Here is a 72,089-nt window from a genome sequence, read left to right as displayed (position 1 = left end):
CTATAACTAGTGTCACAGGAATGTTTCAAAACATAGACAGTAAGAAGAGTCAGTTTTCTTGTACTTAAGTTGGCATTGTGCCTTTTGTATTTAATTCCGATGCAATTTCTGTGTTTCATCGTCAATAAGAAGGTCAGAGGGATACAGTAAACCTGAAGTGAAGTATCGGAATCTATAACTAGTGTCACAGGAATGGTTCAAAACATAGACAGTAAGAAGAGTCAGTTTTCTTTTACTTAAGTCGGCATTGTGCCTTTCGTATTTAATTCCGATGCAATTTCTGTGTTTCATCGTCAATAAGAAGGTCAGAGGGATACAGTAAACCTAAAGTGAAGCATCGGAATCTATAACTAGTGTCAAAGGAGATGTTCAAAACATGGACAGGTAGAAGAGTCAGATTTGTTGTACTTAAGTCGGCATTGTGCCTTTTGTATTTAATGCCGATTAAATTTCTGTGTTTCATCGTCAATAAGAGGGTCAGAGGGATACAGTAAACCTGAAGTGAAGCATCGAAATCTATAACTAGTGTCACAGGAATGGTCCAAAACATAGACAGTAAGAAGAGTCAGTTTTCATTTACTTAAGTCGGCATTGTGCCTTTCGTATTTAATTCCGATGCAATTTCTGTGTTTCATCGTCAATAAGTAGGTCAGAGGGATACAGTATTCCTGAAGTGAGGCATCGGAATCTATAACTAGTGTCACAGGAATTGTTCAAAACATAGGCAATAAGAAGAATCAATTTTCTTGTACTTGAGTCGGCATTGTGCCTTTTGTATAAAATGCCGATGGAATTTCTATGTTTCATCGACAATAAGAAGTTCAGAGGGATACAGTGAACCTGAAGTGAAGCATCGGAATCTATAACTAGTGTCACAGGAATGGTTCAAAACATAGACACTAAGAAGAGTCAGTATTCTTGTACTTAAGTCGGCATTGTGCCTTTTGTATTCAATTCCGATGCAATTTCTCTGTTTCATCGTCAATACGAAGGTCAGAGGGTTACAGTAAACCTGAAGTGAAGCATCGGAATCTATAACTAGTGTCACACAAATGGTTCAAATCATAGACAGTAAGAAAAGTCAGTTTACTTGTACTTAAGTCGGCATTGTGCCTTTTGTATTTAATTCCGATGCAATTTCGGTGTTTCATCGTCAATAAGAAGGTCAGAAGGATACAGTAAACCTGAAGTGAAGCATCGGAGACTATAACAAGTGCCACAGGAATGGTTCAAAACATAGACAGTAAGAAGAGTCAGTTTTATTAAAATGAAGTGGCATTGTGCCTTTTGTATTTAATTCCGATGCAATGTCTGTGTTTCATCGTCAATAAGACGGTCAGAGTGATACAGCAAACCTGAAGTGAAGCATCGGAATCTATAACTAGTGTCACAGCAATGGTTCAAAACATAGACAGTAAGAGGAGTCAGTTTTTTTGTATTTAAGTCGGCATTGTGCCTTTTCTATATAATTCCGATGCAATATCTGTGTTACGTCGTCAATAAGAAGGGCCAAGGGATACAGTAAACCTGATGTGAAGCATCTGAATCTAAAACCGGACTCACAGGAAAGGTTCAAAATATAGACAGTAAGAAGAGCCAGTCTTCTTGTACTTGAGTCGTCATTGTGCCTTTTGTATTTAATTCCGATGGAATTTCTGTGATTCGTCGTCAATATGAAGGTCCAAGGGATACAGTAAACCTGAAGTCAAGCATCGGAATCTAAAACTGGTCTCACAAGAAAGGTTCAAAACATAGACAGTAAGAAGAGTCAGTTTCCTTATACTTAAGTCGGCATTGTGCCTTTTGTATTTAATTCCGATGCAATTTCTGTGTTTCATCGTCAATAAGGTCAGAGGGATGCAGTAAACCTGAAGTGAAGCATCGGAATCTATAACTAGTGTTACAGGCAAGGTTCAAAACATAGACAGTAAGAAGAGCAAGTCTTCTTGTACTTAAGTCGGCATTGTGCTTTTCTATTGAATTCGGATGCAATTTCTGTGTTTAATCGTCAATAAGAAGGTCAGAGGGATACAGTAAACCTGAAGTGTAGCATCGGAACCTATAACTAGTGTCACAGGTGTGGTTCAAAACACAAACAGTAAGAAGCGTCAGTTTTTTTGTACTTAAGTCGGCATTGTGCCTTTTGTACTTAATTCCGAGGCAATTTCTGTGTTTCATCATCAATTAGAGGGTCGGAGGGATACAGTAAACCTGAAGTGAAGCATCGGAATCTATAACTAGTGTCACAGGAATGGATCAAAGCATAGACAGTAAGAAGAGCCAGTCTTCTTGTACTTGAGTCGACATTGTGCCTTTTGTATTTAATTCCGATGCAGTTTCTGTGTTTCATCGTCAATAAGAAGGTCAGAGGGATACAGTAAATCTGAAGTGAAGCTTCGGAATCTATAACTAGTGTCACAGGAATAGTTCAAAACATAGACAGTAAGAAGAGGCAGTCTTCTTGTACTTAAGTCGGCATTGTGCCTATTGTTTGTATTGCGATGCAATTTCTGTGTTTCATCGTCAATAAGAAGGTCAGATGGATACAGTAAACCTGAAGTGAAGCATCGAAATCTACAACTAGTGTCACAGGAGTGGTTCAAAACACAAATAGTAAGAAGCGTCAGTTTTCTTGTACTTAAGACGGTATTGTGCCTTTTGTATTTAATTCAGAGGCAATTTCTGTGTTTCATCGTCAATAAGAAGGTCAGAGGGATACAGTAAACGTGAAGTGAAGCATCGGAACCTACAACTAGTGTCACAGGAATGGTTCAAAACACAGACAGTAAGAAGAGTCAGTTTCCTTGTACTTAAGTCGGCATTGTGCCTTTTGTATCTAATTCCGATGCAATTTCTGTGTTTCATCGTCAATAAGGTCAGAGGGATACAGTAAACCTGAGATGAAGCATCGGAATCTATAACAAGTATCACAGGAATGGCTCAAAGTATAGACAGTAAGAAGAGTCAGTTCTCTTGTACTTAGGTCGGAATTGTGCCATTTATATTTTATTTCCATGCAATTTCTGTGTTTCATCGTGAATAAGAAGGTCAGAGGGATACAGTATACCTGAAGTGAAGTATCGGCATCTATAACTAGTGTCACAGGAATGGTTAAAACCATAGACAGTAAGAAAAGTCAGTTTACTTGTACTTAAGTCGGCATAGTGCCTTTTGTATTTAATTCCCATGCAATTTCTGTGTTTCATCGTCAATAAGAAGGTCAGAGGGATACAGTAAACCTGAAGTGAAGCATCGGAATCTATAACTAGTGTCACAGGAATGGTTCAAAACATAGACAGTAAGAAGAGTCAGTTTTCTTTTACTTTAGTCGGCATTGTGCCTTTCGTATTTAATTCCGATGCAATTTCTGTGTTTCATCGTCAATGAGAAGGTCAGAGGGATACAGTAAACCTGAAGTGAAGCATCGGAATCTATAACTAGTGTCAAAGGAGATGTTCAAAACATGGACAGTAAGAAGAGTCAGATTTCTTGTACTTAAGTTGGCATTGTGCCTTTTGTATTTAATGCCGATTGAATTTCTGTGTTTCATCGTCAATAAGAAGGTCAAAGGAATACGATATTCCTGAAGTGAGGCATCGGAATCTATAACTAGTGTCACAGGAATGGTTCAAAACATAGACAATAAGAAGAATCAATTTTCTTGTACTTAAGTCGGCATTGTGCCTTTTGTATACAATTCCGATGCAATCTCTATGTTTCATCGACAATAAGAAGGTCAGAGGGATACGGTGAACCTGAAGAGAAGCATCGGAATCTATAACTAGTGTCACAGGAATGGTTCAAAACATAGACAGTAAGAAGAGTCAGTCTTCTTGTACTTAAGTCGGCATTGTGCCTTTTCTATTCAAATTCCGATGCAATTTCTCTGTTTCATCGTCAATACGAAGGTCAGAGGGTTACTGTAAACCTGAAGTGAAGCATCGGAATCTATAACTAGTGTCACACAAATGGTTCAAATCATAGACAGTAAGAAGAGTCAGTTTTATTATAACTAAGTCGGCATTGTGAATTTTGTATTTAATTCCGATGCAATTTCTGTGTTTCATCGTCAATAAGACGGTCAGAGTGATACAGAAAACCTGAAGTGAAGCATCGGAATCTATAACTAGTGTCACAGCAATGGTTCAAAACATAGACAGTAAGAGGAGTCAGTTTTCTTGTATGTAAGTCGGCATTGTGCCTTTTCTATATGATTCCGATGCAATATCTGTGTTACGTCGTCAATAAGAAGAACCAAGGGATACAGTAAACCTGAAGTGAAGCATCGGAATCTAAAACTGGTCTCACAGGAAAGGTTCAAATCATAGACAGTAGGAAGAGCCAGTCTTCTAGTACTTGAGTGTGCATTGTGCCTTTTGAATTTAATTCCGATGCAATTTCTGTGTTTCATCGTCAATGAGAAGGTCAGAGGGATACAGTAAACCTGAAGTGAAGCATCGGAACCTTTAACTAGTGTCACAGGAATGGGTCAAAGCATAGACAGTAAGAAGAGTCAGTTTTCTTATGCTTAAGTCGGCATTTTGCCTTTTGCTTGTATTCCGATGTAATTTCTGTGTTTCATCGTCAATAAGAAGGTCAGAGGGATACAGTAAACCTGAAGTGAAGCATTGGAATCTATAACTAGTGTCACAGGAATGGTTCAAAACACAGACAGTAAGAAGAGTCAGTTTCCTTGTACTTAAGTCGGCATTGTGCCTTTTGTATTCAATTCCGATGCAATTTCTGTGTTTCATCGTCAATAAGGTCAGAGGGATACAGTAAACCTGAGATGAAGCAACGGAAACTATGACAAGTGTCACAGGAATGGTTCAAAGTATAGACAGTAAGAAGAGTCAGTTTTCTTGTACTTAAGTCGGCATTGTGCCTTTTATATTTAATTTCGATGCAATTTCTGTGTTTCATCGTCAATAAGAAGGTCAGAGGGATACAGTAAACCTGAAGTGAAGTATCGGCATCTATAACTAGAGTCACAGGAATGTTTCAAAACATAGACAGTAAGAAGAGTCAGTTTTCTTCAACTTAAGTTGGCATTGTGCCTTTTGTATTTAATTCCGATGCAATTTCTGTGTGTCATCGTAAATAAGAAGGTCAGAGGGATACAGTATACCTGAAGTGAAGTATCGGCATCAATAACTAGTGTCACAGGAATGGTTAAAACCATAGGCAGTAAGAAAAGTCAGTTTACTTGTACTTAAGTCGGCATAGTGCCTTTTGTATTTAATTCCCATGCAATTTCTGTGTTTCATCGTCAATAAGAAGGTCAGAGGGATACAGTAAACCTGAAGTGAAGCATCGGAATCTATAACTAGTGTTACAGGCAAGGTTCAAAACATAGACAGTAAGAAGAGCAAGTCTTCTTGTACTTAAGTCGGCATTGTGCTTTTCTATTTAATTCGGATGCAATTTCTGTGTTTAATCGTCAATAAGAAGGTCAGAGGGATACAGTAAACCTGAAGTGTAGCATCGGAACCTATAACTAGTGTCACAGGTGTGGTTCAAAACACAAACAGTAAGAAGCGTCAGTTCTTTTGTACTTAAGTCGGCATTGTGCCTTTTGTACTTAATTCCGAGGCAATTTCTGTGTTTCATCATCAATTAGAGGGTCGGAGGGATACAGTAAACCTGAAGTGAAGCATCGGAATCTATAACTAGTGTCACAGGAATGGATCAAAGCATAGACAGTAAGAAGAGTCAGTTTTCTTGTATTTAAGTCGGCATTGTGCCTTTTCTATATAAATCCGATGCAATTTCTGTGTTTCGTCGTCAATAAGAAGGGCCAAGGGATACAGTAAACCTGAAGTGAAGCATCGGAATCTAAAACCGGACTCACAGGAAAGGTTCAAAACATAGACAGTAAGAAGAGCCAGTCTTCTTGTACTTGAGTCGACATTGTGCCTTTTGTATTTAATTCCGATGCAGTTTCTGTGTTTCATCGTCAATAAGAAGGTCAGAGGGATACAGTAAATCTGAAGTGAAGCTTCGGAATCTATAACTAGTGTCACAGGAATAGTTCAAAACATAGACAGTAAGAAGAGGCAGTCTTCTTGTACTTAAGTCGGCATTGTGCCTATTGTTTGTATTGCGATGCAATTTCTGTGTTTCATCGTCAATAAGAAGGTCAGATGGATGCAGTAAACCTGAAGTGAAGCATCGAAATCTACAACTAGTGTCACAGGAGTGGTTCAAAACACAAACAGTAAGAAGCGTCAGTTTTCTTGTACTTAAGACGGTATTGTGCCTTTTGTATTTAATTCAGAGGCAATTTCTGTGTTTCATCGTCAATAAGAAGGTCAGAGGGATACAGTAAACGTGAAGTGAAGCATCGGAACCTACAACTAGTGTCACAGGAATGGTTCAAAACACAGACAGTAAGAAGAGTCAGTTTCCTTGTACTTAAGTCGGCATTGTGCCTTTTGTATCTAATTCCGATGCAATTTCTGTGTTTCATCGTCAATAAGGTCAGAGGGATACAGTAAACCTGAGATGAAGCATCGGAATCTATAACAAGTATCACAGGAATGGCTCAAAGTATAGACAGTAAGAAGAGTAAGTTCTCTTGTACTTAGGTCGGAATTGTGCCACTTATATTTTATTTCCATGCAATTTCTGTGTTTCATCGTGAATAAGAAGGTCAGAGGGATACAGTATACCTGAAGTGAAGTATCGGCATCTATAACTAGTGTCACAGGAATGGTTAAAACCATAGACAGTAAGAAAAGTCAGTTTACTTGTACTTAAGTCGGCATAGTGCCTTTTGTATTTAATTCCCATGCAATTTCTGTGTTTCATCGTCAATAAGAAGGTCAGAGGGATACAGTAAACCTGAAGTGAAGCATCGGAATCTATAACTAGTGTCACAGGAATGGTTCAAAACATAGACAGTAAGAAGAGTCAGTTTTCTTTTACTTTAGTCGGCATTGTGCCTTTCGTATTTAATTCCGATGCAATTTCTGTGTTTCATCGTCAATGAGAAGGTCAGAGGGATACAGTAAACCTGAAGTGAAGCATCGGAATCTATAACTAGTGTCAAAGGAGATGTTCAAAACATGGACAGTAAGAAGAGTCAGATTTCTTGTACTTAAGTTGGCATTGTGCCTTTTGTATTTAATGCCGATTGAATTTCTGTGTTTCATCGTCAATAAGAAGGTCAGAGGGATACAGTAAACCTGAAGTGAAGCATCGGAATCTATAACTAGTGTCACAGGAATGGTTTCTAAACATAGACAGTAAGAAGAGTCAGTTTTCTTTTACTGAAGTCGGCATTGTGCCTTTCGTATTTAATTCCGATGCATTTTCTGTGTTTCATCGTCAATAAGAAGGTCAAAGGAATACGATATTCCTGAAGTGAAGCATCGGAATCTATAACTAGTGTCACAGGAATGGTTCAAAACATAGACAATAAGAAGAATCAATTTTCTTGTACTTAAGTCGGCATTGTGCCTTTTGTATACAATTCCGATGCAATCTCTATGTTTCATCGACAATAAGAAGGTCAGAGGGATACGGTGAACCTGAAGTGGATCATCGGAATCTATAACTAGTGTCACAGGAATGGTTAAAACCATAGACAGTAAGAAAAGTCAGTTTACTTGAACTTAACTCGGCATAGTGCCTTTTGTATTTAATTTCCATGTAATTTCTGTGTTTCATCGTCAATAAGAAGGTCAGAGGGATACAGTAAACCTGAAGTGAAGCATCGGAATCTATAACTAGTGTCAAAGGAGATGTTCAAAACATAGACAGTAAGAAGAGTCAGATTTCTTGTACTTAAGACGGCATTGTGCCTTTTGTATTTAATGCCGATTAAATTTCTGTGTTTCATCGTCAATAAGAAGGTCAGAGGGATACAGTAAACCTGAAGTGAAGCATCGGAATCTATAACTAGTGTCACAGGAATGGTTCAAAACATAGACAGTAAGAAGAGTCAGTTTTCTTTTACTTAAGTCGGCATTGTGCCTTTCGTGTTTAATTCCGATGCAGTTTCTGTGTTTCATCGTCAATAAGAAGGTCAGAGGGATACAGTAAACCTAAAGTGAGGCATCGGAATCTATAACTAGTGTCAAAGGAGATGTTCAAAACATGGACAGTAAGATGAGTCAGTTTTTTTGTATTTAAGTCGGCATTGTGCCTTTTCTATATAATTCCGATGCAATATCTGTGTTACGTCGTCAATAAGAAGGGCCAAGGGATACAGTAAACCTGAAGTGAAGCATCTGAATCTAAAACCGGACTCACAGGAAAGGTTCAAAATATAGACAGTAAGAAGGGCCAGTCTTCTTGTACTTGAGTCGTCATTGTGCCTTTTGTATTTAATTCCGATGCAATTTCTGTGTTTCATCGTCAATAAGAAGGTCAGAGGGATACAGTAAACCTGAAGTGAAGCATCGGAATCTATAACTAGTGTCACAGGAATGGTTCAAAACATTTACATTAAGAAGAATCAGTTTTCTTGAACTTTAGTCGGCATTGTGCCTTTTCCATTTAATTCCGATGCAATTTCTGTGATTCGTCGTCAATATGAAGGTCCAAAGGATACAGTAAACCTGAAGTCAAGCATCGGAATCTAAAACTGGTCTCACAAGAAAGGTTCAAAACATAGACAGTAAGAAGAGTCAGTTTCCTTGTACTTAAGTCGGCATTGTGCCTTTTGTATTTAATTAGGATGCAATTTCTGTGTTTCATCGTCAATAAGGTCAGAGGGATACAGTAAACCTGAGATGAAGCATCGGAATCTATAACAAGTGTCACAGGAATGGTTCAAAGTATAGACAGTAAGAAGAGTCAGTTTTCTTGTACTTAAGTCGGCATTGTGCCTTTTATATTTAATATCGATGCAATTTCTGTGTGTCATCGTCAATAAGAAGGTCAGAGGGATACAGTATACCTGAAGGGAAGTATCGGCATCTATAACTAGTGTCACAGGAATGTTTCAAAACATAGACTGTAAGAAGAGTCAGTTTTCTTGTACTTAAGTTGGCATTGTGCCTTTTGTATTCAATTCCGATGCAATTTCTGTGTTTCATCGTCAATAAGAAGGTCAGAGGGATACAGTAAAAATGAAGTGAACCATCGGAACCTATAACTAGTGTCACAGGAATGGTTAAAAGCATAGAGAGTAGGAAGAGCCAGTTTTCTTGTACTTAAGTCGGTATTATGCCTTTTGTATTTAATTGCGATACAATTTCTGTGTGTCATCGTCAATAACAAGGTCATAGGGATACAGTATACTTGAAGTGGAGCACCGGAATCTGTAACTAGTGTCACAGGAATGGTTAAAACCATAGACAGTAAGAAAAGTCAGTTTACTTGTACTTAAGTCGGCATAGTGCCTTTTGTATTTAATTCCCATGCAATTTCTGTGTTTCATCGTCAATAAGAAGGTCAGAGGGATACATTAAATCTGTAGTGAAGCATCGGAATCTATAACTAGTGTCAAAGGAGATGTTCAAAACAGAGACAGTAAGAAGTGTCAGATTTCTTGTACTTAAGTCGGCATTGTGCCTTTTGTATTTAATGCCGAATAAATTTCTGTGTTTCATCGTCAATAAGAAGGTCAGAGGGATACAGTAAACGTGAAGTGAAGCATCGGAATCTATAACTAGTGTCACAGGAATGGTTCAAAACATAGACAGTAAGAAGAGTCAGTTTTCTTTTACTTAAGTCGGCATTGTGCCTTTTGTATTCAATGCCGATTAAATTTCTGTGTTTCGTCGTCAATAAGAAGGTCCAAGGGATATAGTAAACCTGAAGTGAAGCATTGGTATCTAGAACCGGTCTCACAGGAAAGGTTCAAGACATAGACAGTAAGAAGAGTCAGTCTTCTTGTACTTAAGTCGGCATTGTGCCTTTTGTATTCAATTCCGATGCAATTTCTCTGTTTCATCGTCAATACGAAGGTCAGAGGGTTACAGTAAACCTGAAGTGAAGCATCGGAATCTATAACTAGTGTCACACAAATGGTTCAAATCATAGACAGTAAGAAGAGTCAGTTTACTTGTACTTAAGTCGGCATTGTGCCTTTTGTATTTAATTCCGAAGCAATTTCGGTGTTTCATCGTCAATAAGAAGGTCAGAAGGATACAGTAAACCTGAAGTGAAGCATCGGAGTCGATAACTAGTGCCACAGGAATGGTTCAAAGCATAGACAATAAGATAAGTCAGTTTTATTATAATGAAGTCGGCATAGTGCCATTTGTATTTAATTCCCATGTAATTTCTGTGTTTCATCGTCAATAAGAAGGTCAGAGGGATACAGTAAACCTGAAGTGAAGCATCGGAATCTATAACTAGTCTCAAAGGAGATGTGCAAAACATAGACAGTAAGAAGAGTCAGATTTCTTGTACTTAAGTCGGCATTGTGCCTTTTGTATTTAATGCCGATTAAATTTCTGTGTTTCATCGTCAATGAGAAGGTCAGAGGGATACAGTAAACCTGAAGTGAAGCATCGGAATCTATAACTAGTGTCACAGGAATGGTTCAAATCATAGACAGTAAGAAGAGTCAGTTTTCTTTTACTTAAGTCGGCATTGTGCCTTTCGTTTTTAATTCCGATGCAATTTCTGTGTTTCATCGTCCATAAGAAGGTCAGAGGGATACAGTAAACCTAAAGTGAAGCTTCGGAATCTATAACTAGTGTCACAGGAATAGTTCAAATCATAGACAGTAAGAAGAGTCAGTCTTTTTGTACTTAAGTCTGCATTTCGCCTTTTGCTTGTATTCCGATGCAATTTCTGTGTTTCATCGTCAATAAGAAGGTCAGAGGGATACAGTAAACCTGAAGTGAAGCATCGGAATCTACAACTAGTGTCACAGGAGTGGTTCAAAACACAAACAGTAAGAAGCGTCGGTTTTCTCGTACTTAAGTCTTCATTGTGCCTTTTGTATTTAATTCCGAGGCAATTTCTGTGTTTCATCGTCAATAAGAAGGTCAGAGGGATACAGTAAACCTGAAGTGAAGCATCGGAATCTATAACTAGTGTGACAGGAATGGTTCAAAACACAGACAGTAAGAAGAGTCAGTTTCCTTGTACTTAAGTCGGCATTGTGCCTTTTGTATTTAATTCCGATGCAATTTCTGTGTTTCATCGTCAATAAGGTCAGAGGGATACAGTATACCTGAGATGAAGCATCGGAAACTATGACAAGTGTCACAGGAATGGTTCAAAGTATAGACAGTAAGAAGAGTCAGTTTTATTGTACTTAGGTCGGCATTGTGCCTTTTATATTTAATTTCGATGCAATTTCTGTGTTTCATCGTCAATGAGAAGGTCAGAGGGATACAGTAAACCTGAAGTGAAGTATCGGCATCTATAACTAGTGTCACAGGAATGTTTCAAAGCATAGACAGTAAGAAGAGTCAGTTTTCTTGTACTTAAGTTGGCATTGTGCCTTTTGTATCTAATTCCGATGCAATTTCTGTGTGTCATCGTCAATAAGAAGGTCAGAGGGATACAGTATACCTGAAGTGGAGCATCGGAATCTATAACTAGTGTCACAGGAATGGTTAAAACCATAGACAGTAAGAAAAGTCAGTGTACTTGAACTTAAACGGGCATAATGCCTTTTGTATTTAATTCCCATGTAAATTCTGTGTTTCATCGTCAATAAGAAGGTCAGAGGGATACAGTAAACCTGAAGTGAAGCATCGGAATCTATAACTAGCGTCAAAGGAGATATTCAAAACATAGACAGTAAGAAGAGTCAGATTTCTTGTACTTAAGACGGCATTGTGCCTTTTGTATTTAATGCCGATTAAATTTCTGTGTTTCATCGTCAATAAGAAGGTCAGAGGGATACAGTAAACATGAAGTGAAGCATCGGAACCTATAACTAGTGTCACAGGAATGGTTCAAAACATAGACAGTAAGAAGAGTCAGTTTTCTTTTTTCTTAAGTCGGCATTGTGCCTTTCGTATTTAATTCCGATGCAATTTCTGTGTTTCATCGTCAATAAGAAGGTCAGAGGGATACAGTAAACCTAAAGTGAAGCTTCGGAATCTATAACTAGTGTCAAAGGAGATGTTCAAAGCATGGACAGTAAGAAGAGTCAGATTTGTTGTACTTAAGTCGGCATTGTGCCTTTTGTATTTAATGCCGATTAAATTTCTGTGTTTCATCGTCAATAAGAGGGTCAGAGGGATACAGTAAACCTGAAGTGAAGCATCGGAATCTATAACTAGTGTCACAGGAATGGTCCAAAACATAGACAGTAAGAAGAGTCAGTTTTCATTTACTTAAGTCGGCATTGTGCCTTTCGTATTTAATTCCGATGCAATATCTGTGTTTCATCGTCAATAAGAAGGTCAGAGGGATACAGTATTCCTGAAGTGAGGCATCGGAATCTATAACTAGTGTCACAGGTATTGTTCAAAACATAGGCAATAAGAAGAATCAATTTTCTTGTACTTGAGTCGCCATTGTGCATTTTGTATAAAATGCCGATGGAATTTCTATGTTTCATCGACAATAAGAAGTTCAGAGGGATACAGTGATCCTGAAGTGAAGCATCGGAATCTATAGCTAGTGTCACAGGAATGGTTCAAAACATAGACACTAAGAAGACTCAGTATTCTTGTACCTAAGTCGGCATTGTGCCTTTTGTATTCAATTCCGATGCAATTTCTGTGTTTCATCGTCAATGAGAAGGTCAGAGGGATACAGTAAACCTGAAGTGAAGTATCGGCATCTATAACTAGTGTCACAGGAATGTTTCAAAGCATAGACAGTAAGAAGAGTCAGTTTTCTTGTACTTAAGTTGGCATTGTGCCTTTTGTATCTAATTCCGATGCAATTTCTGTGTGTCATCGTCAATAAGAAGGTCAGAGGGATACAGTATACCTGAAGTGGAGCATCGGAATCTATAACTAGTGTCACAGGAATGGTTAAAACCATAGACAGTAAGAAAAGTCAGTTTACATGAACTTTACGGGCATAATGCCTTTTGTATTTAATTCCCATGTAATTTCTGTGTTTCATCGTCAATAAGAAGGTCAGAGGGATACAGTAAACCTGAAGTGAAGCATCGGAATCTATAACTAGCGTCAAAGGAGATGTTCAAAACATAGACAGTAAGAAGAGTCAGATTTCTTGTACTTAAGACGGCATTGTGCCTTTTGTATTTAATGCCGATTAAATTTCTGTGTTTCATCGTCAATAAGAAGGTCAGAGGGATACAGTAAACATGAAGTGAAGCATCGGAATCTATAACTAGTGTCACAGGAATGGTTCAAAACATAGACAGTAAGAAGAGTCAGTTTTCTTTTTTCTTAAGTCGGCATTGTGCCTTTCGTATTTAATTCCGATGCAATTTCTGTGTTTCATCGTCAATAAGAAGGTCAGAGGGATACAGTAAACCTAAAGTGAAGCTTCGGAATCTATAACTAGTGTCAAAGGAGATGTTCAAAGCATGGACAGTAAGAAGAGTCAGATTTGTTGTACTTAAGTCGGCATTGTGCCTTTTGTATTTAATGCCGATTAAATTTCTGTGTTTCATCGTCAATAAGAGGGTCAGAGGGATACAGTAAACCTGAAGTGAAGCATCGGAATCTACAACTAGTGTCACAGGAATGGTCCAAAACATAGACAGTAAGAAGAGTCAGTTTTCATTTACTTAAGTCGGCATTGTGCCTTTCGTATTTAATTCCGATGCAATATCTGTGTTTCATCGTCAATAAGAAGGTCAGAGGGATACAGTATTCCTGAAGTGAGGCATCGGAATCTATAACTAGTGTCACAGGTATTGTTCAAAACATAGGCAATAAGAAGAATCAATTTTCTTGTACTTGAGTCGCCATTGTGCATTTTGTACAAAATGCCGATGGAATTTCTATGTTTCATCGACAATAAGAAGTTCAGAGGGATACAGTGATCCTGAAGTGAAGCATCGGAATCTATAGCTAGTGTCACAGGAATGGTTCAAAACATAGACACTAAGAAGAGTCAGTATTCTTGTACTTAAGTCGGCATTGTGCCTTTTGTATTCAATTCCGATGCAATTTCTCTGTTTCATCGTCAATACGAAGGTCAGAGGGTTACAGTAAACCTGAAGTGAAGCATCGGAATCTATAACTAGTGTCACACAAATGGTTCAAATCATAGACAGTAAGAAAAGTCAGTTTACTTGTACTTAAGTCGGCATTGTGCCTTTTGTATTTAATTCCGATGCAATTTCGGTGTTTCATCGTCAATAAGAGGGTCAGAAGGATACAGTAAACCTGAAGTGAAGCATTGGAGTCTATAACTAGTGCCACAGGAATGGTTCAAAGCATAGACAGTAAGAAGAGTCAGTTTTATTATAATGAAGTCGGCATTGTGCCTTTTGTATTTAATTCCGATGCAATGTCTGTGTTTCATCGTCAATAAGACGGTCAGAGTGATGCAGCAAACCTGAAGTGAAGCATCGGAAACTATAACTAGTGTCACAGCAATGGTTCAAAACATAGACAGTAAGAGGAGTCAGTTTTTTTGTATTTAAGTCGGCATTGTGCCTTTTCTATATAATTCCGATGCAATATCTGTGTTACGTCGTCAATAAGAAGGGCCAAGGGATACAGTAAACCTGATGTGAAGCATCTCAATCTAAAACCCGACTCACAGGAAAGGTTCAAAATATAGACAGTAAGAAGAGCCAGTCTTCTTGTACTTGAGTCGTCATTGTGCCTTTTGTATTTAATTCCGATGCAATTTCTGTGTTTCATCGTCAATAGGAAGGTCAGAGGGATACAGTAAACCTGAAGTCAAGCATCGGAATCTAAAACTGGTCTCACAAGAAAGGTTCAAAACATAGACAGTAAGAAGAGTCAGTTTTCTTGTACTTAAGTCGGCATTGTGCCTTTTGTATTTAATTCCGATGCAATTTCTGTGTTTCATCGTCAATAAGGTCAGAGGGATACAGTAAACCTGAGATGAAGCATCGGAATATATAACAAGTGTCACAGGAATGGTTCAAAGTATAGACAGTAAGAAGAGTCAGTTTTCTTGTACTTAAGTCGGAATTGTGCCTTTTATATTTAATTTCGATGCAATTTCTGTGTTTCATCGTCTATAAGAAGATCAGAGGGATACAGTATACCTGAAGTGAAGTATCGGCATCTATAACTAGTGTCACAGGAATGGTTAAAACCATAGGCAGTAAGAAAAGTCAGTTTACTTGTACTTAAGTCGGCATGGTGCCTTTTGTATTTAATTCCCGTGCAATTTCTGTGTTTCATCGTCAATAAGAAGGTCAGAGGGATACAGTAAACCTGAAGTGAAGCATCGGAATCCATAGATAGTGTTACAGGCAAGGTTCAAAACATAGACAGTAAGAAGAGCAAGTCTTCTTGTACTTAAGTCGGCATTGTGTTTTTCTATTTAATTCGGATGCAATTTCTGTGTTTAATCGTCAATAAGAAGGTCAGAGGGATACAGTAAACCTGAAGTGAAGCATCGGAACCTATAACTAGTGTCACAGGAGTGGTTCAAAACACAAACAGTAAGAAGCGTCAGTTTTCTTGTACTTAAGTCGGCATTGTGCCTTTTGTACTTAATTCCGTGGCAATTTCTGTGTTTCATCATCAATTAGAGGGTCGGAGGGATACAGTAAACCTGAAGTGAAGCATCGGAATCTATAACTAGTGTCACAGGAATGGATCAAAGCATAGACAGTAAGAAGAGTTAGTTTTCTTGTATTTAAGTCGGCATTGTGCCTTTTCTATATAAATCCGATGCAATTTCTGTGTTTCGTCGTCAATAAGAAGGGCCAAGGGATACAGTAAACCTGAAGTGAAGCATCGGAATCTAAAACCGGACTCACAGGAAAGGTTCAAAACATAGACAGTAAGAAGAGCCAGTCCTCTTGTACTTGAGTCGACATTGTGCCTTTTGTATTTAATTCCGATGCAATTTCTGTGTTTCATCGGCAATAAGAAGGTCAGAGGGATACAGTAAATCTGAAGTGAAGAATCGGAATCTATAACTAGTGTCACAGGAGTGGTTCAAAACACAAACAGTAAGAAGCGTCAGTTTTCTTGTACTTAAGTCGGCATTGTGCCTTTTGTATTTAATTCCGAGGCAATTTCTGTGTTTCATCGTCAATAAGAAGGTCAGAGGGATACAGTAAACGTGAAGTGAAGCATCGGAACCTATAACTAGTGTCACAGGAATGGTTCAAAACACAGACAGTAAGAAGAGTCAGTTTCCTTGTACTTAAGTCGGCATTGTGCCTTTTGTATACAATTCCGATGCAATCTCTATGTTTCATCGACAATAAGAAGGTCAGAGGGATACGGTGAACCTGAAGAGAAGCATCGGAATCTATAACTAGTGTCACAGGAATGGTTCAAAACATAGACAGTAAGAAGAGTCAGTCTTCTTGTACTTAAGTCGGCATTTTGCCTTTTGTATTCAAATTCCGATGCAATTTCTCTGTTTCATCGTCAATACGAAGGTCAGAGGGTTACTGTAAACCTGAAGTGAAGCATCGGCATCTATAACTAGTGTCACACAAATGGTTCAAATCATAGACAGTAAGAAGAGTCAGTTTTATTACAATTAAGTCGGCATTGTGCCTTTTGTATTTAATTCCCATGCAACTTCTGTGTTTCATCGTCAATAAGACGGTCAGAGTGATACAAAAACCTGAAGTGAAGCATCGGAATCTATAACTAGTGTCACAGCAATGGTTCAAAACATAGACAGTAAGAGGAGTCAGTTATCTTGTATTTAAGTCGGCATTGTGCCTTTTCTATATGATTCCGATGCAATATCTGTGTTACGTCGTCAATAAGAAGAACCAAGGGATACAGTAAACCTGAAGTGAAGCATCGGAATCTAAAAGCGGACTCACAGGAAAGGTTCAAAATATAGACAGTAAGAAGAGCCAGTCTTCTTGTACTTGAGTCGTCATTGTGCCTTTTGTATTTAATTCCGATGCAATTTCTGTGATTCATCGTCAATAAGAAGGTCAGAGAGTTACTGTAAACCTGAAGTGAAGCATCGGCATCTACAACTAGTGTCACACAAATGGTTCAAATCATAGACAGTAAGAAGAGTCAGTTTTATTACAATTAAGTCGTCATTGTGCCTTTTGTATTTAATTCCGATGCATTATCTGTGTTTCATCGTCAGTAAGAGGGTCAGAGGGATACAGTAAACCTGAAGTCAAGCATCGGAATCCAAAACTGGTCTCACATGAATGGTTCAAAACATAGACAGTAAGAAGAGCCAGTCTTCTTGTACTTGAGTGGTTATTGTGCCTTTTGTATTTAATTCCGATTCAATTTCTGTGTTCCATCGTCAATAAGAAGGGATACAGTAAACCTGAAGTGAAGCATCGGAGTCTATAACTAGTGCCACAGGAGTGGTTCAAACCATAGGCACTAAGAACAGTCAGTTTTCTTATAATTAAGTCGGCATTGTTCCATTTGTATTTAATTCCGATGCAATTTCTGTGTTTCATCGTCAATAAGACGGTCAGAGTGATACAGCAAACCTGAAGTGAAGCATCGGAATCTATAACTAGTGTCACAGCAATGGTTCAAAACATAGACAGTAAGAGGGGTCAATTTTCTTGTATTTAAGTCAGCATTGTGCCTTATCTAAATAATTCCGATGCAATTTCTGTGTTTCGTCGTCAATAAGAAGGTCCAAGGGATACAGTGAACCTGAAGAGAAGCATCGGAATCTAAAACCGGACTCACAGGAAAGGTTCAAAACATAGACAGTTAGAAGAGCCAGTCTTCTTGTACTTGAGTCGTCATTGTGCCTTTTGAATTTAATTCCGATGCAATTTCTGTGTTTCATCGTCAATAAGAAGGTCAGAGGGATACAGTAAACCTGAAGTGAAGCATCGGAATCTTTAACTAGTGTCACAGGAATGGTTCAAAACATGGACATTAAGAAAAATCAGTTTTCTTGACCTTGAGTCGGCATTGTGCCTTTTCAATTTATGTCCTATGCAATTTCTGTGTTTCGTCGTCAATATGAAGGTCCAAGGGATACAGTAAACCTGAAGTCAAGCATCGGAATCTAAAACTGGTCTCACAGGAAAGGTTCAAATCATAGACAGTAAGGAGAGCCAGTCTTCTAGTACTTGAGTGTGCATTGTGCCTTTTGTATTTAATTCCGATGCAATTTCTGTGTTTGATCGCCAATAAGAAGCTCAGAGGGATACAGTAAAACTGAAGTGAAGCATCGGAATGTATAACTAGTGTCACAGGAATGGATCAAAGCATAGACAGTAAGAAGAGTCAGTTTTCTTGTACTTAAGTCGGCATTGTGCCTTTTGTATTTAATTCCGATGCAATATCTGTGTTTCATCGTCAATAAGAAGGTCAGAGGGATACAGTAAACCTGAAGTGATGCATCGGAATCTATAACTAGTCTCACAGGAATGGTTCAAAACATAGACAGTAAGAAGAGTCAGTTTTCATGTACTTAAGTCGGCATTGTGCCTTTTCCATTTAATTCCGATGCAGTTTCTGTGTTTCGTCGTCAATAAGAAGGTCCAAGGGATATAGTAAACCTGAAGTGAAGCATTGGAATCTAAAACCGGTCTCACACAAAAGCTTCAAAACATAGACAGTAAGAAGAGCCAGTCTTCTTGTACTTAAGTCGGCATTGTGCATTTTCTGTATAATTCCGATGCAATTCCTGTGTTCATCGTCAATAAGAAGGGATACAGTAAACCTGAAGTGAAGCATCGGAATCTATAACTAGTGCCACTGGAAATGTTCAAATCATAGACAGAAAGAAGAGTCAGTTTTCTTGTACCTAAGTCGGCATTGTGCTTTTCTATTTAATTCCGATGCAATTTCTGTGTTTCGTCGTCAATACTAAGGTCCAAAGGATACAGTAAACCAGCAGTGAAGCTTTGGAATCTATAACTAGTGTCACAGGATTGGTTAAAAACATAGACAGTAAGAAGAATCAGTTTTCTTGTACCTAAGTCGGCATTGTGCTTTTCTATTTAATTCCGATGCAATTTCTGTGTTTCGTCGTCAATACTAAGGTCCAAAGGATACAGTAAACCAGCAGTGAAGCTTTGGAATCTATAACTAGTGTCACAGGATTGGTTAAAAACATAGACCGTAAGAAGAATCAGTTTTCTTATACTTAAGTCGGCATTGTGCATTTTGTATTTAATGCCGATGCAATTTCTGTGTTTCCTCGATAATACGAAGGTCAGAGGGATACAGAAAACCTGCACTGAAGCATCGGAATCTATAACTAATGTCACAGGAATAGTTCAAATCATAGAAAGTAAGAAGAGTGAGTTTTCTTGTACTTAAGTCGGCAATGTGCCTTTTGTATTTAATTCCGATGCAATGTCTGCGTTTCATCGTCAATAAGAAGGTCAGAGGGGTACAGTAAACCTGAAGTGAAGCATCGGAATCTATAACTTGTGTCACAGGAATGGTTAAAACCATAGACAGTATTAAGAGTCAGTTTTCGTGTACTTAAGTCGGCATTGTGCCTTTTGTATTTAATTCCGATGCAATTTCTGTGTTTCATGGTCAATAAGACTGTCAGAGGGATACAGTAAACCTGAAGTGAAGCATCGGAATCTATAACTAGTGTCACAGGAATGGTTAAAACCATAGACAGTAAGAAGAGTCAGTTTTCTTGTACTTAAGTAGGCATTGTGCCTTTTCTGTTTAATTCCGATGCAATTTCTGTGTTACATCATCAATAAGAAGGTCGGAGTGGTACAGTAGACCTGAAGTGAAGCATCGGAATCTAAAACCGGTCTCACAGGAAAGGTTCAATTCATAGACAGTAAGAAGAGCCAGTCTTAATGTACTTGAGTCGGCATTGTGCCTTTTGTATTTAATTCCGGTGCAATTTCTGTGTTTCATCGTCAATAAGACGGTCAGAGGGATACAGTAAACCTGAAGTGAAGCATCGGAATCCATAACTGGTGTCACAGGAATGGTTCAAAACATAGACATTAAGAAGAGTGAGTTTCCGTGTGCTTAAGTCGGCATTGTGCCTTTTCTATTTAATTCCGAAGCAATTTCTGTGTTTCGTCGTCAATAAGAAGGTCGGAGGGATACAGTAAACCTGAAGTGAAGCATCGGAATCTATTACTAGTGTCACGGGAATGGTTCAAAACATAGGCAGTAAGAAGAGTCAGTTTTCTTGTACTTAAGTCGGCATTGTGCCTTTTTTAATTAATTCCGATGCAATTTCTGTGCTTCTTCGTCAATAAGAAGGTCAGAGGGATACAGTAAAACCTGAAGTGAAGCACCGGAATCTATAACTAGTGTCACAGGAATGGTTAAAACCATAGACAGTAAGAAGAGTAAGTTTACTTGTACTTAAGTCGGCATTGTGCCTTTTGTTTGTATTCCGATGCAATTACTGTATTTCATCGTCAATAAGAAGGTCAGACAGATACAGTAAATCTGAAGTGAAGCATCGGAATCTATAACTAGTGTCACAGGAAAGGTTAAAACCAAAGACAGTAAGAAGAGTCAGTTTTCTTGTACTTAAGTCAGCATTGTGCCTTTTCTGTTTAATTCCGATGCAAATTCTGTGTTTCATCATCAATAATAAGGTCGGAGGGGTACAGTTAACCTGAAGTGAAGCATCGGAGTCTATAACTAGTGTCACAGGAATGGTTCAAAACATAGACAGTAAGAAGAGTCAGTTTTCCTGAACTTAAGTCCGCATTGTGCCTTTTGTATTTAATACCGATGCAATTTCTGTGTTCCATCGTCAATAAGATGGTCCAAGGGATTCAGTAAACCTGAAGTGAAGCATCGGAATCTATAACTAGTGTCACAGGAATGGTTCAAAGCACAGACAGTAAGAAGAGTCAGTTTTCTTAGAGTTAAGTCTTCATTGTGTCTTTTGTATTTAATTCCGATGCAATTTCTGTGTTTCATCGGCAATAAGAAGGTGAGAGGGATACAGTAAACCTGAAGTGAAGCATCGGAATCTATAACTAGTGTCACAGGAATGGTTCGAAAAATAGACAGTAAGAAGAGTCAGTTTTCTTGAACTTAAGTCGACATTGTGCCTTTTCTATTTAATTCCGATGCAATTTCAGTGTTTCGTCGTCAATAAGAAGGTCCAAGGGATACAGTAAACCTGTAGTGAAGCATCGGAATCTAAAACTGGTCTCACAGGAAAGGTTCAAAACATAGACAGTAAGAAGAGCCAGTCTTCTTGTACTAGAGTCGGCATTGTGCCATTTGTATTTAATTCCTATGCAATTTCTGTGTTTCATCGTCAATAAGAAGGTCAGAGGCATACCGTAAACCTGAAGTGAACCATCGAAATCTATAACTAGTGTCACATTAATGGTTCAAAGCATAGACAGTAAGAAGAGTCAGTCTTCTTGTACTAGAGGCGGGATTGTGCCTTTTGTATTTAATTCCGATGCAATTTCTGTGTTTCATCGTCAAAAAGAAGGTCAGAGGGATACAGTAAACCTGACGTGAAGCATCGTAATCCATAACTAATGTCACAGGAGCGGTTCAAATCATAGACAGTAAGAAGAGTCAGTTTTCTTTTACTTAAGTCGGCATTGTGCCTTTTGTAATTAAATCCAATGCAATTTCTGTGTTTCATCGTCAATAAGTAGGTCAGAGGGATATAGTAAAACCTGATGTGAAGCATCGGAATCTATAACTAGTGTCACAGGAATGGTTAAAAACATAGACAGTAAGAAGAGTCGGTTTTCTTGTACATAAGTCGGCATTGTGCCTTTTCTATTTAATTCCGATGCAATTTCTGTGTTTCATCATCAATAAGAACGTCGGAGGGATACAGTAATCCTGAAGTGAAGCATCGGAATCTAAAACAAGTGTCACAGGAATGGTTCAAAACATAGACAGTAAGAAGAGTCAGTTTTCTTGTACTTATGTCGGCAATGTGCCTTTTGTATTTAATTCCGATGCAATTTCTGTGTTTCATCGTCAATACGAAGGTCCAACGGATACATTAAACCTGAACTCAAGCATCGGAATCTAAAACTGGTCTCACTGGAGAGGTTCAAAATATAGACAGTAAGAAGAGCCAGTCTTCCTGTACTTATGTCGTGACGGTGCATTTTGTATTTAATTCCGATGCAATTTCTGTGTTTCATCGTCAATAAGACGGTCAGAGGGATATAGTAAACCTGAAGTGAAGCATCGGAATCTAAAACCGGTCTCACAGGAAACGTTCAAATCATAGACAGTAAGAAGAGCCAGTCTTCTTGTACTTAAGTCGGCATTGTGCCTTTTGTTTGTATTCCGATGCAATTTCTGTATTTTATCGTCAATAAGAAGGTCAGAGTGATAGAGTAAACCTGATGTGAAGCATTGGAATCTATAACTAGTGTCATTACAGGAGTGGTTCAAAACATAGACAGTAAGAAGAGTCTGTTTTCTTGTACTTACGTCGGCATTGTGCTTTTCTATTTAATTCCAATGCAATTTCTATGTTTCATGGGCAATAAGACAGTCAGAGGGATACAGTAAACCTCAAGTGAAGCATCGGAATCTATAATAAGTGCACAGGAGTGGTTCAAAACATAGACAGTAAGAAGAGTCAGTTTTCTTGTACTTAAGTCGGCATTGTGCTTTTCTATTTATTTCCGATGCAATTTCTGTGTTTCGTCGCCAATAAGAAGGTCCAAGGGGTACAGTAAACCTGAAGTGAAGCATCGGAATCTATAACTAGTGTCACAGGAATGGTTAAAAACATAGACAGTAAGATGAATCAGTTTTCTTGTACTTAAGTCGGCATTGAGTTTTTCTATTTAATTCCGATGCAATTTCTGTGTTTCGTCGGCAATAAGACGGTCCAAGGGATACAGTAAACCTGAAGTGATGCATCGGAATCTATATCTAATGACACAGAAATGATTCAAATCATAGACAGTAAGAAGAGTCAGTTTTCTGTACTTAAGTCGGCATTGTGCCTTTTTTAATAAATTCCGATGCAATTTCTGTGTTTCATCGTCAATAAGAGGGTCAGAGGGATACAGTAAACCTGTATTGAAGCATCGGAATATATAACTAGTGTCACAGGACAGGTTAAAACCATAGACAGTAAGAAGAGTCAGTTTTCTGGTACTTAAGTCGGCGTTGTGCCTTTTCTGTTTAATTCCGATGCAAATTCTGTGTTTCATCATCAATAAGAATGTCGGAGGGGTGCAGTAAACCTGAAGTGAAGCATCGGAATCTATAACTAGTGTCACAGGAATGGTTAAAACCATAGACAGTAAGAAGAGTCAGTTTTCTTGTACTTAAGTCAACATTGTGCCTTTTCTGTTTAATTCCGATGCAAATTCTGTGTTTCATCATCAATAAGAAGGTCGGAGGGGTACAGTTAACCTGAAGTGAAGCATCGGAATCTATAACTAGTGTCACAGGAATGGTTCAAAATATAGACAGTAAGAAGAGATAGTCTTCCTGTACTTTAGTCGTGACTGTGCCTTTTTTTATTAATTCCGATGCAATTTCTGTGTCTCATCGTCAATAAGAGGGTCAGAGGGATACAGTAAACCTGAAGTGAAGCATTGGAATAATAACTAGTGTCACAGGAACGGTTAAAACCATAGACAGTAAGAAGAGTCAGTTTTCTTGTACTTAAGTCAGCATTATGAATTTTCTGCTTAATTGCGATGCAAATTCTGTGTTTCATCAGCAATATGAAGGTCGGAGGGGTACAGTTAACCTGAAGTGAAGCATCGGAATCTATAACTAGTGTCACAGGAATGGTTCAAAGCATAGACAGTAAGAAGAGTCACTTTCCTTAAAGTTAAGTCGGCGTTGTGTCTTTTGTATTTAATTCCGATGCAAAGTGAGTGTTTCATCGTCAATACGAAGGTGAGAGGGATACAGTAAACCTGAAGTGAAGCATCGGAATCTATAACTAGTGTCACAGGAACGGTTCGAACCATAGACAGTAAGAAGAGTCAGTTTTCTTGAACATAAGTCGACATTGTGCCTTTTCTATTTAATTCCGATGCAATTTCAGTGTTTCGTCGTCAATAAGAAGGTCCAAGGGATACAGTAATCATGTAGTGAAGCATCGGAATCTAAAACTGGTCTCACAGGAAAGGTTCAAAACATAGACAGTAAGAAGAGCCAGTCTTCTTGTACTAGAGTCGGCATTGTGCCTTTTGTATTTAATTCCTATGCAATTCCTATGTTTCATCGTCAATAAGAAGGTCAGAGGGATACAGTAAACCTGAAGTGAACCATCGGAATCTATAACTAGCGTCACAGGAATGGTGCAAAGCATAGACAGTAAGAAGAGTCAGTCTTCTTGTACTTAAGTCGGCATTGTGCCATTTGTTTGTATTCCGATGCAATTTCTGCGTTTCATCGTCATTAAGAAAGTCAGAGCGATGCAGTATACCAGAAGCGAAGCATCGGAATCTAAAACCGGTCTCGCGGGAAAGGTACAGAATATAGACAGTAAGAAGAGCCAGTCTTCTTGTACTAGAGTCGGGATTGTGCCTTTTGTATTTAATTCCGATGCAATTTTTGTGTTTCATCGTCAATAAGAAGGTCAGAGGGATACAGTAAACCTGAAGTGAAGCATCGGAATCTAAAACCGGTCTCACAGAAAAGGTTCAAATCATAGACAGTAAGAAGAGCCAGTCTTATTGTACTTGAGTCAGCATTGTGCCTTTTGTATTTAATTCCGGTGCAATTTCTGTGTTTGATCGTCAATAAGACGGTCAGAGGGATACAGTAAACCTGAAGTGAAGCATCGGAATCCATAACTAGTGTCACAGGAATGGTTCGAATCATAGCAGTAAGAAGAGTGAGTTTCCGTGTGCTTATGTCGGCATTGTGCCTTTTCTATTTAATTCCGATGCAATTTCTGTGTTTCGTCGTCAATAAGAAGGTCGGAGGCATACAGTAAACCTAAAGTGAAGAATCGGAATCTATAACTAGTGTCACGGGAATGGTTCAAGGCATAGACAGTAAGAAGAGTCAGTTTTCTTGTACTGAAGTCGGCATTGTGCCTTTTGTATTTAATTCCGATGGAATTTCTGTATTTCATCGTCAATAAGAAGGTCATAGGGATACAGTAAACCTGAAGTGAAGCATCGGAATCTGTAATAATTGTCACAGGAGTGGTTCAAAACATAGACAGCAAGAAGAGTCAGTTTTCTTGTACTTAAGTCGGCATTGTGCTTTTCTATTTATTTCCCATGCAATTTCTGTGTTTCGTCGCCAATAAGAAGGTCCAAGGGGTACAGTAAACCTGAAGTGAAGCATCGGAATCTATAACTAGTGTCACAGGAATGGTTAAAACATAGACAGAAAGATGAATCAGTTTTCTTGTACTTAAGTCGGCATTGAGCTTTTCTATTTAATTCTGATGCAATTTCTGTGTTTCGTCGTCAATAAGACGGTCCAAGGGATACAGTAAACCTGAAGTGAAGCATCGGAGTCTATAACTAATGACACAGGAATGGTTCAAATATAGACAGTAATAAGAGTCAGTTTTCTGTACTTAAGTCGGCATTGTGCCTTTTATAATTAATTCCGATGCAATTTCTCTGTTTCATCTTCAATAAGAGGGTCAGAGGGATACAGTAATCCTGAAGTGAAGCATCGGAATATATAACTAGTGTCACAGGATAGGTTAAAACCATAGACAGTAAGAAGAGTCAGTTTTCTGGTACTTAAGTCGGCGTTGTGCCTTTTCTGTTTAATTCCGATGCAAATTCTGCGTTTCATCATCAATAAGAATGTCGAAGGGGTACAGTAAAAATGAAGTGAAGCTTCGGTATCTATAACTAGTGTCACAGGAATGGTTCAAAACGTAGAGAGTAAGAAGAGTCAGTTTTCTTGTACTTAAGTCTGCATTGTGCCTTTTGTATTTATTTCCGATGCAATTTCTGTGATCCATCGTCAATAATAAGGTCCAAGGGATTTAGTATACATGAAGTGAATCATCGGAATCTATAACTAGTGTCACAGGAATGGTTAAAACCATAGACAGTAAGAAGAGTCAGTTTTCTTGTACTTAAGTCGGCATTGTGCCTTTTCTGTTTAATTCCGATGCAATTTTTGTGTTACATCATCAATAAGAAGGTCGGAGGGGTACGGTAAACCTGAAGTGAAGCATCGGAATCTATAACTAGTGTCACAGGAAAGGTTCAAAACATAGACAGTAAGAAGAGTCAGTTTTCTTGTACTTAAGTCGGCATTGTGCCTTATGTATTTAATTCCGATGCAATTTCTGTGTTTCATCGTCAATAAGAAGGTGCAAGGGATACATTAAACCTTAAGTCAAGCAACGGAATCTAAAACCGGTCTCACAGGAGAGGTTCAAAGCATAGACAGTAAGATGAGCCAGTCTTCTTGTACTTTAGTCTTTATTGTGCCTTTTGTATTTAATTACGATGCAAATTCTGTGTTTCACGTCAATAAGAAGGTGTGAGGGATACAGTAAACGTGAAGTGAAACATCGGAATCTATAACTAGTGTCACAGGAATGGTTCAAAACATAGGCAGTAAGAAGAGTCAGTCTTCTTGTACTTGAGTTGGCATTGTGCCTTTTGTATTTAATTCCGATGCAATTTCTGTGTTTCATCGTCAATAAGAAGGTCAGAGGGATACAGTAAACCTGAAGTGAACCATCGGAATCAATAACTCGTGTCACAGGAATGCTTCAAAACATAGACAGTAAGAAGAGTCAGTCTTCTTGTCCTTAAGTCGGCATTGTGCCTTTTGTTTGTATTCCGATGCAATTTCTGTGTTTCATTGTCAATAAGGAGGTCAGAGGGATACAGTAAACCTGAAGTGAAGCATCGGAATCTATAACTAGTGTCACAGGAATGGTTAAAGACATAGACAGTAAGAAGAATCAGTTTTCTTGTACTTAAGTCAGCATTGAGCTTTTATATTTATTTCCGACGCAATTTCTGTGTTTCGTCGTCAATAAGAAGGTTCAAGGGATACAGTAAACCTGAAGTGAAGCATCGGAATCTATAACCAACGACACAGGAATAGTTCAAAACATAGACAGTAAGAAGAGTCAGTTTTCTGTACTTAAGTCGCCATTGTACCTTTTTTAATTAATTCCGATGCAATTTCTGTGTTTCATCGTCAATAAGACGGTCAGAGGGATACAGTAAACCTGAAGTGAAGCAGCGGAATATATAAATAGTGTCACAGGAATAGTTAAAACCATAGACAGTAAGAAGAGTCAGTGTTCTTGTATTTAAGTCAACATTGTGCCTTTACTGTTCAATTCCGATGCAAATTCTGTGTTTCATCATCAATAAGAAGGTCGGAGGGGTACAGTAAACCTGAAGTGAAGCATCGGAATCTATAACTAGTGTCACAGGAATGGTTCAAAACATAGACAGTAAGAAGAGTCAGTTTTCTTGTACTTAAGTCTGCATTGTGCCTTTTGTATTTAATTCCGATGCATTTTCTGTGTTCCATCGTCAATAAGAAGGTCCAAAGGATTCAGTAAACCTGAAGTGAAGCATCGGAATCTATAACTAGTGTCACAGGAATGGTTCAAAGCATAGACAGTAAGAAGAGTCAGTTTTCTTATAATTAAGTCGGCTTTGTGTCTTTTGTATTTAATTCCGATGCAATTTCTGTGTTGCATCGTCAATAAGAAGGTGAGAGGGATACAGTAAACCTGAAGTGAAGCATCGGAATCTATAAGTAGTGTCACAGGAATGGTTCGAACCATAGACAGTAAGAAGAGTCAGTTTTCTTGAACTTAAGTCGACATTGTGCCTTTTCTATTTCATTCCGATGCAATTTCAGTGTTTCGTCGACAATAAGAATGTCCAAGGGATACAGTAAACCTGTAGTGAAGCATCGGAATCTAAAACCGGTCTCACAGGAAAGGTTCAAAACATAGACAGTAAGAAGAGCCAGTCTTCTTGTACTAGAGTCGGCATTGTGCCTTTTGTACTTAATTCCTATGCAATTTCTGTGTCTCATCGTCAACAAGAAGGTCAGAGGGATACAGTAAACCTGAAGTGAACCATCGGAATCTATAACTAGTGTCACAGGAATGGTTCAAAGCATCGACAGTAAGAAAAGTCAGTCTTCCTTTACTTAAGTCGGCATTGTGCCTTTTGTTTGTATTCCGATGCAATTTCTGCGTTTCATCGTCATTAAGAAGGTCAGAGCGATGCAGTATACCTGAAGCGAAGCATCGGAATCTAAAACCGGTCTTACAGGTAAGGTACAGAATATAGACAGTAGGAAGAGCCAGTCTTCTTGTACTAGAGTCGGGATTGTGCCTTTTGTATTTAATTCCGATGCAATTTCTGTGTTTCATCGTCAATAAGAAGGTCAGAGGGACACAGTAAACCTGAAGTGAAGCATCGGAATCCATAACTAGTGTCACAGGAATGGTTAAAAACATAGACACTAAGAAGAGTCAGTTTTCTTGTACTTAAGTCGGCATTGTGCCTTTTCTATTTAATTCCGATGCAATTTCTGTGTTTCATCATCAATAAGAAGGTCGGAGGGATACAGTAAACCTGAAGTGAAGCTTCGGAATCTATTACTAGTGTCACGGGAATGGTTCAAAACATAGTCAGTAAGAGGAGTCAGTTTCCGTGTACTTAAGTCGGCATTGTGCCTTTTGTATTTGTTTCCGATGCAATTTCTGTGTTTAATCATCAATAAGAAGGTCAGAGGGATACCGTGAACCTGAAGTGAACCATCGGAATCTATAACTAATGTCACAGGAATAGTTCAAAACATAGACAGTAATAAGAGTCAGTCTTCTTGTACTTAAGTCGGCATTGTGCCTTTTGTTTCTATTCCGATGCAATTTCTGTGTTTCATCGTCAATAAGAAGGTCAGAGGGATACAGTAAACCTGAAGGGAAGCATCGGAATCTATAACTAGTGTCACAGGAATGGTTCAAAACATAGACAGTAAGAGGAGTCAGTTTTCTTGTTCTTAAGTCGGCATTGTGCCTTTTCTATTGAATTCCGATGCAATTTCTGTGTTTCGTCGTCAATGAGAAAGTCCAAGGGATGCAGTATACCTGAAGTGAAGCATCGGAATCTAAAACGGGTCTCACAGGAAAGGTTCAAAACATAGACAGTTAGAAGAGCCAGTCTTCTTGTACTTGAGTCGGCTTTGTGCCTTTTGTATTTAATTCCGATGCAATTTCTGTGTTTCATCGTCAATAAGGTCAGAGGGATACAGTAAACCCGAAGTGATGCATCAGAACCTATAACTAGTGTCACAGGAATGGTTCAAACCATAGACAGTAAGAAGAGTCAGTTTACTTGTACTTAAGTCGACATTGTGCCTTTTCCATTTAATTCCGATGCAGTTTCTGTGTTTCGTCGTCAATAAGAAGGTCCAAGGGATACAGTAAACCTGAAGTGAAGCATCGGAATCTAAAACCGGTATCACAGGAAAGGTTCAAAATATAGACAGTACGAAGAGCCAGTCTTCTCATGCTTGAGTCGGCATTGTGCCCTTTGTATATAATTCCGATGCAATTTCTGTGTTTCATCGTCATTAAGAAGGTCAGAGGGATACAGTAAACCTGAAGTGAAGCAACGGAATCTATAACTATTGTCACAGGAATGGTTCAAAGTATAGACAGTAAGAAGAGTCGGTTTTCTTATACTTAAGTCGGCATTGTGCCTTTTGTATTTAATTCCGATGCAAATTCTGTGTTTCATCCTCAATAAGAAGCGCAGAGGGATACAGTAAACCTGAAGTGATGCATCGGAACCTATACCTAGTGTCACAGGAATGGTTCAAATCATACACAGTAAGAAGAGTCAGTTTTCTTGTACTTAAGTCGAGATTGTGCCTTTTCTATTTACTTCCGATGTAGTTTCTGTGTATCGTCGTCAATAAGAAGGTCCAAGGGATGCAGAAAACCTGAAGTGAAGGGTCGGAATCTAAAACCGGTAACCCAGGAAAGGTTCAAAACATAGACAGTAAGAAGAGCCTGTCTTCTAGTACTTGTGTCGGCATTGTGCCTTTTGTATTTAAATCCGATGCAATTTCTGTGTTTCATCGTCAATAGCAAAGTCAGAGGGATACAGTAAACCTGAAGTGAAGCATCGGAATCTATAACTAGTGTCACCTGAATGGTTCAAAGCATAGACAGTAAGAAGAGTCAGTTTTCCTGTACTTAAGTCGACATTGTGCCTTTTCTATTTAATTCCGATGCAGTTTCTGTGTTTCGTCGGCAAAAGAAGGTCCAAAGGATACAGTAAACCTGAAGTGAATCATCCGCAACTAAAACCGGTATCACAGGAATGGTTCAAAACATTGACAGTAAGAAGAGCCAGTCTTCTTGTACTTGAGTCGGCATTGTGCCTTTTGTATTTAATTCCGATGCAATTTCTGTGTTTCATCGTCAATAAGGTCAGAGGGATACAGTAAACCTGAAGTGAATCATCCGCAACTAAAACCGATATCACAGGAAAGGTTCAAAACATAGACAGTAAGAAGAGCCAAACTTCTAGTACTTGAGCCGGCATTGTGCCTTTTGTATTTAATTCCGATGCAATTTCTGTGTTTCGTCGTCAATAAGACGGTCAGAGGGATACAGTAAACTTGAAGTGAAGCGTCGGAATCTATAACTAGTGTCACATGAATGGTTCAAAACATAGGCAGGAAGATGAGTCAGTTTTCTTGTACTTAAGTCGGCATTGTTCCTTTTCTATTTAATTCCGATGCAATGTCTGTGTTTCGCCGTCAAGCAGAAGGCGCAAGGGATACAGTAAACCTGAAGTGAAGCATCGGAATCTAAAACTGGTCTCACGGGAAAGGTTCAAAACATAGACAGTAAGAAGAACCAGTCTTCTTGTACTTGAGTCTTCATTGTGCCTTTTGTATTTAACTCCGATGCAATTTCTGTGTTTCATCGTCAATAAGAAGGTCAGAGGGACATAGTAAACCTGAAGTGAAGCATCGGAATCTATAACTAGTGTCACAGGAATGGTTCAAAGCATAGACAGTAAGAAGAGTCGGTTTTCTTATACTTAAGTCGGCATTGTGCCTTCTGTATTTAATTCCGATGTAATTTCTGTGTTTCATCGTCAATAAGAAGGGCAGAGGGATACAGTAAACCTGAAGTGATGCATCGGAACGTATAACTAGTGTCACAAGAATTGTTCAAATCATAGACAGTAAGAACAGTCAGTTTTCTTGTACTTAAGTCAACATTGTGCCTTTTCTATTTACTTCCGATGCAGTTTCTGTGTTTCGTCGTCAATAAGAAGGTCCAAGGGATACTGTAAACCTGAAGTCAAGCATCAAATTTAAAGACTGGTCTCACAGGAGAGGTTCAAAACATAGACAGTAAGAAGAATCAGTCTTCTTGTACTTAAGTCGGCATTGTGCCTTTTGTATTTAATTCCGATGCAATTTCTGTATTTCATCGTCAATAAGAAGGTCAGAGGGATACAGTATACCTGAAGTGAAGCATCGGAATCTACAACTAGTGTCACAGGAACGGTTCAAAGCATAGACAGTAAGAAGAGTCAGTCTTCTTGTACTTAAGTCGGCATTGTGCCTTTTGTATTTAATTCCGATGCAATTTCTGTGTTTGATCGTCAATAAGAAGGTCCAAGGGATACAGTAAACCTGAAGTGAAGCATCGGAATCTAAAACCGGTCTCACTGGAAAGGTTGAAATCATAGACAGTAAGAACAGCCAGTCTTCTTGTACTTGAGTCGGCAGTGTGCCTTTTGTACTTAATTCAGATGCAATTTCTGTGTTTCATCGTCAATAAGAAGGTCAGAGGGAAACAGTAAACCTGAAGTGAAGCATCACAATCTATAAGTAGTGTCACAGGAATGGTTCAAAACATAGACAGTAAGAAGAGTCAGTCTTCTTGTACTCAAGTGGGGATTGTGCCATTTGTATTTAATTCCGATGCAATTTCTGTGTTTCATCGTCAATAAGAAGGTCAGCTGGATACAGTAGACCTGAAGTGAAGCATCGGAATCTATAACTAGTGTCACAGGAAAGGTTCAAAACATAGACAGGAAGAAGAACCAGCCTTCTTGCACTCGAGTCGGCATTGTGCCTTTTGTATTTACTTCCGATGCAGTTTCTGTGTTTCGTCGTCAATAAGAAGGTCCAAGGGATACTGTAAACCTGAAGTCAAGCATCAAAATCAAAGACTGGTCTCACAGGAAAGGTTCAAAACATAGACAGTAGGAAGAATCAGTTTTCTTGTACTTAAGTCGGCATTGTGCCTTTTGTATTTAATTCCGATGCAATTTCTGTGTTTCATCGTCAATACGACGGTCTGAGGGATACAGTAATCCTGATGTGAAGCATCGGAGTCTATAACTAGTGTCACAGGAATGGTTCAAAACATAGGCAGTAAGAAAAGTCAGTCTTCTAGTACTTGAGTCGGCATTGTGCCTTTTGAATTTAATTCCGATGCAATTTCTGTGTTTCATCGTCAATATGAAGGTCAGGGGGATACGGTAAACCTGAAGTGAAGCATCCGAATCTAAAACTAGTGTCACAGGAATGGTTCAAAACATAGGAAGTAGGAAGAGTCAGTCTTCTTGTACTTAAGACGGCATTCAGCTTTTTGTATTTAATTCCGATGCAATTTCTGTGTTTCATCGTCAATAAGAAGGTCAGAGGGATACAGTAAAATTGAAGTGAAGCATCGGAATCTATAACTTGTGTCACAGGAGTGATTCAAAACATAGACAGTGAGATGAGTCAGTCTTCTTGTACTTAAGTAGGGCATTGTACCTTTTGTATTTAATTCCGATGCAATTTCTGCGTTTCATCGTCAATAAGAAGGTCAGCTGGATACAGTAAACCTGAAGTGAAGCATCGGAATCTATAACTAGTGTCACAGGAATGGTTTAAAACATAGACAGTGAGAAGAGCCAGTCTTCTTGTACTTGAGGCGGCATTGTGCATTTCGTATTTAATTCCGATCAATTTTCTGTGTTTGATCGTCAATAAGAAGGTAAGAGGGATATAGTAAACCTGAAGTGAGGCATCGGAATCTATAACTAGTGCCACAGGAATGATTCAAAAAATAGACAGTAAGAAGAGTCAGTCTTCTTGTACTTCAGTCGGCATTGTGCCTTTTGTATATAATTCCGATGCAATTTCTGTGTTTCATCGTCAATAAGAAGGTCAGAGGGATACAGTATTCCTGAAGTGAGTCATCGGAATCTATAACTAGTGTCACAGGAATGGTTCAAAACATAGGCAATAAGAAGAATTAATTTTCTTGTACTTAAGTCGGCATTGTGCCTTTTGTATTTAATTCCGATGCCATTTCTGCGTTTCATCGTCAATAAGACGGTCAGAGGGATACAGTAAACCTGAAGTGAAGCATCGGAATCTATAACTAGTGTCACAGGAATGGTTAAAAACATAGACAGTAACAAGAATCAGTTTTCTTGACCTTAAGTCGGCATTGTGCCTTTGGTATTTAATTCCGATGCAATTTCTGTGTTTTATCGTCAATAAAATGGTCAGAGGGATACAGTAAACCTGAAGTGAAGCATCGGAATCTATAACTAGTGTCCCAGGAATGGTTCATAACATAGACAGTAAGAAAAGTCAGTTTCTTGTACTTAAGTCGGCATTGTGCCTTTTGTATTTAATTCCGATTCAATTTCTGTGTTTCGTCGTCAATAAGAAGGTCCAAGGGATACAGTAAACCTGAAGTGAAGCATCGGAATCTAAAACTAGTGTCACAGGAATTGTTCAAATCATAGACAGTAAGAAGAGTCAGTTTTCTTGTACTTAAGTCGACAGTGTGCCTTTTCTATTTACTTCCGATGCAGTTTCTGTGTTTCGTTGTCAATAAGAAGGTCCAAGGGATACAGTAAACCTGAAGTGAACGGTCTGAATCTAAAACCGGTAACCCAGGAAAGGTTCAAAACATAGACAGTAAGAAGAGCCTGTCTTCTAGTACTTGAGTCGGCATTGTGCCTTTTGTATTCAATTCCGATGCAATTTCTGTGTTTCATCGTCAATAAGACGGTCAGAGGGATACAGTAAACCTGAAGAGAAGCATCGGAATCTATAACTAGTGTCACAGGAATGGTTAAAAACATAGACAGTAAGAAGAATCAGTTTTCTTGTACTTAAGTCGGCATTGTGCCTTTTGTGTTTAATTCCGAAGCAATTTCTGTGTTTCATCGTCAATAAGAAGGTCAGAGGGATACAGTAAACCTGAAGTGAAGCATCGGAATTTATAACTAGTGTCACAGGAATGGTTCATAACATCGACAGTAAGAAGAATCAGTTTTCTTGTACTTAAGTCGGCATTGTGCCTTTTGTATTTAATTCCGATGCAATTTCTGTGTTTCGTCGTCAATAAGAAGGTCCAAGAGAGACAGTAAACCTGAAGTGAAGCATCGGAATCTAAAACCGGTCTCACAGGAAAGGTTCAAAACATAGAAAGTAAGTAGAGCCAGTCTTCTTGTACTTGAGTCGGCATTGTGCCTTTTGTATTTAATTCTGATGCAATTTCTGTGTTTCATTGTCAATAAGAAGGTCACAGGGATACAGTAAACCTGAAGTGAAGCATCGGAATCTATAACTAGTGTCACAGGAATGGTTCAAACATAGACAGTAAGAAGACTCTGTTTTCTTGTTCTAAAGTAGGCATTGTGCCTTCTCTATTTAATTCCGATGCAATTTCTGTGTTTTGTCGTCAATAAGAAGGTCCAAGGGATGCTGTAAACCTGAAGTCAAGCATCAAAATCAAAGACTGGTCTCACAGGAAAGGTTCAAAGCATAGTCAGTAAGAAGAATCAGTTTTCTTGTACTTAAGTCGGCATTGTGCCTTTTGTATTTAATTCTGATGCAATTTCTGTATTTCATCGTCAATAAGAAGGTCAGAGGGATACAGTAAACCTGAAGTGAAGCATCGGAATCTATAACTAGTGTCACAGGAATGGTTCAAAGCATAGACAGTAAGAAGAGTCAGTTTTCTTGTACTTAAGTCGGCATTGTGCCTTTTGTATTTAATTCCGATGCAATTTCTGTGTTTCGTCGTCAATAAGAAGGTCCAAGAGATACAGTAAACCTGAAGTGAAGCATCGGAATCTAAAACCGGTCTCACAGGAAAGGTTCAAAACATAGAAAGTTAGTAGAGCCAGTCTTCTTGTACTTAAGTCGGCATTGTGCGTTTTGTATTTAATTCCGATGCAATTTCTGTGTTTGATCGTCAATAAGAAGGTCCATGGATACAGTAAACCTGAAGTGAAGCATCGGAATCTAAAACCGGTCTCACAGGAAAGGTTCAAAACATTGACAGTAAGAAGAGCCAGTCTTCTTGTATTTGAGTCGGCATTGTGCCTTTTGTATTTAATTCAGATGCAATTTCTGTGTTTCATCGTCAATAAGAAGGTCAGAGGGAAACAGTAAGCCTGAAGTGAAGAATCGGAGTCTATAACTAGTGTCACAGGAATAGTTCAAAACATAGACAGTAAGAAGTGTTAGTTTTCTTGTACTTAAGTCGGCATTGTGCCTTTGCTATTTAATTCCGATGCAATTGCTGTATTTTTCGTCGTCAATAAGAAGGTCCAAGGGATACAGTAAACCTGAAGTGAAGCATCGGAATCTAAAACCGGTCTCACAGGAAAGGTTCAAATCATAGGCAGTAAGAAGAGCCAGTCTTCTTGTGCTTGAGTCGGCATTGTGCTTTTGAATTTAATTCCGATGCAATATCTGTGTTTCATCGTCAATACGAAGGTCAGAGGGATACAGTAAAACTGAAGTGAAGCTTCGGAATCTATAACTAGTGTCACAGGAATGGTTCAAAGCATAGACAGTAAGAAGCGTCAGTCTTCTTGTACTTAAGTCAGCATTGTGCCATTTGTATTTATTTCCGATGCAATTTCTGTGTTTCATCGTCAATAAGAAGGTCAGCTGGATACAGTAGTCCTGAAGTGAAGCATCGGAATCTATAACTAGTGTCGCAGGAATGGTTCAAAACATAGACAGGAAGAAGAGCCAGTCTTCTTGTACTCGAGTCGGCATTGTGCCATTTGTATTTAATTCCGATGCAATTTCTGTGTTTCATCGTCAATACAACGGTCTGAGGGATACAGTAAACCTGATGTGAAGCATCGGAGTCTATAACTAGTGTCACAGGAATGGTTCAAAACATAGGCAGTAAGAAAAGTCAGTCTTCTAGTACTTGAGTCGGCATTGTGCCTTTTGTATTTAATTTCGATGCAATTTCTGTGTTTCGTCGTCAATAAGAATGTTAGAGGGAAACAGTAAACCTGAAGTGAAACATCGGAATCTATAACTAGTGTCACAGGAATGGTTCAAAATATAGACAGTAAGAAGAGTCAGTTTTCTTGTACTTAAGTCGGCATTGTGCCTTTTGTAATTAATTCCGATGCAATTTCTGTGGTTCATCGTCAATAAGAAGGTCAGCGGGATATAGTAAACTCGAAGTGATGCATCGGAACCTATAACTAGTGTCACAGTAGTGGTTCAAAACATAGACAGGAAGAAGATTCAGTTCTCTTGCACTTAAGTCGGCATTGTGCCTTTTCTATTTAATTCCGATGCAATTTCTGTGTTTCGTCGTCATTAAGAAGGGCCAAGGGATACAGTAAACCTGAGGTGAAGCATCGGAATATAGAACCGGTATCACAGGAAAGGTTCAAAATATAGACAGTAAGAAGAGCAAGACTGCTTGTACTTCACTCTTCATTGTGCCTTTTGTATTTAATTCCGATGCAATATCTGTGTTTCATCGTCAATATGAAGGTCAGACGGATACAGTAAACATGAAGTTGAGCATCGGAATCTATAACTTGTGTCACAGGAGTGATTCAAAACATAGACAGTAAGATGAGTCAGTCTTCTTGTACTTAAGTAGGGCATTGTACCTTATGTATTTAATTCCGATGCAATTTCTGCGTTTCATCGTCAATAAGAAGGTCAGCTGGATACAGTAAACCTGAAGTGAAGCATCGGAATCTATAACTAGTGTCACAGGAATGGTTCAAAACATAGACAGTTAGAAGAGCCAGTCTTCTTGTACTTGAGTCGGCACTGTGCCTTTAGTATTTAATCCGATCAATTTTCTGTGTTTGATCGTCAATAAGAAGGTAAGAGTGATACAGTAAACCTGAAATGAAGCATCGGAATCTATAACTAGTGCCACATGAATGATTCAAATCATAGACAGTAAGAAGAGTCAGTCTTCTTGTACTTAAGTCGGCATTGTGCCTTTTGTATATAATTCAGATGCAATTTCTGTGTTTCATCGTCAATAAGAAGGTCAGAGGGATACTGTAAACCTGAAGTGAAGCATCGGAATCTATAACTAGTGTCACAGGAATGGTTCAAAACATAGACAGTAAGAGGAGCCAGTCTTCTTGTGCTTGAGTCGGCATTGTTCCTCTTGTATTCAATTCCGATGCAATTTCTGTGTTTCATCGTCAATAAGAAGGTCAGACATATACAGTAAACCTGAAGTGAAGCATCGGAATCTATAACTAGTGTCACAGGAATGGTTCAAAACATAGACAGTAAGAAGAATCAGTTTTCTTGTACTAAAGTCGGCATTGTGCCTTTTGTGTTTAATTCCGATGCAATTTCCGTGATTCATCCTCAATAAGAAGGTCAGAGGGATACAGTAAACCTGAAGTGAAGCATCACAATCTATAAGTAGTGTCACAGGAATGGTTCAAAACATAGACAGTAAGAAGAGTCAGTCTTCTTGTACTTAAGTGGGGATTGTGCCATTTGTATTTAATTCCGATGCAATTTCTGTGTTTCATCGTCAATAAGAAGGTCAGCTGGATACAGTAGACCTGAAGTGAAGCATCGGAATCTATAACTAGTGTCACAGGAAAGGTTCAAAACATAGACAGGAAGAAGAACCAGCCTTCTTGCACTCGAGTCGGCATTGTGCCTTTTGTATTTACTTCCGATGCAGTTTCTGTGTTTCGTCGTCAATAAGAAGGTCCAAGGGATACTGTAAACCTGAAGTCAAGCATCAAAATCAAAGACTGGTCTCACAGGAAAGGTTCAAAACATAGACAGTAGGAAGAATCAGTTTTCTTGTACTTAAGTCGGCATTGTGCCTTTTGTATTTAATTCCGATGCAATTTCTGTGTTTCATCGTCAATACGACGGTCTGAGGGATACAGTAAACCTGATGTGAAGCATCGGAGTCTATAACTAGTGTCACAGGAATGGTTCAAAACATAGGCAGTAAGAAAAGTCAGTCTTCTAGTACTTGAGTCGGCATTGTGCCTTTTGAATTTAATTCCGATGCAATTTCTGTGTTTCATCGTCAATATGAAGGTCAGGGGGATACGGTAAACCTGAAGTGAAGCATCCGAATCTAAAACTAGTGTCACAGGAATGGTTCAAAACATAGGAAGTAGGAAGAGTCAGTCTTCTTGTACTTAAGACGGCATTCAGCTTTTTGTATTTAATTCCGATGCAATTTCTGTGTTTCATCGTCAATAAGAATGTCAGAGGGATACAGTAAAATTGAAGTGAAGCATCAGAATCTATAACTTGTGTCACAGGAGTGATTCAAAACATAGACAGTGAGATGAGTCAGTCTTCTTGTACTTAAGTAGGGCATTGTACCTTTTGTATTTAATTCCGATGCAATTTCTGCGTTTCATCGTCAATAAGAAGGTCAGCTGGATACAGTAAACCTGAAGTGAAGCATCGGAATCTATAACTAGTGTCACAGGAATGGTTTAAAACATAGACAGTGAGAAGAGCCAGTCTTCTTGTACTTGAGGCGGCATTGTGCATTTCGTATTTAATTCCGATCAATTTTCTGTGTTTGATCGTCAATAAGAAGGTAAGAGGGATATAGTAAACCTGAAGTGAGGCATCGGAATCTATAACTAGTGCCACAGGAATGATTCAAAAAATAGACAGTAAGAAGAGTCAGTCTTCTTGTACTTCAGTCGGCATTGTGCCTTTTGTATATAATTCCGATGCAATTTCTGTGTTTCATCGTCAATAAGAAGGTCAGAGGGATACAGTATTCCTGAAGTGAGTCATCGGAATCTATAACTAGTGTCACAGGAATGGTTCAAAACATAGGCAATAAGAAGAATTAATTTTCTTGTACTTAAGTCGGCATTGTGCCTTTTGTATTTAATTCCGATGCCATTTCTGCGTTTCATCGTCAATAAGACGGTCAGAGGGATACAGTAAACCTGAAGTGAAGCATCGGAATCTATAACTAGTGTCACAGGAATGGTTAAAAACATAGACAGTAACAAGAATCAGTTTTCTTGTACTTAAGTCGGCATTGTGCCTTTGGTATTTAATTCCGATGCAATTTCTGTGTTTTATCGTCAATAAAATGGTCAGAGGGATACAGTAAACCTGAAGTGAAGCATCGGAATCTATAACTAGTGTCCCAGGAATGGTTCATAACATAGACAGTAAGAAAAGTCAGTTTCTTGTACTTAAGTCGGCATTGTGCCTTTTGTATTTAATTCCGATTCAATTTCTGTGTTTCGTCGTCAATAAGAAGGTCCAAGGGATACAGTAAACCTGAAGTGAAGCATCGGAATCTAAAACTAGTGTCACAGGAATTGTTCAAATCATAGACAGTAAGAAGAGTCAGTTTTCTTGTACTTAAGTCGACAGTGTGCCTTTTCTATTTACTTCCGATGCAGTTTCTGTGTTTCGTTGTCAATAAGAAGGTCCAAGGGATACAGTAAACCTGAAGTGAACGGTCTGAATCTAAAACCGGTAACCCAGGAAAGGTTCAAAACATAGACAGTAAGAAGAGCCTGTCTTCTAGTACTTGAGTCGGCATTGTGCCTTTTGTATTCAATTCCGATGCAATTTCTGTGTTTCATCGTCAATAAGACGGTCAGAGGGATACAGTAAACCTGAAGAGAAGCATCGGAATCTATAACTAGTGTCACAGGAATGGTTAAAAACATAGACAGTAAGAAGAATCAGTTTTCTTGTACTTAAGTCGGCATTGTGCCTTTTGTGTTTAATTCCGAAGCAATTTCTGTGTTTCATCGTCAATAAGAAGGTCAGAGGGATACAGTAAACCTGAAGTGAAGCATCGGAATTTATAACTAGTGTCACAGGAATGGTTCATAACATCGACAGTAAGAAGAATCAGTTTTCTTGTACTTAAGTCGGCATTGTGCCTTTTGTATTTAATTCCGATGCAATTTCTGTGTTTCGTCGTCAATAAGAAGGTCCAAGAGAGACAGTAAACCTGAAGTGAAGCATCGGAATCTAAAACCGGTCTCACAGGAAAGGTTCAAAACATAGAAAGTAAGTAGAGCCAGTCTTCTTGTACTTGAGTCGGCATTGTGCCTTTTGTATTTAATTCTGATGCAATTTCTGTGTTTCATTGTCAATAAGAAGGTCACAGGGATACAGTAAACCTGAAGTGAAGCATCGGAATCTATAACTAGTGTCACAGGAATGGTTCAAACATAGACAGTAAGAAGACTCTGTTTTCTTGTTCTAAAGTAGGCATTGTGCCTTCTCTATTTAATTCCGATGCAATTTCTGTGTTTTGTCGTCAATAAGAAGGTCCAAGGGATGCTGTAAACCTGAAGTCAAGCATCAAAATCAAAGACTGGTCTCACAGGAAAGGTTCAAAGCATAGTCAGTAAGAAGAATCAGTTTTCTTGTACTTAAGTCGGCATTGTGCCTTTTGTATTTAATTCTGATGCAATTTCTGTATTTCATCGTCAATAAGAAGGTCAGAGGGATACAGTAAACCTGAAGTGAAGCATCGGAATCTATAACTAGTGTCACAGGAATGGTTCAAAGCATAGACAGTAAGAAGAGTCAGTTTTCTTGTACTTAAGTCGGCATTGTGCCTTTTGTATTTAATTCCGATGCAATTTCTGTGTTTCGTCGTCAATAAGAAGGTCCAAGAGATACAGTAAACCTGAAGTGAAGCATCGGAATCTAAAACCGGTCTCACAGGAAAGGTTCAAAACATAGAAAGTTAGTAGAGCCAGTCTTCTTGTACTTAAGTCGGCATTGTGCGTTTTGTATTTAATTCCGATGCAATTTCTGTGTTTGATCGTCAATAAGAAGGTCCATGGATACAGTAAACCTGAAGTGAAGCATCGCAATCTAAAACCGGTCTCACAGGAAAGGTTCAAAACATTGACAGTAAGAAGAGCCAGTCTTCTTGTATTTGAGTCGGCATTGTGCCTTTTGTATTTAATTCAGATGCAATTTCTGTGTTTCATCGTCAATAAGAAGGTCAGAGGGAAACAGTAAGCCTGAAGTGAAGAATCGGAGTCTATAACTAGTGTCACAGGAATAGTTCAAAACATAGACAGTAAGAAGTGTTAGTTTTCTTGTACTTAAGTCGGCATTGTGCCTTTGCTATTTAATTCCGATGCAATTGCTGTATTTTTCGTCGTCAATAAGAAGGTCCAAGGGATACAGTAAACCTGAAGTGAAGCATCGGAACCTAAAACCGGTCTCACAGGAAAGGTTCAAATCATAGGCAGTAAGAAGAGCCAGTCTTCTTGTGCTTGAGTCGGCATTGTGCTTTTGAATTTAATTCCGATGCAATATCTGTGTTTCATCGTCAATACGAAGGTCAGAGGGATACAGTAAAACTGAAGTGAAGCTTCGGAATCTATAACTAGTGTCACAGGAATGGTTCAAAGCATAGACAGTAAGAAGCGTCAGTCTTCTTGTACTTAAGTCAGCATTGTGCCATTTGTATTTATTTCCGATGCAATTTCTGTGTTTCATCGTCAATAAGAAGGTCAGCTGGATACAGTAGTCCTGAAGTGAAGCATCGGAATCTATAACTAGTGTCGCAGGAATGGTTCAAAACATAGACAGGAAGAAGAGCCAGTCTTCTTGTACTCGAGTCGGCATTGTGCCATTTGTATTTAATTCCGATGCAATTTCTGTGTTTCATCGTCAATACAACGGTCTGAGGGATACAGTAAACCTGATGTGAAGCATCGGAGTCTATAACTAGTGTCACAGGAATGGTTCAAAACATAGGCAGTAAGAAAAGTCAGTCTTCTAGTACTTGAGTCGGCATTGTGCCTTTTGTATTTAATTTCGATGCAATTTCTGTGTTTCGTCGTCAATAAGAATGTTAGAGGGAAACAGTAAACCTGAAGTGAAACATCGGAATCTATAACTAGTGTCACAGGAATGGTTCAAAATATAGACAGTAAGAAGAGTCAGTTTTCTTGTACTTAAGTCGGCATTGTGCCTTTTGTAATTAATTCCGATGCAATTTCTGTGGTTCATCGTCAATAAGAAGGTCAGCGGGATATAGTAAACTCGAAGTGATGCATCGGAACCTATAACTAGTGTCACAGTAGTGGTTCAAAACATAGACAGGAAGAAGATTCAGTTCTCTTGCACTTAAGTCGGCATTGTGCCTTTTCTATTTAATTCCGATGCAATTTCTGTGTTTCGTCGTCATTAAGAAGGGCCAAGGGATACAGTAAACCTGAGGTGAAGCATCGGAATATAGAACCGGTATCACAGGAAAGGTTCAAAATATAGACAGTAAGAAGAGCAAGACTGCTTGTACTTCACTCTTCATTGTGCCTTTTGTATTTAATTCCGATGCAATATCTGTGTTTCATCGTCAATATGAAGGTCAGACGGATACAGTAAACATGAAGTTGAGCATCGGAATCTATAACTTGTGTCACAGGAGTGATTCAAAACATAGACAGTAAGATGAGTCAGTCTTCTTGTACTTAAGTAGGGCATTGTACCTTATGTATTTAATTCCGATGCAATTTCTGCGTTTCATCGTCAATAAGAAGGTCAGCTGGATACAGTAAACCTGAAGTGAAGCATCGGAATCTATAACTAGTGTCACAGGAATGGTTCAAAACATAGACAGTTAGAAGAGCCAGTCTTCTTGTACTTGAGTCGGCACTGTGCCTTTAGTATTTAATCCGATCAATTTTCTGTGTTTGATCGTCAATAAGAAGGTAAGAGGGATACAGTAAACCTGAAATGAAGCATCGGAATCTATAACTAGTGCCACAGGAATGATTCAAATCATAGACAGTAAGAAGAGTCAGTCTTCTTGTACTTAAGTCGGCATTGTGCCTTTTGTATATAATTCCGATGCAATTTCTGTGTTTCATCGTCAATAAGAAGGTCAGAGGGATACTGTAAACCTGAAGTGAAGCATCGGAATCTATAACTAGTGTCACAGGAATGGTTCAAAACATAGACAGTAAGAGGAGCCAGTCTTCTTGTGCTTGAGTCGGCATTGTTCCTCTTGTATTCAATTCCGATGCAATTTCTGTGTTTCATCGTCAATAAGAAGGTCAGACGTATACAGTAAACCTGAAGTGAAGCATCGGAATCTATAACTAGTGTCACAGGAATGGTTCAAAACATAGACAGTAAGAAGAATCAGTTTTCTTGTACTAAAGTCGGCATTGTGCCTTTTGTGTTTAATTCCGATGCAATTTCCGTGATTCATCCTCAATAAGAAGGTCAGAGGGATACAGTAAACCTGAAGTGAAGTATCGGAATCTATAACTAGTGTCACAGGAATGGTTCAAAATATAGAGAGTAAGAAGAGTCAGTGTCTTGGTACTTAAGTCGGCATTGTGCCTTTTGTGTTTAATTCCGATGCAATTTCTGTGTTCCGTCGTCAATAAGAAGGTCCAAGGGATACAGTAAACCTGAAGTGAAGCATCGGAATCTAAAACTAGTGTCACAGGAATTGTTCAAATCATAGACAGTAAGAAGAGTCAGTTTTCTTGTACTTAAGTCGACAGTGTGCCTTTTCTATTTACTTCCGATGCAGTTTCTGTGTTTCGTTGTCAATAAGAAGGTCCAAGGGATACAGTAAACCTGAAGTGAACGGTCTGAATCTAAAACCGGTAACCCAGGAAAGGTTCAAAACATAGACAGTAAGAAGAGCCTGTCTTCTAGTACTTGAGTCGGCATTGTGCCTTTTGTATTCAATTCCGATGCATTTTCTGTGTTTCATCGTCAATAAGGCGGTCAGAGGGATACAGTAAACCTGAAGTGAAGCATCGGAATCTATAACTAGTGTCACAGGAATGGTTAAAAACATAGACAGTAAGAAGAATCAGTTTTCTTGTACTTAAGTCGGCATTGTGCCTTTTGTGTTTAATTCCGATGCAATTTCTGTGTTTCATCGTCAATAAGAAGGTCAGAGGGATACAGTAAACCTGAAGTGAAGCATCGGAATTTATAACTAGTGTCACAGGAATGGTTCATAACATAGACAGTAAGAAGAGTCAGTTTTCTTGTACTTAAGTCGGCATTGTGCGTTTTGTATTTAATTCCGATGCAATTTCTGTGTTTCGTCGTCAATAAGAAGGTCCAAGAGAGACAGTAAACCTGAAGTGAAGCATCGGAATCTAAAACCGGTCTCACAGGAAAGGTTCAAAACATAGAAAGTAAGTAGAGCCAGTCTTCTTGTACTTGAGTCGGCATTGTGCCTTTTGTATTTAATTCTGATGCAATTTCTGTGTTTCATTGTCAATAAGAAGGTCACAGGGATACAGTAAACCTGAAGTGAAGCATCGGAATCTATAACTAGTGTCACAGGAATGGTTCAAACATAGACAGTAAGAAGACTCTGTTTTCTTGTTCTAAAGTAGGCATTGTGCCTTCTCTATTTAATTCCGATGCAATTTCTGTGTTTTGTCGTCAATAAGAAGGTCCAAGGGATGCTGTAAACCTGAAGTCAAGCATCAAAATCAAAGACTGGTCTCACAGGAAAGGTTCAAAGCATAGTCAGTAAGAAGAATCAGTTTTCTTGTACTTAAGTCGGCATTGTGCCTTTTGTATTTAATTCTGATGCAATTTCTGTATTTCATCGTCAATAAGAAGGTCAGAGGGATACAGTAAACCTGAAGTGAAGCATCGGAATCTATAACTAGTGTCACAGGAATGGTTCAAAGCATAGACAGTAAGAAGAGTCAGTTTTCTTGTACTTAAGTCGGCATTGTGCCTTTTGTATTTAATTCCGATGCAATTTCTGTGTTTCGTCGTCAATAAGAAGGTCCAAGAGATACAGTAAACCTGAAGTGAAGCATCGGAATCTAAAACCGGTCTCACAGGAAAGGTTCAAAACATAGAAAGTTAGTAGAGCCAGTCTTCTTGTACTTAAGTCGGCATTGTGCGTTTTGTATTTAATTCCGATGCAATTTCTGTGTTTGATCGTCAATAAGAAGGTCCATGGATACAGTAAACCTGAAGTGAAGCATCGGAATCTAAAACCGGTCTCACAGGAAAGGTTCAAAACATTGACAGTAAGAAGAGCCAGTCTTCTTGTATTTGAGTCGGCATTGTGCCTTTTGTATTTAATTCAGATGCAATTTCTGTGTTTCATCGTCAATAAGAAGGTCAGAGGGAAACAGTAAGCCTGAAGTGAAGAATCGGTGTCTATAACTAGTGTCACAGGAATAGTTCAAAACATAGACAGTAAGAAGTGTTAGTTTTCTTGTACTTAAGTCGGCATTGTGCCTTTGCTATTTAATTCCGATGCAATTGCTGTATTTTTCGTCGTCAATAAGAAGGTCCAAGGGATACAGTAAACCTGAAGTGAAGCATCGGAATCTAAAACCGGTCTCACAGGAAAGGTTCAAATCATAGGCAGTAAGAAGAGCCAGTCTTCTTGTGCTTGAGTCGGCATTGTGCTTTTGAATTTAATTCCGATGCAATATCTGTGTTTCATCGTCAATACGAAGGTCAGAGGGATACAGTAAAACTGAAGTGAAGCTTCGGAATCTATAACTAGTGTCACAGGAATGGTTCAAAGCATAGACAGTAAGAAGCGTCAGTCTTCTTGTACTTAAGTCAGCATTGTGCCATTTGTATTTATTTCCGATGCAATTTCTGTGTTTCATCGTCAATAAGAAGGTCAGCTGGATACAGTAGTCCTGAAGTGAAGCATCGGAATCTATAACTAGTGTCGCAGGAATGGTTCAAAACATAGACAGGAAGAAGAGCCAGTCTTCTTGTACTCGAGTCGGCATTGTGCCTTTTGTATTTAATTCCGATGCAATTTCTGTGTTTCATCGTCAATACAACGGTCTGAGGGATACAGTAAACCTGATGTGAAGCATCGGAGTCTATAACTAGTGTCACAGGAATGGTTCAAAACATAGGCAGTAAGAAAAGTCAGTCTTCTAGTACTTGAGTCGGCATTGTGCCTTTTGTATTTAATTTCGATGCAATTTCTGTGTTTCGTCGTCAATAAGAATGTTAGAGGGAAACAGTAAACCTGAAGTGAAACATCGGAATCTATAACTAGTGTCACAGGAATGGTTCAAAATATAGACAGTAAGAAGAGTCAGTTTTCTTGTACTTAAGTCGGCATTGTGCCTTTTGTAATTAATTCCGATGCAATTTCTGTGGTTCATCGTCAATAAGAAGGTCAGCGGGATATAGTAAACCTCAAGTGATGCATCGGAACCTATAACTAGTGTCACAGTAGTGGTTCAAAACATAGACAGGAAGAAGATTCAGTTCTCTTGCACTTAAGTCGGCATTGTGCCTTTTCTATTTAATTCCGATGCAATTTCTGTGTTTCGTCGTCATTAAGAAGGTCCAAGGGATACAGTAAACCTGAAGTGAAGCATCGGAATCTAAAACCGGTCTCACAGGAAAGGTTCAAATCATAGAAAGTAAGTAGAGCCAGTCTTCTTTTACTTGAGTCGGCATTGTGCCTTTTGTATTTAATTCTGATGCAATTACTGTGTTTCATCGTCAATAAGAAGGTCAGAGGGATACAGTAAACCTGAAGTGAAGCATCGGAATCTATAACTGGTGTCACAGGAGTGGTTCAAACATAGACAGTAAGAAGACTCTGTTTTCTTGTTCTAAAGTCGGCATTGTGCCTTTTCTATTTAATTCCGATGCAATTTCTGTGTTTCGTCGTCAATAAGAAGGTCCAAGGGATACTGTAGACCTGAAGTCAAGCATCAAAATCAAAGACTGGTCTCACAGGAAAGGTTCAAAACATAGACTGTAAGAAGAATCAGATTTCTTGTACTTAAGTCGGCAATGTGCCTTTTGTGTTTAATTCCGATGCAATTTCTGTGTTTCGTCGTCAATAAGAAGGTCCAAGGGATACAGTAAACCTGAAGTGAAGTATCGGAATCTATAACTAGTGTCACAGGAATGGTTCAAAGCATAGACAGTAAGAAGAGTCAGTCTTCTTGTACTTAAGTCATCATTGGGCCTTTTGTATTTAATTCCGATGCGATTTCTGTGTTTGATCGTCAATAAGAAGGTCCCAGGGATACAGTAAACGTGAAGTGAAGCATCGGAATCTAAAACCGGTCTCACAGATAAGGTTCAAAACATAGACAGTAAGAAGAGGCAGTCTTCTTGTACTTGAGTCGGCATTGTGCCTTTTGTATTTAATTCAGATGCAATTTCTGTGTTTCATCGTCAATAAGAAGGTCAGAAGGAAACAGTAAACCTGAAGTGAAGCATCGGAATCTATAACTAGTGTGACAGGAATAGTTCAAATCATAGACAGTAAGAAGAGTTAGTTTTCTTGTACTTAAGTCGGCATTGTACCGTTTCTATTTAATTCCGATGCAATTTCTGTATTTTTCGTCGTCAATAAGAAGGTCCAAGGGATACAGTAAACCTGAAGTGAAGCTTCGGAATCTAAAACCGGTCTCACAGGAATGGTTCAAAACACAGACAGTAAGAAGAGTCAGTCTCCTAGTACTTGATTTGGCTTTGTGCCTTTTGTATATAATTCCGATGCTATATCTGTGTTTCAACGTCAATACGAAGGTCAGAGGGATACAGTAAAACTGAAGTGAAGCTTCGGAATCTATAACTAGTGTCACAGGAATGGTTCAAAACATAGGCAGTAAGAAGAGCCAGTCTTCTTGTGCTTGAGACGGCATTGTGCTTTTGAATTTAATTCCGATGCAATATCTGTGTTTCATCGTCAATACGAAGGTCAGAGGGATACAGTAAAACTGAAGTGAAGCTTCGGAATCTATAACTAGTGTCACAGGAATGGTTCAAAGCATAGACAGTGAGAAGCGTCAGTCTTCTTGTACTTAAGTCAGCATTGTGCCATTTGTATTTATTTCCGATGCAATTTCTGTGTTTCATCGTCAATAAGAAGGTCAGCTGGATACAGTAGTCCTGAAGTGAAGCATCGGAATCTATAACTAGTGTCGCAGGAATGGTTCAAAACATAGACAGGAAGAAGAGCCAGTCTTCTTGTACTCGAGTCGGCATTGTGCCTTTTGTATTTAATTCCGATGCAATTTCTGTGTTTCATCGTCAATACAACGGTCTGAGGGATACAGTAAACCTGATGTGAAGCATCGGAGTCTATAACTAGTGTCACAGGAATGGTTCAAAACATAGGCAGTAAGAAAAGTCAGTCTTCTAGTACTTGAGTCGGCATTGAGCCTTTTGTATTTAATTTCGATGCAATTTCTGTGTTTCGACGTCAATAAGAATGTTAGAGGGAAACAGTAAACCTGAAGTGAAACATCGGAATCTATAACTAGTGTCACAGGAATGGTTCAACATATAGACAGTAAGAAGAGTCAGTTTTCTTGTACTTAAGTCGGCATTGTGCCTTTTGTAATTAATTCCGATGCAATTTCTGTGGTTCATCGTCAATAATAAGGTCAGCGGGATATAGTAAACCTGAAGTGTTGCATCGGAACCTATAACTAGTGTCACAGTAGTGGTTCAAAACATAGACAGGAAGAAGATTCAGTTCTCTTGCACTTAAGTCAACATTGTGCCTTTTCTATTTAATTCCGATGCAATTTCTGTGTTTCGTCGTCATTAAGAAGGTCCAAGGGATACAGTAAACCTGAAGTGAAGCATCGGAATCTAAAACCGGTCTCACAGGAAAGGTTCAAATCATAGAAAGTAAGTAGAGCCAGTCTTCTTTTACTTGAGTCGGCATTGTGCCTTTTGTATTTAATTCTGATGCAATTTCTGTGTTTCATCGTCAAGAAGAAGGTCAGAGGGATACAGTAAACCTGAAGTGAAGCATCGGAATCTATAACTGGTGTCACAGGAGTGGTTCAAACATAGACAGTAAGAAGACTCTGTTTTCTTGTTCTAAAGTCGGCATTGTGCCTTTTCTATTTAATTCCGATGCAATTTCTGTGTTTCGTCGTCAATAAGAAGGTCCAAGGGATACTGTAGACCTGAAGTCAAGCATCAAAATCAAAGACTGGTCTCACAGGAAAGGTTCAAAACATAGACTGTAAGAAGAATCAGATTTCTTGTACTTAAGTCGGCATTGTGCCTTTTGTGTTTAATTCCGATGCAATTTCTGTGTCTCGTCGTCAATAAGAAGGTCCAAGGGATACAGTAAACCTGAAGTGAAGTATCGGAATCTATAACTAGTGTCACAGGAATGGTTCAAAGCATAGACAGTAAGAAGAGTCAGTCTTCTTGTACTTAAGTCGGCATTGGGCCTTTTGTATTTAATTCCGATGCGATTTCTGTGTTTGATCGTCAATAAGAAGGTCCCAGGGATACAGTAAACGTGAAGTGAAGCATCGGAATCTAAAACCGGTCTCACAGATAAGGTTCAAAACATAGACAGTAAGAAGAGGCAGTCTTCTTGTACTTGAGTCGGCATTGTGCCTTTTGTATTTAATTCAGATGCAATTTCTGTGTTTCATCGTCAATAAGAAGGTCAGAAGGAAACAGTAAACCTGAAGTGAAGCATCGGAATCTATAACTAGTGTGACAGGAATAGTTCAAATCATAGACAGTAAGAAGAGTTAGTTTTCTTGTACTTAAGTCGGCATTGTGCCGTTTCTATTTAATTCCGATGCAATTTCTGTATTTTTCGTCGTCAATAAGAAGGTCCAAGGGATACAGTAAACCTGAAATGAAGCTTCGGAATCTAAAACCGGTCTCACAGGAATGGTTCAAAACACAGACAGTAAGAAGAGTCAGTCTCCTAGTACTTGATTTGGCTTTGTGCCTTTTGTATATAATTCCGATGCTATATCTGTGTTTCAACGTCAATACGAAGGTCAGAGGGATACAGTAAAACTGAAGTGAAGCTTCGGAATCTATAACTAGTGTCACAGGAATGGTTCAAAGCATAGACAGTAAGAAGAGTCAGTCTTCTTGTACTTAAGTCGGCATTGTGCCATTTGTATTTAATTCCGATGCAATTTCTGTGTTTCATCGTCAATAAGAAGGTCATCTGGATACAGTAGACCTGAAGTGAAGCATCGGAATCTATAACAAGTGTCACAGGAATGGTTCAAAACATAGACAGGAAGAAGAGCCAGTCTTCTTGTACTCGAGTCGGCATTGTGCCTTTTGTATGTAATTCCGATGCAATTTCTGTGTTTCATCGTCAATACGACGGTCTGAGGGATACAGTAAACCTGATGTGAAGCATCGGAGTCTATAACTAGTGTCATAGGAATGGTTCAAAACATAGGCAGTAAGCTAAGTCAGTCTTCTAGTACTTGAGTCGGCATTGTGCCATTTGTATTTAATTCCGATGCAATTTCTGTGTTTCTTCGTCAATATGAAGGTCAGGGGGATACAGTGAACCCGAAGTGAAGCATCCGAATCTAAAACTTGTGTCACAGGAATGGTTCAAAACATAGGCAGTAGGAAGAGTCAGTCTTCTTGTACTTAAGACGGCATTCTGCTTTTTGTATTTAATTCCGATGCAATTTCTGTGTTTCATCGTCAATAAGAAGGTCAGAGGGATACAGTAAAACTGAAGTGAAGCATCGGAAACTATAACTTGTGTCACAGGAGTGATTCAAAACATAGACAGTTAGAATAGTCAGTCTTCTTGTACTTAAGTAGGGCATTGTACCTTTTGTATTTAATTCCGATGCAATTTCTGCGTTTCATCGTCAATAAGAAGCTCAGCTGTGTACAGTAAACCTGAAGTGAAGCATCGGAATCTATAACTAGTGTCACAGGAATGGTTTAAAACATAGACAGTAAGAAGAGCCAGTCTTCTTGTACTTGAGTCGGCATTGTGTCTTTCGTATTTAATTCCGATCAATTTTCTGTGTTGGATCGTCAAAAAGAAGGTAAGAGGGATGCAGTAAACCTAAAGTGAAGCATCGGAATCTATAACTAGTGCCACAGGAATGATTCAAAACATAGACAGTAAGAAGAGTCAGTCTTTTGGTACTTAAGTCGGCATTGTGCCTTTTGTATTTAATTTCGATGCAATTTCTGTGTTTCGTCGTCAATAAGAATGTTAGAGGGAAACAGTAAACCTGAAGTGAAACATCGGAATCTATAACTAGTGTCACAGGAACGGTTCAAAACATAGACAGAAAGAAGAGTCAATCATCTTGTACTTAAGTCGGGATTATGCCTATTGAATTTAATTCCGATGCAATATCTGTGTTTCATCGTCAATAAAAAGATCAGAGGGATACAGTAAACCTGAAGTGAAGCATCGGAATCTATAACTAGTGTCACAGGAGTGGTTCAAAACATAGACAGTAAGAAGAGCCAGTCTTCTTGTACTTACGTCGGCATTGTGCCTTTTGTATTTAATTCCGATGCATTTTCTGTGTTTCATCGTCAATAAGAAGGTCAGAGGGATACAGTAAACCTGAAGTGAAGCATCGGAATCTATAACTAGTGTCACAGGAATGGTTCAAAATATAGACAGTAAGAAGAGTCAGTTTTCTTGTACTTAAGTCGGCATTGTGCCTTTTGTAATTAATTCCGATGCAATTTCTGTGGTTCATCGTCAATAAGAAGGTCAGCGGGATACAGTAAACCTGAAGTGATGCATCGGAACCTATAACTAGTGTCACAGTAGTGGTTCAAAACATAGACAGGAAGAAGATTCAGTTCTCTTGCACTTAAGTCGCCATTGTGCCTTTTCTATTTAATTCCGATGCAATTTCTGTGTTTCGTCGTCATTAAGAAGGTCCAAGGGATACAGTAAACCTGAGGTGAAGCATCGGAATATAGAACCGGTATCACAGGAAAGGTTCAAAATATAAACAGTAAGAAGAGCAAGACTGCTTGTACTTCACTCTTCATTGTGCCTTTTGTATTTAATTCCGATGCAATATCTGTGTTTCATCGTCAATATGAAGGTCAGAGGGATACAGTAAACCTGAAGTGAAGCATCCGAATCTATAACTAGTGTCACAGGAATGGTTTAAAACATAGACAGTAAGAAGAATCAGTTTTCTTGTACTTAAGTCGACATTGGGCCTTTTGTATTTAATTCCGATGCAATTTCTGTGTTTCATCGTCAATAAGAAGGTCAGAGGGATACAGTGAACCTGAAGTGATGCATCGGAATCTATTACTAGTGTCACAGTAGTGGTTCAAAACATAGACAGGAAGAAGATTCAGTTCTCTTGCACTTAAGTCGGCATTGTGCCTTTTCTATTTAATTCCGATGCAATTTCTGTGTTTCGTTGTCATTAAGAAGGTCCAAGGGATACAGTAAACCTGAAGTGAAGCATCGGAATATAGAACCGGTATCACAGGAAAGGTTCAAAGTATAGACAGTAAGAAGAGCAAGACTGCTTGTACTTCACTCTTCATTGTGCCTTTGGTATTTAATTCCGATGCAATTTCTGTGTTTCATCGTCAATAAGACTGTCAGAGGGATACAGTAAACCCGAAGTGAAGCATCGGAATCTATAACTAGTATCACAGGAATGGTTCAAAGCATAGACACTAAGAAGAGCCAGTCTTCTTGTACTTGAGTCGGCATTGTGCCTTTTGTATTTAATTCCGATCAATTTTCTGTGTTTGATCGTCAATAAGAAGGTCAGAGGGATACAGTAAACCTGAAGTGAAGCATCGGAATCTATAACTAGTGTCACAGGAATGGTTCATAACATAGACACTAAGAAGAGTCAGTTTCTTGTACTTAACTCGGCATTGTGCCTTTTGTATTTAATTCTGACTCAATTTCTGTGTTTCGTCGTCAATAAGAAGGTCCAAGGGATACAGTAAACCTGAAGTGAAGCATCGGAATCTAAAACTAGTGTCACAGGAATTGTTCAAATCATAGACAGTAAGAAGAGTCAGTTTTCTTGTACTTAAGTCGACATTGTGCCTTTTCTATTTACTTCCGATGCAGTTTCTGTGTTTCGTTGTCATTAAGAAGGTCTAAGGGATACAGTAAACCTGAAGTGAGGGGTCGGAATCTAAAACCGGTAACCCAGGAAAGGTTCAAAACATAGACAGTAAGAAGAGCCTGTGATCTAGTACTTGAGTCGTCATTGTGCCTTTTGTATTTAATTCCGATGCAATTTCTGTGTTTCATCGTCAATAAGAAGGTCAGAGGGATACAGTAAACCTGAAGTCAAGCATCGGAATCTATAACTAGTGTCACAGGAATGGTTCAAAACATTGACAGTAGGAAGAGTCAGTTTTCTTGTACTTAAGTCGGCATTGTGCCTTTTGTATTTAATTCCGATGCAATTTCTGTGTTTCATCGTCAATAAGAAGGTCAGAGGGATACAGTAAACCTGAAGTGAAGCATCGGAATCTATAACTAGTGTCACAGGAATGGTTCATAACATAGACAGTAAGAAGAGTCAGTTTTCTTGTACTTAAGTCGCCATTGTGCTTTTTGTATTTAATTCCGATGAAATTTCTGTGTTTCGTCGTCAATAAGAAGGTCCAAGGGATACAGTAAACCTGTAGTGAAGCATCGGAATCTAAAACCGGTCTCACAGGAAAGGTTCAAAACATAGAAAGTAAGTAGAGCCAGGCTTCTTGTACTTGAGTCGGCATTGTGCCTTTTGTATATAATTCCGATGCAATTTCTGTGTTTCATCGACAATAAGAAGGTCAGAGGGATACTGTAAACCTGAAGTGAATCATCGGAATCTATAACTAGTGTCACAGGAATGGTTCAAAACATAGACAGTAAGAAGAGCCAGTTTTCTTGTACTAAAGTTAGCATTGTGCCTTTTGTATTTAATTCCGATGCAATTTCTGTGTTTCATCCTCAAAAAGAAGGTCAGAGGGATACAGTAAACCTGAAGTGAAGTATCCGAATCTATAACTAGTGTCACCGGAATGGTTCAAAATATAGAGAGTAAGAAGAGTCAGTCTTTTGGTACTTAAGTCGGCATTGTGCCTTTTGTATTTAATTTCGATGCAATTTCTGTGTTTCGTCGTCAATAAGAATGTTAGAGGGAAACAGTAAACCTGAAGTGAAAAATCGGAATCTATAACTATTGTCACAGGAACGGTTCAAAACATAGACAGAAAGAAGAGTCAGCCATCTTGTACTTAAGTCGTCATTATGCCATTTGAATTTAATTCCGATGCAATTTCTGTGTTTCATCGTCAATAAGAAGGTCAGAGGGATACAGTAAACCTGAAGTGAAGCATCGGAATCTATAACTAGTGTCACAGGAATGGTTCAAAATATAGACAGTAAGAAGAGTCAGTTTTCTTGTACTTAAGTCGGCATTGTGCCTTTTGTAATTAATTCCGATGCAATTTCTGTGGTTCATCGTCAATAAGAAGGTCAGCGGGATACAGTAAACCTGAAGTGATGCATCGGAACCTATAACTAGTGTCACAGTAGTGGTTCAAAACATAGACAGGAAGAAGATTCAGTTCTCTTGCACTTAAGTCGGCATTGTGCCTTTTCTATTTAATTCGGATGCAATTTCTGTGTTTCGTTGTCATTAAGAAGGTCCAAGGGATACAGTAAACCTGAAGTGAAGCATCGGAATATAGAACCGGTATCACAGGAAAGGTTCAAAATATAGACAGTAAGAAGAGCAAGACTGCTTGTACTTCACTCTTCATTGTGCCTTTTGTATTTAATTCCGATGCAATATCTGTGTTTCTTCGTTAATATGAAGGTCAGAGGGATACAGTAAACCTGAAGTGAAGCATCGGAATCTATAACTAGTGTCACAGGAATGGTTTAAAACATAGACAGTAAGAAGAATCAGTTTTCTTCTTCTTAAGTCGACATTGGGCCTTTTGTATTTAATTCCGATCAATTTTCTGTGTTTGATCGTCAATAAGAAGGTCAGAGGGATACAGTAAACCTGAAGTGAAGCATCGGAATCTATAACTAGTGTCACAGGAATTGTTCAAATCATAGACAGTAAGAAGAGTCAGTTTTCTTGTACTTAAGTCGACATTGTGCCTTTTCTATTTACTTCCGATGCAGTTTCTGTGTTTCGTTGTCAATAAGAAGGTCCAAGGGATACAGTAAACCTGAAGTGAAGGGTCGGAATCTAAAACCGGTAACCCAGGAAAGGTTCAAAACATAGACAGTAATAAGAACCTGTGTTCTAGAACTTGAGTCGGCATTGTGCCTTTTGTATTTAATTCTGATGCAATTTCTGTGTTTCATCGTCACTAAGAAGGTCAGAGGGATACAGTAAACCTGAAGTGAAGCATCGGAATCTATAACTAGTGACACAGGAATGGTTCAAACATAGACAGTAAGAAGACTCTCTTTTCTTGTTCTAATATCGGCATTGTGCCTTCTCTACTTAATTCCGATGCAATTTCTGTGTTTCGTCGTCAATAAGAAGGTCCAAGGGATACTGTAAACCAGAAGTCAAGCATCGAAATCAAAGACTGGTCTCACAGGAACGGTTCAAAACATAGACAGTAAGAAGAGTCAGTCTCCTTGTACTTAAGTCGGCATTGTGCTTTATGTATTTAATTCCGATCCAATTTCTGTGTTTGATCGTCAATAAGAAGGTCCAGGGATACAGTAAACCTCAAGTGAAGTATCGGAATCTAAAACCGGTCTCACAGGAAAGGATCAAAACATAGACAGTAAGATGAGCCAGTCTTCTTGTACTTGAGTCGGCATTGTGCCTTTTGTATTTAATTCAGATGCAATTTCTGTGTTTCATCGATAATAAGAAGGTCAGAGGGAAACAGTAAACCTGAACTGAAGCATCGGAGTCTATAAATAGTGTCACAGGAATAGTTCAAAACATAGACAGTAAGAAGAGTTAGTTTTCTTGTACTTAAGTCGGCATATTGCCCTTTCTATTTAATTCCGATGCAATTTTTGTATTTTTCGTCGTCAATAAGAAGGTCCAAGGGATACAGTAAACCTGAAGTGAAGCATCGGAATCTAAAACCGGTCTCACAGGAAAGGTTCAAAATATAGGCAGTAAGAAATGCCAGTCTTCTTGTGCTTGAGTCGGCAATGGCTTTTGAATTTAATTCCGATGCAATTTCGGCGTTTCATCGTCAATACGACGGTCAGAGGGATACAGTAAAACTGAAGTGAAGCTTCGGAATCTATAACTAGTGTCACAGGAATGGTTAAAACCATAGACAGTAAGAAGAGTCAGTTTTCTTGTACTTAAGTCAACATTGTGCCTTTTCTGTTTAATTCCGATGCAAATTCTGTGTTTCATCATCAATAAGAAGGTCGGAGGGGTACAGTTAACCTGAAGTGAAGCATCGGAATCTATAACTAGTGTCACAGGAATGGTTCAAAACATAAACAGTAAGAAGAGATAGTCTTCCTGTACTTGAGTCGTGACTGTGCCTTTTTTTATTAATTCCGATGCAATTTCTGTTTTTCATCGTCAATAAGAGGGTCAGAGGGATACAGTAAACCTGAAGTGAAGCATTGGAATAATAACTAGTGTCACAGGAACGGTTAAAACCATAGACAGTAAGAAGAGTCAGTTTTCTTGTACTTAAGTCAGCATTATGAATTTTCTGCTTAATTGCGATGCAAATTCTGTGTTTCATCAGCAATATGAAGGTCGGAGGGGTACAGTTAACCTGAAGTGAAGCATCGGAATCTATAACTAGTGTCACAGGAATGGTTCAAAGCATAGACAGTAAGAAGAGTCACTTTCCTTAAAGTTAAGTCGGCGTTGTGTCTTTTGCATTTAATTCCGATGCAATGTGAGTGTTTCATCGTCAATAAGAAGGTGAGAGGGATACAGTAAACCTGAAGTGAAGCATCGGAATCTATAACTAGTGTCACAGAAACGGTTCGAACCATAGACAGTAAGAAGAGTCAGCTTTCTTGAACTTAAGTCGACATTGTGCCTTTTCTATTTAATTCCGATGCAATTTCAGTGTTTCGTCGTCAATAAGAAGGTCCAAGGGATACAGTAATCATGTAGTGAAGCATCAGAATCTAAAACTGGTCTCACAGGAAAGGTTCAAAACATAGACAGTAAGAAGAGCCAGTCTTCTTGTACTAGAGTCGGCATTGTGCCTTTTGTATTTAATTCCTATGCAATTCCTATGTTTCATCGTCAATAAGAAGGTCAGAGGGATACAGTAAACCTGAAGTGAACCATCGGAATCTATAACTAGCGTCACAGGAATGGTTCAAAGCATAGACAGTAAGAAGAGTCAGTCTTCTTGTACTTAAGTCGGCATTGTGCCATTTGTTTGTATTCCGATGCAATTTCTGCGTTTCATCGTCATTAAAAACGTCAGAGCGATGCAGTATACCAGAAGCGAAGCATCGGAATCTAAAACCGGTCTCGCGGGAAAGGTACAGAATATAGACAGTAAGAAGAGCCAGTCTTCTTGTACTAGAGTCGGGATTGTGCCTTTTGTATTTAATTCCGATGCAATTTTTGTGTTTCATCGTCAATAAGAAGGTCAGAGGGATACAGTAAACCTGAAGTGAAGCATCGGAATCTAAGCCCGGTCTCACAGAAAAGGTTCAAATCATAGACAGTAAGAAGAGCCAGTCTTATTGTACTTGAGTCAGCATTGTGCCTTTTGTATTTAATTCCGGTGCAATTTCTGTGTTTCATCGTCAATAAGACGGTCAGAGGGACACGTAAACCTGAAGTGAAGCATCGGAATCCATAACTAGTGTCACAGGAATGGTTCGAATCATAGCAGTAAGAAGAGTGAGTTTCCGTGTGCTTAAGTCGGCATTGTGCCTTTTCTATTTAATTCCGATGCAATTTCTGTGTTTGGTCGTCAATAAGAAGGTCGGAGGCATACAGTAAACCTAAAGTGAACAATCGGAATCTATAACTAGTGTCACGGGAATGGTTCAAGGCATAGACAGTAAGAAGAGTCAGTTTTCTTGTACTGAAGTCGGCATTGTGCCTTTTGTATTTAATTCCGATGCAATTTCTGTATTTCATCGTCAATAAGAAGGTCATAGGGATACAGTAAACCTGAAGTGAAACATCGGAATCTATAACTAGTGTCACAGGAATGGTTCAAAACATAGACAGTAAGAAGAGACAGTCTTCTTGTACTTGAGTTGGCTTTGTGCCTTTTGTATTTAATTCCGATGCAATTTCTGTGTTTCATCGTCAATAAGAGGGTCAGAGGGATACAGTAATCCTGAAGTGAGCCATCGGAATCAATAACTCGTGGCACAGGAATGGTTCAAAACATAGACAGTAAGAAGAGTCAGTCTTCTTGTACTTAAGTCGGCATTGTGCCTTTTGTATGTATTCCGGTGCAATTTCTGTGTTTTATCGTCAATAGGAAGGTCAGAGTGATAGAGAAAACCTGATGTGAAGCATCGGAATCTATAACTAGTGTCACAGAAGTGGTTCAAAACATAGACAGTAAGAAGAGTCAGTTTTCTTGAACTTATGTCGGCATTGTGCTTTTCTATTTAATTCCGATGCAATTTCTGTGTTTCATGGGCAATACGACGGTCAGAGGGATACAGTAAACCTGAAGTGAAGCATCGGAATCTATAATAAGTGTCACAGGAGTGGTTCAAAACATAGACAGTAAGAAGAGTCAGTTTTCTTGTACTTAAGTCGGCATTGTGCTTTTCTATTTATTTCCCATGCAATTTCTGTGTTTCGTCGCCAATAAGAAGGTCCAAGGGGTACAGTAAACCTGAAGTGAAGCATCGGAATCTATAACTAGTGTCACAGGAATGGTTAAAACATAGACAGAAAGATGAATCAGTTTTCTTGTACTTAAGTCGGCATTGAGCTTTTCAATTTAATTCTGATGCAATTTCTGTGTTTCGTCGTCAATAAGAAGGTCCAAGGGATACAGTAAACCTGAAGTGAAGCATCGGAGTCTATAACTAATGACACAGGAATGGTTCAAAATATAGTCAGTAATAAGAGTCAGTTTTCTGTACTTAAGTCGCCATTGTGCCTTTTATAATTAATTCCGATGCAATTTCTCTGTTTCATCTTCAATAAGAGGGTCAGAGGGATACAGTAATCCTGAAGTGAAGCATCGGAATATATAACTAGTGTCACAGGATAGGTTAAAACCATAGACAGTAAGAAGAGTCTCTTTTCTGGTACTTAAGTCGGCGTTGTGCCTTTTCTGTTTAATTCCGATGCAAATTCTGCGTTTCATCATCAATAAGAATGTCGAAGGGGTACAGTAAAAATGAAGTGAAGCTTCGGAATCTATAACTAGTGTCACAGGAATGGTTCAAAACGTAGAGAGTAAGAAGAGTCAGTTTTCTTGTACTTAAGTCTGCATTGTGCCTTTTGTATTTATTTCCGATGCAATTTCTGTGATCCATCGTCAATAATAAGGTCCAAGGGATTTAGTATACATGAAGTGAATCATCGGAATCTATAACTAGTGTCACAGGATTGGTTAAAACCATAGACAGTAAGAAGAGTCAGTTTTCTTGTACTTAAGTCGGCATTGTGCCTTTTCTGTTTAATTCCGATGCAATTTTTGTGTTACATCATCAATAAGAAGGTCGGAGGGGTACGGTAAACCTGAAGTGAGGCATCGGAATCTATAACTAGTGTCACAGGAAAGGTTCATAACATAGACAGTAAGAAGAGTCAGTTTTCTTGTACTTAAGTCGGCATTGTGCCTTATGTATTTAATTCCGATGCAATTTCTGTGTTTCATCGTCAATAAGAAGGTGCAAGGGATACATTAAACCTTAAGTCAAGCATCGGAATCTAAAACCGGTCTCACAGGAGAGGTTCAAAGCATAGACAGTAAGATGAGCCAGTCTTCTTGTACTTTAGTCTTTATTGTGCCTTTTGTATTTAATTACGATGCAAATTCTGTGATTCACGTCAATAAGAACGTGTGAGGGATACATCAAACGTGAAGTGAAACATCGGAATCTATAACTAGTGTCACAGGAATGGTTCAAAACATAGGCAGTAAGAAGAGTCAGTCTTCTTGTACTTGAGTTGGCATTGTGCCTTTTGTATTTAATTCCGATGCAATTTCTGTGTTTCATCGTCAATAAGAAGGTCAGAGGGATACATTAAACCTGAAGTGAACCATCGGAATCAATAACTCGTGTCACAGGAATGCTTCAAAACATAGACAGTAAGAAGAATCAGTCTTCTTGTCCTTAAGTCGGCATTGTGCCTTTTGTTTGTATTCCGATGCAATTTCTGTGTTTCATTGTCAATAAGAAGGTCAGAGGGATACAGTAAACCTGAAGTGAAGCATCGGAATCTATAACTAGTGTCACAGGAGTGGTTCAAAACATAGACAGTAAGAAGAGTCAGTTTTCTTGTTCTTACGTCGGCATTGTGCTTTTCTATTTAATTCCGATGCAATTTCTGTGTTTCATGGGCAATAAGACGGTCAGAGGGATGCAGTAAACATGAAGTGAAGCATCAAAATCTATAATAAGTGTCACAGGAGTGGTTCAAAATATAGACAGTAAGAAGAGTCAGTTTTCTTGTACTTAAGTCGGCATTGTGCTTTTCTATTTAATTCCGATGCAATTTCTGTGTTTCGTCGTCAATAAGAAAGTCCAAGGGGTACAGTAAGCCTGAAGTGAAGAATCGGAATCTATAACTAGTGTCACAGGAATGGTTAAAGACATAGACAGTAAGAAGAATCAGTTTTCTTGTACTTAAGTCAGCATTGAGCTTTTATATTTATTTCCGACGCAATTTCTGTGTTTCGTCGTCAATAAGAAGGTTCAAGGGATACAGTAAACCTGAAGTGAAGCATCGGAATCTATAACTAACGACACAGGAATGGTTCAAAACATAGACAGTAAGAAGAGTCAGTTTTCTGTACTTAAGTCGCCATTGTACCTTTTTTAATTAATTCCGATGCAATTTCTGTGTTTCATCGTCAATAAGATGGTCAGAGGGATACAGTAAACCTGAAGTGAAGCAGCGGAATATATAAATAGTGTCACAGGAATAGTTAAAACCATAGACAGAAGAGTCAGTGTTCTTGTATTTAAGTCAACATTGTGCCTTTTCTGTTCAATTCGGGGGCAAATTCTGTGTTTCATCATCAATAAGAAGGTCGGAGGGGTACAGTAAACCTGAAGTGAAGCATCGGAATCTATAACTAGTGTCACAGGAATGGTTCAAAACATAGACAGTAAGAAGAGTCAGTTTTCTTGTACTTAAGTCTGCATTGTGCCTTTTGTATTTAATTCCGATGCAATTTCTGTGTTCCATCGTCAATAAGAAGGTCCAAAGGATTCAGTAAACCTGAAGTGAAGCATCGGAATCTATAACTAGTGTTACAGGAATGGTTCAAAGCATAGACAGTAAGAAGAGTCAGTTTTCTTATAATTAAGTCGGCTTTGTGTCTTTTGTATTTAATTCCGATGCAATTTCTGTGTTGCATCGTCAATAAGAAGGTGAGAGGGATACAGTAAACCTGAAGTGAAGCATCGGAATCTATAAGTAGTGTCACAGGAATGGTTCGAACCATAGACAGTAAGAAGAGTCAGTTTTCTTGAACTTAAGTCGACATTGTGCCTTTTCTATTTCATTCCGATGCAATTTCAGTGTTTCGTCGACAATAAGAATGTCCAAGGGATACAGTAAACCTGTAGTGAAGCATCGGAATCTAAAACCGGTCTCACAGGAAAGGTTCAAAACATAGACAGTAAGAAGAGCCAGTCTTCTTGTACTAGAGTCGGCTTTGTGCCTTTTGTACTTAATTCCTATGCAATTTCTGTGTCTCATCGTCAACAAGAAGGTCAGAGGGATACAGTAAACCTGAAGTGAACCATCGGAATCTATAACTAGTGTCACAGGAATGGTTCAAAGCATCGACAGTAAGAAGAGTCAGTCTTCCTTTACTTAATTCGGCATTGTGCCTTTTGTTTGTATTCCGATGCAATTTCTGCGTTTCATCGTCATTAAGAAGGTCAGAGCGATGCAGTATACCTGAAGCGAAGCATCGGAATCTAAAACCGGTCTCACAGGTAAGGTACAGAATATAGACAGTAGGAAGAGCCAGTCTTCTTGTACTAGAGTCGGGATTGTGCCTTTTGTATTTAATTCCGATGCAATTTCTGTGTTTCATCGTCAATAAGAAGGTCAGAGGGATACAGTAAACCTGAAGTGAAGCGTCGGAATCCATAACTAGTGTCACAGGAATGGTTAAAAACATAGACAGTAAGAAGAGTCAGTTTTCTTGTACTTAAGTCGGCATTGTGCCTTTTCTATTTAATTCCGATGCAATTTCTGTGTTTCATCATCAATAAGAAGGTCGGAGGGATACAGTAAACCTGAAGTGAAGCTTCGGAATCTATTACTAGTGTCACGGGAATGGTTCAAAACATAGTCAGTAAGAGGAGTCAGTTTCCGTGTACTTAAGTCGGCATTGTGCCTTTTGTATTTGATTCCGATGCAATTTCTGTGTTTAATCATCATTAAGAAGGTCAGAGGGATACCGTGAACCTGAAGTGAACCATCGGAATCTATAACTAATGTCACAGGAATAGTTCAATACATAGACAGTAATAAGAGTCAGTCTTCTTGTACTTAAGTCGGCATTGTGCCTTTTGTTTCTATTCCGATGCAATTTCTGTGTTTCATCGTCAATAAGAAGGTCAGAGGGATACAGTAAACCTGAAGTGAAGCATCGGAATCTATAACTAGTGTCACAGGAATGGTTCAAAACATAGACAGTAAGAGGAGTCAGTTTTCTTGTTCTTAAGTCGGCATTGTGCCTTTTCTATTGAATTCCGATGCAATTTCTGTGTTTCGTCGTCAATGAGAAAGTGCAAGGGATGCAGTATACCTGAAGTGAAGCATCGGAATCTAAAACGGGTCTCACAGGAAAGGTTCAAAACATAGACAGTTAGAAGAGCCAGTCTTCTTGTACTTGAGTCGGCTTTGTGCCTTTTGTATTTAATTCCGATGCAATTTCTGTGTTTCATCGTCAATAAGGTCAGAGGGATACAGTAAACCCGAAGTGATGCATCAGAACCTATAACTAATGTCACAGGAGTGGTTCAAACCATAGACAGTAAGAAGAGTCAGTTTACTTGTACTTAAGTCGACACTGTGCCTTTTCCATTTAATTCCGATGCAGTTTCTGTGTTTCGTCGTCAATAAGAAGGTCCAAGGGATACAGTAAACCTGAAGTGAAGCATCGGAATCTAAAACCGGTATCACAGGAAAGGTTCAAAATATAGACAGTACGAAGAGCCAGTCTTCTCATGCTTGAGTCGGCATTGTGCCCTTTGTATATAATTCCGATGCAATTTCTGTGTTTCATCGTCATTAAGAATTTGAGAGGGATACAGTAAACCTGAAGTGAAGCAACGGAATCTATAACTATTGTCACAGGAATGGTTCAAAGCATAGACAGTAAGAAGAGTCGGTTTTCTTATACTTAAGTCGGCATTGTGCCTTTTGTACTTAATTCCGATGCAAATTCTGTGTTTCATCCTCAATAAGAAGGGCAGAGGGATACAGTAAACCTGAAGTGATGCATCGGAACCTATACCTAGTGTCACAGGAATGGTTCAAATCATAGACAGTAAGAAGAGTCAGTTTTCTTGTACTTAAGTCGAGATTGTGCCTTTTCTATTTACTTCCGATGTAGTTTCTGTGTTTCGTCGTCAATAAGAAGGTCCAAGGGATGCAGAAAACCTGAAGTGAAGGGTCGGAATCTAAAACCGGTAACCCAGGAAAGGTTCAAAACATAGACAGTAAGAACAGCCTGTCTTCTAGTACTTGTGTCGGCATTGTGCCTTTTGTATTTAAATCCGATGCAATTTCTGTGTTTCATCGTCAATACCAAAGTCAGAGGGATACAGTAAACCTGAAGTGAAGCATCGGAATCTATAACTAGTGTCACAGGAATGGTTCAAAGCATAGACAGTAAGAAGAGTCAGTTTTCCTGTACTTAAGTCGACATTGTGCCTTTTCTATTTAATTCCGATGCAGTTTCTGTGTTTCGTCGGCAAAAGAAGGTCCAAAGGATACAGTAAACCTGAAGTGAATCATCCGCAACTAAAACCGGTATCACAGGAATGGTTCAAAACATTGACAGTAAGAAGAGCCAGTCTTCTTGTACTTGAGTCGGCATTGTGCCTTTTGTATTTAATTCCGATGCAATTTCTGTGTTTCATCGTCAATAAGGTCAGAGGGATACAGTAAACCTGAAGTGAATCATCCGCAACTAAAACCGATATCACAGGAAAGGTTCAAAACATAGACAGTAAGAAGAGCCAAACTTCTAGTACTTGAGCCGGCATTGTGCCTTTTGTATTTAATTCCGATGCAATTTCTGTGTTTCGTCGTCAATAAGACGGTCAGAGGGATACAGTAAACTTGAAGTGAAGCGTCGGAATCTATAACTAGTGTCACATGAATGGTTCAAAACATAGGCAGGAAGATGAGTCAGTTTTCTTGTACTTAAGTCGGAATTGTTCCTTTTCTATTTAATTCCGATGCAATGTCTGTGTTTCGCCGTCAAGCAGAAGGCGCAAGGGATACAGTAAACCTGAAGTGAAGCATCGGAATCTAAAACTGGTCTCACGGGAAAGGTTCAAAACATAGACAGTAAGAAGAACCAGTCTTCTTGTACTTGAGTCTTCATTGTGCCTTTTGTATTTAACTCCGATGCAATTTCTGTGTTTCATCGTCAATAAGAAGGTCAGAGGGACATAGTAAACCTGAAGTGAAGCATCGGAATCTATAACTAGTGTCACAGGAATGGTTCAAAGCATAGACAGTAAGAAGAGTCGGTTTTCTTATACTTAAGTCGGCATTGTGCCTTCTGTATTTAATTCCGATGTAATTTCTGTGTTTCATCGTCAATAAGAAGGGCAGAGGGATACAGTAAACCTGAAGTGATGCATCGGAACGTATAACTAGTGTCACAGGAACGGTTCAAAGCATAGACAGTAAGAAGAGTCAGTCTTCTTGTACTTAAGTCGGCATTGTGCCTTTTGTATTTAATTCCGATGCAATTTCTGTGTTTGATCGTCAATAAGAAGGTCCAAGGGATACAGTAAACCTGAAGTGAAGCATCGGAATCTAAAACCGGTCTCACTGGAAAGGTTGAAAACATAGACAGTAAGAACAGCCAGTCTTCTTGTACTTGAGTCGGCAGTGTGCCTTTTGTACTTAATTCAGATGCAATTTCTGTGTTTCATCGTCAATAAGAAGGTCAGAGGGAAACAGTAAACCTGAAGTGAAGCATCACAATCTATAAGTAGTGTCACAGGAATGGTTCAAAACATAGACAGTAAGAAGAGTCAGTCTTCTTGTACTTAAGTGGGGATTGTGCCATTTGTATTTAATTCCGATGCAATTTCTGTGTTTCATCGTCAATAAGAAGGTCAGCTGGATACAGTAGACCTGAAGTGAAGCATCGGAATCTATTACTAGTGTCACAGGAATGGTTCAAAACATAGACAGGAAGAAGAACCAGCCTTCTTGCACTCGAGTCGGCATTGTGCCTTTTGTATTTACTTCCGATGCAGTTTCTGTGTTTCGTCGTCAATAAGAAGGTCCAAGGGATACTGTAAACCTGAAGTCAAGCATCAAAATCAAAGACTGGTCTCACAGGAAAGGTTCAAAACATAGACAGTAGGAAGAATCAGTTTTCTTGTACTTAAGTCGGCATTGTGCCTTTTGTATTTAATTCCGATGCAATTTCTGTGTTTCATCGTCAATACGACGGTCTGAGGGATACAGTAAACCTGATGTGAAGCATCGGAGTCTATAACTAGTGTCACAGGAATGGTTCAAAACATAGGCAGTAAGAAAAGTCAGTCTTCTAGTACTTGAGTCGGCATTGTGCCTTTTGTACTTAATTCCGATGCAATTTCTGTGTTTCATCGTCAATACAACGGTCTGAGGGATACAGTAAACCTGATGTGAAGCATCGGAGTCTATAACTAGTGTCACAGGAATGGTTCAGAACATAGGCAGTAGGAAGAGTCAGTCTTCTTGTACTTAAGACGGCATTCAGCTTTTTGTATTTAATTCCGATGCAATTTCTGTGTTTCATCGTCAATAAGAAGGTCAGAGGGATACAGTAAAATTGAAGTGAAGCATCGGAATCTATAACTTGTGTCACAGGAGTGATTCAAAACATAGACAGTAAGATGAGTCAGTCTTCTTGTACTTAAGTAATGCATTGTACCTTTTGTATTTAATTCCGATGCAATTTCTGCGTTCCATCGTCAATAAGAAGGTCAGCTGGATACAGTAAACCTGAAGTGAAGCATCGGAATCTATAACTAGTGTCACAGGAATGGTTTAAAACATAGACAGTGAGAAGAGCCAGTCTTCTTGTACTTGAGGCGGCATTGTGCATTTCGTATTTAATTCCGATCAATTTTCTGTGTTTGATCGTCAATAAGAAGGTAAGAGGGATACAGTAAACCTGAAGTGAAGCATCGGAATCTATAACTAGTGAACAGGAATGATTCAAAAAATAGACAGTAAGAAGAGTCAGTCTTCTTGTACTTCAGTCGGCATTGTGCCTTTTGTATATAATTCCGATGCAATTTCTGTGTTTCATCGTCAATAAGAAGGTCAGAGGGATACAGTATTCCTGAAGTGAGTCATCGGAATCTATAACTAGTGTCACAGGAATGGTTCAAAACATAGGCAATAAGAAGAATTAATTTTCTTGTACTTAAGTCGGCATTGTGCCTTTTGTATTTAATTCCGATGCCATTTCTGCGTTTCATCGTCAATAAGACGGTCAGAGGGATACAGTAAACCTGAAGTGAAGCATCGGAATCTATAACTAGTGTCACAGGAATGGTTAAAAACATAGACAGTAACAAGAATCAGTTTTCTTGTACTTAAGTCGGCATTGTGCCTTTTGTATTTAATTCCGATGCAATTTCTGTGTTTTATCGTCAATAAAATGGTCAGAGGGATACAGTAAACCTGAAGTGAAGCATCGGAATCTATAACTAGTGTCCCAGGAATGGTTCATAACATAGACAGTAAGAAAAGTCAGTTTCTTGTACTTAAGTCGGCATTGTGCCTTTTGTATTTAATTCCGATTCAATTTCTGTGTTTCGTCGTCAATAAGAAGGTCCAAGGGATACAGTAAACCTGAAGTGAAGCATCGGAATCTAAAACTAGTGTCACAGGAATTGTTCAAATCATAGACAGTAAGAAGAGTCAGTTTTCTTGTACTTAAGTCGACAGTGTGCCTTTTCTATTTACTTCCGATGCAGTTTCTGTGTTTCGTTGTCAATAAGAAGGTCCAAGGGATACAGTAAACCTGAAGTGAACGGTCTGAATCTAAAACCGGTAACCCAGGAAAGGTTCAAAACATAGACAGTAAGAAGAGCCTGTCTTCTAGTACTTGAGTCGGCATTGTGCCTTTTGTATTTAATTCCGATGCAATTTCTGTGTTTCATCGTCAATAAGACGGTCAGAGGGATACAGTAAACCTGAAGTGAAGCATCGGAATCTATAACTAGTGTCACAGGAATGGTTAAAAACATAGACAGTAAGAAGAATCAGTTTTCTTGTACTTAAGTCGGCATTGTGCCTTTTGTGTTTAATTCCGATGCAATTTCTGTGTTTCATCGTCAATAAGAAGGTCAGAGAGATACAGTAAACCTGAAGTGAAGCATCGGAATTTATAACTAGTGTCACAGGAATGGTTCATAACATAGACAGTAAGAAGAGTCAGTTTTCTTGTACTTAAGTCGGCATTGTGCCTTTTGTATTTAATTCCGATGCAATTTCTGTGTTTCGTCGTCAATAAGAAGGTCCAAGAGATACAGTAAACCTGAAGTGAAGCATCGGAATCTAAAACCGGTCTCACAGGAAAGGTTCAAAACATAGAAAGTAAGTAGAGCCAGTCTTCTTGTACTTGAGTCGGCATTGTGCCTTTTGTATTTAATTCTGATGCAATTTCTGTGTTTCATTGTCAATAAGAAGGTCACAGGGATACAGTAAACCTGAAGTGAAGCATCGGAATCTATAACTAGTGTCACAGGAATGGTTCAAACATAGACAGTAAGAAGACTCTGTTTTCTTGTTCTAAAGTAGGCATTGTGCCTTCTCTATTTAATTCCGATGCAATTTCTGTGTTTTGTCGTCAATAAGAAGGTCCAAGGGATGCTGTAAACCTGAAGTCAAGCATTAAAATCAAAGACTGGTCTCACAGGAAAGGTTCAAAGCATAGTCAGTAAGAAGAATCAGTTTTCTTGTACTTAAGTCGGCATTGTGCCTTTTGTATTTAATTCTGATGCAATTTCTGTATTTCATCGTCAATAAGAAGGTCAGAGGGATACAGTAAACCTGAAGTGAAGCATCGGAATCTATAACTAGTGTCACAGGAATGGTTCAAAGCATAGACAGTAAGAAGAGTCAGTTTTCTTGTACTTAAGTCGGCATTGTGCCTTTTGTATTTAATTCCGATGCAATTTCTGTGTTTCGTCGTCAATAAGAAGGTCCAAGAGATACAGTAAACCTGAAGTGAAGCATCGGAATCTAAAACCGGTCTCACAGGAAAGGTTCAAAACATAGAAAGTAAGTAGAGCCAGTCTTCTTGTACTTAAGTCGGCATTGTGCGTTTTTTATTTAATTCCGATGCAATTTCTGTGTTTCATCGTCAATAAGAAGGTCAGAGGGAAACAGTAAGCCTGAAGTGAAGAATCGGAGTCTATAACTAGTGTCACAGGAATAGTTCAAAACATAGACAGTAAGAAGTGTTAGTTTTCTTGTACTTAAGTCGGCATTGTGCCTTTGCTATATAATTCCGATGCAATTGCTGTATTTTTCGTCGTCAATAAGAAGGTCCAAGGGATACAGTAAACCTGAAGTGAAGCATCGGAATCTAAAACCGGTCTCACAGGAAAGGTCCAAAACATAGGCAGTAAGAAGAGCCAGTCTTCTTGTGCTTGAGTCGGCATTGTGCTTTTGAATTTAATTCCGATGCAATATCTGTGTTTCATCGTCAATACGAAGGTCAGAGGGATACAGTAAAACTGAAGTGAAGCTTCGGAATCTATAACTAGTGTCACAGGAATGGTTCAAAGCATAGACAGTAAGAAGCGTCAGTCTTCTTGTACTTAAGTCAGCATTGTGCCATTTGTATTTATTTCCGATGCAATTTCTGTGTTTCATCGTCAATAAGAAGGTCAGCTGGATACAGTAGTCCTGAAGTGAAGCATCGGAATCTATAACTAGTGTCGTAGGAAAGGTTCAAAATATAGACAGTAAGAAGAGCAAGACTGCTTGTACTTCACCCTTCATTGTGCCTTTTGTATTTAATTCCGATGCAATATCTGTGTTTCATCGTCAATATGAAGGTCAGTGGGATACAGTAAACCTGAAGTTGAGCATCGGAATCTATAACTTGTGTCACAGGAGTGATTCAAAACAGAGACAGTAAGATGAGTCAGTCTTCTTGTACTTAAGTAGGGCATTGTACCTTTTGTATTTAATTCCGATGCAATTTCTGCGTTTCATCGTCAATAAGAAGGTCAGCTGGATACAGTAAACCTGAAGTGAAGCATCGGAATCTATAACTAGTGTCACAGGAATGGTTCAAAACATAGACAGTTAGAAGAGAAAGTCTTTTTGTACTTGAGTCGGCACTGTGCCTTTAGTATTTAATCCGATCAATTTTCTGTGTTTGATCGTCAATAAGAAGGTAAGAGGGATACAGTAAACCTGAAATGAAGCATCGGAATCTATAACTAGTGCCACAGGAATGATTCAAAACATAGACAGTAAGAAGAGTCAGTCTTCTTGTACTTAAGTCGGCATTGTGCCTTTTGTATATAATTCCGATGCAATTTCTGTGTTTCATCGTCAATAAGAAGGTCAGAGGGATACTGTAAACCTGAAGTGAAGCATCGGAATCTATAACTAGTGTCACAGGAATGGTTCAAAACATAGACAGTAAGAAGAGCCAGTCTTCTTGTGCTTGAGTCGGCATTGTTCCTCTTGTATTCAATTCCGATGCAATTTCTGTGTTTCATCGTCAATAAGAAGGTCAGACGGATACAGTAAACCCGAAGTGAAGCATCGGAATCTATAACTAGTGTCACAGGAATGGTTCAAAACATAGACAGTAAGAAGAATCAGTTTTCTTGTACTAAAGTCGGCATTGTGCATTTTATGTTTAATTCCGATGCAATTTCCGTAATTCATCCTCAATAAGAAGGTCAGAGGGATACAGTAAACCTGAAGTGAAGTATCGGAATCTATAACTAGTGTCACAGGAATGGTTCAAAATATAGAGAGTAAGAAGAGTCAGTGTCTTGGTACTTAAGTCGGCATTGTGCCTTTTGTGTTTAATTCCGATGCAATTTCTGTGTTTCGTCGTCAATAAGAAGGTCCATGGGATACAGTAAACCTGAAGTGAAGCATCGGAATCTAAAACCGGTCTCACAGGAAAGGTTCAAATCATAGAAAGTAAGTAGAGCCAGTCTTCTTTTACTTGAGTCGGCATTGTGCCTTTTGTATTTAATTCTGATGCAATTTCTGTGTTTCATCGTCAATAAGAAGGTCAGAGGGATACAGTAAACCTGAAGTGAAGCATCGGAATCTATAACTAGTGTCACAGGAGTGGTTCAAACATAGACAGTAAGAAGACTCTGTTTTCTTGTTCTAAAGTCGGCATTGTGCCTTTTCTATTTAATTCCGATGCAATTTCTGTGTTTCGTCGTCAATAAGAAGGTCCAAGGGATACTGTAAACCTGAAGTCAAGCATCAAAATCAAAGACTGGTCTCACAGGAAAGGTTCAAATCATAGACAGTAAGAAGAATCAGATTTCTTGTACTTAAGTCGGCATTGTGCCTTTTGTGTTTAATTCCGATGCAATTTCTGTGTTTCGTCGTCAATAAGAAGGTCCAAGGGATACAGTAAACCTGAAGTGAAGTATCGGAACCTATAACTAGTGTCACAGGAATGGTTCAAAGCATAGACAGTAAGAAGAGTCAGTCTTCTTGTACTTAAGTCGGCATTGGGCCTTTTGTATTTAATTCCGATGCGATTTCTGTGTTTGATCGTCAATAAGAAGGTCCCAGGGATACAGTAAACGTGAAGTGAAGCATCGGAATCTAAAACCGGTCTCACAGATAAGGTTCAAAACATAGACAGTAAGAAGAGGCAGTCTTCTTGTACTTGAGTCGGCATTGTGCCTTTTGTATTTAATTCCGATGCAATTTCTGTGTTTCATCGTCAATAAGAAGGTCAGAGGGAAACAGTAAACCTGAAGTGAAGCATCGGAATCTATAACTAGTGTCACAGGAATAGTTCAAAACATAGACAGTAAGAAGAGTTAGTTTTCTTGTACTTAAGTCGGCATTGTGCCGTTTCTATTTAATTCCGATGCAATTTCTGTATTTTTCGTCGTCAATAAGAAGGTCCAAAGGATACAGTAAACCTGAAGTGAAGCTTCGGAATCTAAAAACGGTCTCACAGGAATGGTTCAAAACACAGACAGTAAGAAGAGTCAGTCTTCTAGTACTTGATTTGGCTTTGTGCCTTTTGTATATAATTCCGATGCTATATCTGTGTTTCAACGTCAATACGAAGGTCAGAGGGATACAGTAAAACTGAAGTGAAGCTTCGGAATCTATAACTAGTGTCACAGGAATGGTTCAAAGCATAGACAGTAAGAAGAGTCAGTCTTCTTGTACTTAAGTCGGCATTGTGCCATTTGTATTTAATTCCGATGCAATTTCTGTGTTTCATCGTCAATAAGAAGGTCATCTGGATACAGTAGACCTGAAGTGAAGCATCGGAATCTATAACAAGTGTTACAGGAATGGTTCAAAACATAGACAGGAAGAAGAGCCAGTCTTCTTGTACTCGAGTCGGCATTGTGCCTTTTGTATGTAATTCCGATGCAATTTCTGTGTTTCATCGTCAATACGACGGTCTGAGGGATACAGTAAACCTGATGTGAAGCATCGGAGTCTATAACTAGTGTCATAGGAATGGTTCAAAACATAGGCAGTAAGCTAAGTCAGTCTTCTAGTACTTGAGTCCGCATTGTGCCATTTGTATTTAATTCCGATGCAATTTCTGTGTTTCGTC

Source organism: Schistocerca americana, unplaced genomic scaffold (assembly GCF_021461395.2).
Source record: "Schistocerca americana isolate TAMUIC-IGC-003095 unplaced genomic scaffold, iqSchAmer2.1 HiC_scaffold_33, whole genome shotgun sequence".
Lineage (NCBI taxonomy): Eukaryota > Metazoa > Arthropoda > Insecta > Orthoptera > Acrididae > Schistocerca > Schistocerca americana.
The sequence above is the reverse complement of the archived record's forward strand: the minus strand, read 5'-3'. Positions refer to the sequence as shown.